The sequence below is a fragment of the Mustela lutreola genome, chromosome 6, assembly GCF_030435805.1.
Source record: "Mustela lutreola isolate mMusLut2 chromosome 6, mMusLut2.pri, whole genome shotgun sequence".
NCBI classification, from domain to species: domain Eukaryota; kingdom Metazoa; phylum Chordata; class Mammalia; order Carnivora; family Mustelidae; genus Mustela; species Mustela lutreola.
In genome coordinates, this window is record NC_081295.1 from 146057432 (window position 1) to 146129520 (window position 72089).

At 47.1% G+C, this 72089-nt stretch overlaps 2 long non-coding RNA genes across 2 annotated transcripts; one reads left to right on the plus strand and one right to left on the minus strand.

Annotated features, from left to right (window-relative positions):
- Window positions 1-23153: 23153 nt before the first annotated feature.
- LOC131834763 (uncharacterized) lies at window positions 23154-33252 on the plus strand. The gene is made up of 2 exons (XR_009354932.1): window positions 23154-23448; window positions 32796-33252. It is a non-coding gene; the product is annotated as an uncharacterized LOC131834763 (long non-coding RNA).
- Window positions 33253-33476: 224 nt separating this feature from the next.
- LOC131834764 (uncharacterized) lies at window positions 33477-37951 on the minus strand. The gene is made up of 3 exons (XR_009354933.1): window positions 37865-37951; window positions 37522-37699; window positions 33477-34706 (listed from the first exon to the last, which is right to left on the minus strand). It is a non-coding gene; the product is annotated as an uncharacterized LOC131834764 (long non-coding RNA).
- Between the last annotated feature and the right edge of the window lie 34138 nt (window positions 37952-72089).

The window sequence follows — 72089 nt, forward strand, 5'->3', positions numbered from 1 at the left end:
CTCCAGGGATTTCAAAATTGTATGCAAGTTTTGCATGAATATACATATGTACACCTGTTAGTTATCCATAGCTGGGTGACAAATTACCCCATAAAGTAACAGCTTGAAACAACAAAAATTATTTAACAGTTTCTGTAGATCAGAAATCCAGAAATGGATTAGGTGGGTGCTTCTGCCTCTCGGTGTGCAATAATCAAGGTGTTGATCAGGGCCCTGTGTCACACCCAAAGACCCCAGTAAAGGAAAATACACTCCAAGCCTACTCACAAGGTAGTTTCCAGGATTCAGTTTCTCATGGTTGTTGCCTAGGGACCTTTTACCACTTGAGTTTTTCAAGGGCAACTCACAACATGGCAGCTGGCTTTCCTTGGAATGGACCAGGGACAAAGAGAGACCATGCAAGACAGATTTCACAGCCTCTCTGTCATCCAGTCTCAGTAAGGACATCCCATCCTTTCTGCTGTATTCTGCTGGTTAAGAAGCAAGTCGCTGGGGTTAGCCCACACTCAAGCCCACACTCGTTGGGGGTTGGTCCATCATCTCACAGCCTGCCTGCTGCAACATATGGTGAAAAAGGCTGATGATCCATCCCTTTCATCATATCTTTCACCTCAGAATTAATGTTTGTATTTTCTCTTTGTTTCTGTCTCAAGTGTCAGTTTTACCCAAAGTCTTCTCCCTTTTCACAAGTTACCAGAAATCGTCTCCCCATGACAGCTGCAGTTTGTCCCCTCTTACAACAGTCTCTCTACAATTGTCTTTATGCCTCCTTCCCTTAACATGTTTATGATTCAAGATCCTATGTTGTCAGGGTGCCTGGTTGGCTCAGTGGGTTAAACCTCTGCCTTTGGCTCGGGTCATGATCTCAGGGTCCTGGGATAGAGCCCCACATCAGGCTCTCTGCTCAGCGGGGAGCCGGCTCCCCCCTCCCCCACCTGCCTCTCTGCCTATTTGTGATCTCTGTGTGTCAGATAAATAAATAAAATCTTTAAAAAAAAAAAATCCTATGTTGTCACTCACTCTCATTACACACATACACACACACACACACACACACACACCCCTTACTTCATTGTCAGTTGTGAGAAGTGAAGTGTTCTGATCATACAGGATAAGAATCTTGTCTTGTAGAACACTGGTTCTCATACTTTTTAGTCTCAGAGCCCTTTCCACTCCTGAAAATTACTGAGAACTCTAAAGAGCTTTTGTTCATGTAGGTTACATTCACTGACAGGTGCTGTGTTAGAAATGAAAACTGAGGTATTTTAAAAATATGTATTTACTCTTTTAAAAATAATAGACGTGAACAAAGTTCTTTAGCAAAAGTAAAAATACTTTGCTTTTTTCTAAAACAAAAAAATGTTAATAACTGACAATGTTTTACAAGTGGAGAAATCTCTTTAATGTTTGGCTGAATAGAAGACAGTTGGATTCTCATCTGGTTCTAACTTCACGAGTATGCAGTTTGGGTGCGAGTATTTGTCACTGTTAGAATGAGAAATATTTTATCAGCCTTTTTATGTAATTGTAGATAGTCTATTTTGATACTACACCAAAGTTTGACAATGGTAGTTTCTTAAAGACTTCAGAATGTAATCTGAAATCATAAAATGACTTATCTTCACATTCTGTTACATTAAAATCCACTGGTTTATCTCAAACTTAAAATGGATCTTTCACCAAATGCATGATTTGTAATAACATGCATTGGTCCTTTGGGGGGGGGGGAAGTATTGATTCACTGAGATACACAGATCTCCAAATGTTGACAGATTTTGTTATAAAATATCAAGAACCCACATTCATAAATATCACAGCCTCTAAGTATTTGTTGGGAAACACTCATGCCACCTCACAGTGTTTGACACAAAGCTTCCAAAATTCTAATTTTCACTTGAAAGCTCAAATTTTATCATGGGCTATAAATACTACTAGTTATTCTCCTTGACATAACAAGCCCACTTCATCCATTTTTGAGGAAAATCTGCCAAATACCCAGTCCAAGGACCCATTGTTTGTCTGTCAGTTGTTTTTTCATATGAAAATAGTGTTGCACGGGGAAAAGGACCTAATTCAACTCCTTGCTGTTCCTCAAGATACCCCCTGAACTTCAGTACACAGCATGAGTGTTGGAACCATCCGTCCCATTTCATCACACAGAACACTAAAAAGATGTAAGGTGTTGAGATTTAATGAAATTATTCATTTCTACTGCTTTATCAAGATCACTTTTTAATAAAGTTTTTATTTATTTGAGAGAGAGCATGAGCAGGGGGAGGAACAGAGGGAGAGGGAGGAGCAGACTCCCCACTGAGCAGGGAGCCCCATGCGGGGTTCGATCCTAGGTCTCTAGAATCATGACCTGAACTGAAGGCAGACGCTCAACCGGCTAAGCCATCCAGGCGTCCCTCAAGGTCACTGGGATAAAGTATACAACCACCACTCATGCAGACTGCTGCCAATACCTGGAACCACCCTAAGATGCCAGCATTCTACCTGCTTCTGCATCAACAGTGGGAATGTCAATAATTGTAAAAAGCAAATAGCACCTTAGTATTATTTTGAAAATAGTTTTGACTTCATGGACACATTAAACGTGTCCTGGGGTTCCCCAAGGGTCCCTGACTTACCTTGAAAACCATTGTAATAAACTGTTTTATATTGTTTTTTTAAAATTCTAATACTTAGTATTACACCGGAGGAGCAGAATTTGATGTATGATGTGCTCACTTCTGCTTATCTACATCTGATGGGAGAAGAGACCTCTAATAAAATTACCTTTGATTTATGGAGCGTGAACCATCCAATATTTCCCAAACGCCACTAATTCACAAGTTTTGCCAGAGAAATAGAGTCATTTCTTAAACTTAAATATTTCAAAAGACCTTTTATCAAGTTGGAAATGAGTAGCACAAATGGAAGAAATGTATTAATGCCCCTAAAATAAATATATAACAACTCAAATCTTTAAAGAATTGTTCATCGAGTGTGCTACCTAAAATCATTCCATGTACCACCATCAATGGCTCGTGGATGCTTTTAGCAAGACTGCAACCCTTCCTCCCTACCTTTGAGCTCATTTGCTTTGCCAAATTCTGTTGTAGGCAAATTTATTTCCATGTTTCTTTTAGATTCTTCTATCTACAGATTGCAAGTCACTCCTGTTGGGAATAATAAAAAAGAGGAAACTGGGGCATTGGGAAACACAAAAGGGAGGTGAAGCAGATGGCAGGGAAGAAATAGAAGGTTGGGCATGGAGCTCTGGGAGGGGTAATGGGAGAGGGGGAGAGGGAGGCTGGAGTCCCTGCATCGCCCTCCAGGGTCTGAGGAGCCAGGGAAATCACATGTGCCTAAAAGAGATTAGTAGATGTTCTTTGGTGTGACCGGTGTGGGGCTCTGGCATTGGAAACAGAAATGCCTACCCAGCTGTGCTAACTAAGACTTGCCGCAGAATTAACCCATCTGAAATATCCAAGCCCTTTTGTGTCTATGAGACCGACACAGGCGTCACCAAGTCTAAGTCATACAAACAGAAGCATCGGGGCCGCTGGCTGGCTGAGTTGGAGGAGCATGTGACTCTTGATCTCGTGGTTGTGAGTTTGAGCCCCTCGCTAGGTGTAGAGATTATTTAAATAAATGAAACTTTAAAAAAAAAGAAAAACATTGAGCATTTGGAGGAAAGGAGTGTATCAGTGCCCACGACAAACACATTGTTTCTTGCTGTGTTTTCTACAGTGAATCCAAACAAATTTGAAAGCATCTTGTAATGGGGGAGAAGAGATCATGACAAGTCTTCATTTAGCAAAAGAATATAATGGATATAATAGTATATCTATTATAACCCTCTGACGTTGTGAAAATGCCTTCCATATTCTTATTTCTTCTGTTTTCTTTCTTGCTTTGTGCTAGCACACATATTATCAAGTATTTATGAAGTCTTTTACTGAGTAGCTTGTTACCTTGGTTCTTAAAAACTATCTTTGCCATAAGGCAGTGTTTTCAAGGTTGAACAGAACACATTAGGGGTCATGGGTGGGAAAAGACCTGAGCCCCTCATCCTTCCTCCTGCGACAACATCTCTGCTGTGACCTACTTTGCATGTCAGTCTTCTCCCAAAGATTTTATCTGAAGATGGGGCTCTGGTGCTATAATAGAAAAAGAAATGTTTAAGCAAGAAAGCCAAGGTCACGAAATCTAAAGTCCCTCAACAGGAATTATCCTTCCAACTTTCAATAAAATGACTAAATGTTACAATGCCAAAATGATATGCAAAATAACAGGAACAAGCACGTCGTAAAAAAAGGATGCCCACACAGCCAGTAGGTATATGAAAACGTGTTTAACTTCTTTAGATGTCAGGAAGATGCAGATCAAAACCATAAAAGATGCTGTTGCATACCCACCAGAATAGCTAAATTCACAAGATGATGATATGAAGGTATTGGGGGAAAAAAGGAGGGGGGACTGGAACTTTCACTGAATGCTGATTGGTGTAACCAATCAGAAAGCCAGCAATAGGGGCGCCTGGGTGGCTCAGTCATTAAGCGTCTGCCTTCCGTTTCAGGTCATGATCCCAGGGTCCTGGGATCGAGCCCCGCATCGGGCTCCCTGCTCAGCAGGGGAGCCTGCTTCTTCCTCTCCCACTCCCCCGGCTTGTGTTCCCTTTCTCGCTGTGTCTCTCTCTGTAAAATAAATAAATAAAATCTTTAAAAAAAAAAAAGAAAGAAAGAAAGAAAACCAGCAATATCTACTAAAACTGAAAATGTGCATACTATGCAATCCTGTATTCAGACTCTGAGATATATATCCAATTCGGGGGCATCAAAGACATTCAAGAATGTTTTTTTTTTTTTTAAAGATTTTATTTATTTATTTGAGAGAGAATGAGTGAGAGAGAACATGAGAGAGGAGAAGGTCAGAGGGAGAAGCAGACTCCCCAAGGAGCTGGGAGCCCGATACGGGTCTCGATCCCGGAACTCTGGGATCATGACCTGAGCCAAAGGCAGTTTCTCAACCAACTGAGCCACCCAGGCGCCCCCATTCAAGAATGTTCTTAACAGCACCACTGTTAATAGGTAAAAACTAGAGGCAAAACAAATGCCACCAACAACAAGATAGACAATTAAACAGCAGCATATTCTCAGAGCACTGGGGTGGCTCAATTAGTTAAGCATCCTACTCTTGATTTTGGCTTAGGTCCTGATCTCAGGGTCATGGGATAGAGCCCTGCATTGGGCTCTGTGCTCATCAGGGAGACGGCTGGAGACTCTCTCTCTCTCTCTCCTTCTCCCTCTTCTCCCCTCTGTATCTCTCAAAAATAAATAAAGAAATCTTTTAAAAAATAAAATAAATAGCATATTTCTATAATGGAAAACCATACAGCAAAGAAAAGGAATGAGCTACTGCTAGAAATAACAGCATGGATGGATGGAAAGACGCCAAGGACAAAAGAGAGTCTAACTCTACAATTTCATTTCTACAATGATCACAAACAGGCAAAGCTAATGTATAACAATGGGAGTCAAGGCAAGAATTACCTTTGTAGGGGAAGTGAATGGGGCAGTTCCAAGGAGGTGGAGGGTTTTGGTGTACCACCAGTGTTCTGTTTCCTGATCTGGGGGCTGCGGCTCAGGTTCCCTTTGTGAAAATCAATCAAGGTGTATACACATGATTTGTGCACCCAATTTTATTTCCATAAGAAATTTACTTGAAGAAAGGAATAATAGTAGTTTAGTTTTTAATTATGTAGAATTTTAGGATCTCCTGGTGTCTCTGTATTTCTGTGAATCCCTCCCCCTTCCAGTTTTTTTTCTAGATTCTAAATCTATTAAAAATTAAAAATCTTGCTTTCTTTCAAAAAGTTCCATTATAATGGGTTTTTTACTCCAAGAGCAGAAGAGCTCACTTTCCTCATTCTTGTACGCCTGCCCTGAAAAGATGAATGGATAAACTAATTCAATACATGGGTTTTGAGCACCTCCATGGGCCAGGCACTGTGCTTGGCTCTGGAAATGGGCAGATGAAAGAAGCAGACACAGTTTGGGCCAAGGGGTAGTTCACAGTCTAACAAGGGAAATCCACAGGTAAATCGAAGGTGTTAAGTGCCATCAGGATGCAGGACAGGTCTGGGTGGGGGGCAGTATGTGTGGTCACACTGCAGGGTGAATGTCTCTTCTCATGCCTGTGGGACCACATTTTTCTTTCCTATTTTGGAAGGTTGGTTGCACTTACAGTTAGTACCACAGAGCATGACGACTCACAATTGTCCTCTAATTGTTTCCGCCTGATAACCTATCACGCCAAACTGAGTCTAGGGAATTGGTCTGATTCTGTATGTCCTGTTGGGATGAATTCTGGGCAAGAGTTAGACTCTTTCAAAGACCTGTGAGAGGAGAAAGGAGGAACTGGGGAGGGATGTCTATCAAGCAGAGAATTTTCAGGAGAAAAGGCGGGGGTGGGAGGTTTGGCTGAGACTCAGGCCACCCAGGCACCCCTTGGGTATGCATTTCCTTGGCTGAAGGGACGTCAGAAGGCAGGAGCCTGAGGATGGTGGCCGGTGGTGGTGGTCTCCCAGACTCTCAGAACCTATAGAAGGAAGGTTCTAGAACCTGGTTGAATTCCAACAGGGAAAAAAAAAAGTCCTCCGATTTAAAATTTCTATGAAGGAAACCAGGATAAATTTGAGGACAGAAGAGGATGCTCCAAAAAACATTCTCTACAGCATTAGGCACTTTCTTGACAACTCATCTGCTGTGGCGAACAACTTGACCTCCTCCTACCACAGGGATTTAAGAGATGACACTGGGCTCGCTGATACAGTTCATGTAAGGAACTTGCACAATGCCAAGAGTCCCAGGAGCAAAACACCAACAGCTTAGGATCCAGGAGAGAGAAAAATGGTGGTGTGGGAGGAAGGCGAGAGCAGGAGGGCGGGAGGGATGGCTCACCACGGCCTAAAGGCACAGGGATGCTGAGAGACAAAGGGACGGGTGTGGTGGTCAGAGGCCAAAAGCGACACTGCCTTCATTTCTCAAACTACCAGAGAATGAGCCTGATTCCAACTCTCCATCTGGTAACCGAACTAGAATATTCTATAACCAGCGGGGGCCCCATCAGGCAGGGATTGTTGTGGCTCTTATTATTATGTATTATGTTTTGATAGTCAAATATCTCCATTCTGCAACCAATCCCCTTAAATGCCACATGCTACATAAATGCTTTCTCGTTTTTTTTTTTTTTCAGAGTTTATCAACTAATGATTTAGTACCCCAGGTCCACCTACCTCTTTACTAGGACACTCAAAACTCTAGGCATCCTTTTTAAATTCTTATTTAATAGGAGTCAAGGAAATGTAAGTGCCTCCAGAGAGTCACAGGGTTGTGGTTCCGGCTTTTGCATTGATTCTCCGAGGCCGAGCCGCAGGAACCCTGGTCTCCTGACAAACATTAACATGCTGCGGTGTACGGGTTCCTGGGTAGCAGACCAAATCCATTTTCCAGTTCCGGAGCCTGCGGCCTCGAGACCCCTTCTCGTTCCAGACGCTCAAGCTCCCATCAGTTTCCTACAGCAGGATCTGTATTTATAATTCATGCTTCTCCTTTGGTTTCCTTTCTAGGTCTCTCCGGTCTGACGCTTAAACAAAATCTCTACCCACATCAAGCCTATGCTGGTCCGTCCTCAATTAATAATTGATAGTAATGATGATAATCACAAGCCAGTTTTTGAAAGAGTTTATCTTTCTGGCATGTATCTAAGGGTCAGGTCTTTTGTAGCTTTGGGGTGGAGGGTACAACTGAGGCGCAGACACAAATTCGTCCCCGAATATCTGTTGCTAAGTTTTACGTAGAGGTTTAAAAAAAAAAGCCCGGGGAGCCCACAGTGGCAATGTTGGGGGAGAGGGTTGTTTTCATGTTTGTTTTTGTTTTGCCACCGGAAGACACTCCCCTCCCTTCATGCAGCTACAACATTACATTTTGCCACAAGGGAAGGCTCTACCCATGTCTACCCCAACAGTCCACATTTGTCCTCATTGGGATCTGAGTCTACGATCAGGCTACAAGGATAGAAAATATCGCCCCAATGAAGCCAACGAGTCTAGTCTGTATCCTTGCTACTCAAATGTGGTCCTTGAATCAGCAGTAGCCCCTGCATGGTTATTAGAAATGCAGAATCATAGGTCCTACCGGAGACCTTCTGAGCACGCGTCTTTGAACAAAAGTCCCAGGGGATTCACATGCGCTTTAAACTTCGAGGGGTAGGGATCAAAGCCCCCTTCAGAGCTGTGACAAAAATAGGTCAATTAGGACCCAGGGGATCTAATTCCCAGACTTCTATGTTAGTGGACAGGAAAGCAGATCCTCACAGTGGCTGAATTTGAACCTGGAAGCTGCCCCTTGCCATCGCAAGCAGAAAACGGAAAGCCTGCATGAAAATCGAGTCCACGCAGAGGTAGAGAGAAGCCGACTAGACCCTCAATTACATCCCGGAGCCTCTGTACTCACCTGTGCCTAATGCCACATCTGTAATGAGACCGTTCCCTAAGTGATGATACCTGAGATGCTTATTGGCCCTTTTCTAATGAAGGAAATGCAAACTTGGCTTTCTGTCGCTTACAACCAAAAGAATCTTAAATGATTCCAGACCTCACTAACTCTCCAAAAGAATGTATCCCCTAAACCAGGAGAGCAGACACTTTCTGTCATCCTAAAGACGGGTCTCAGCTAGATGTTTTGACGCTCTTCTAACATCTCCCAGGTTAGGCTTTTAAAATACACACCACCTCCGCGAGGAGGGGGGACACACAGGCCAAAGGGCACCAAATTGCTTAAAGGTTTCCTTTCTGCTTTTAATATATTAGACATGACCCTTGCTTCCCCTTCTTTTCCTAAAGATGAAAGACTTCTTGGAAATGCCATGCACGCAGCTGTCATTTGGAAGTGACAGCCAGCCTGGAGAAGGTTAATGCTCTCATCAAAAATGCCCATCCTCTGAATTGGCTAAATGGACCTTTCTGGTTCACCTGACTGCTTGTCCCTTCTCTAGGTAGACCCCGCATGTCAATGAAGTGTTGTTACAATTTCACTGTCTTCGCTCAAGTGCAGTGAGCACCCACATTCTCCTGAGGACTCCAGGTTCCAATAAACCCGACCACAGATCTGCCAAGCACGTGCCAACAGAGGAAGATCAGGGCACCTGTCCTGGGTTGTCTTCTACTTCCACAGGAATGGAGAAAAAGGGACATGGGGGTGGCTGTCGTGGAGACTTTGGTCCCAAACATAAAAGGCGCACTGCTTACTCCATTCTATTGTGTTACCCATCTCGCAAAAATTTCTCAAAGAGGAGCATACCTTGCATCTCAGAATTGCCTGGGTATGCATTTCTTTTCTTTCTTTCTCTCTTTTTTTTTTTTTTATAAGATTTTATTCATTTATTTGACTGAGAGATAAGAGAACACAAGTAAGCAGAGTGGCAGGCAGAGGGAGAGAGGGAAGCAGGCTCTCTGCTGAGCAGGGGGCCCGATACAGGGCTCAATCCCAGGACCCTGGAATCATGACCTGAGCCAAAGGCAACAGCTTAACCCACTGAGCCACCCAGGCACCCCTTGGGTATGCATTTCAACTGTGGGTCCTGGGTCCCAGGACTCCTCTTCCAGACTGTCTGAACCCCGGGTTCATTATTTCTATGGTATTGGAATTAATGGACTTAATAAAGGTCCCTTGTAACTCTGAGATTCAGTGACTCTGTCAAGGGAGACGGATCATGGCATCTCTGAGAGGCAGGTGGGAACGGCGCACGGTTCACACGGTAGGAAGGCACTCGCCAAGATGGGAAGACAGACAGTAGTTTTGACTCAACCGTACAGACTAGTGATTCAGGGTCTAATCACGCCGGCCTCTCAGTGAATGAAATACAGAGCTGGTGGCTTTATGGGATGTTGGGGAATGACTGTGACTGTGGACCCAGGAAGAAAAGGCAAAAGTGACTGTGAAAAGGAAGGAGAGACACCATAACAACGCTGTGGTCAGCTCCTTACTTCACCAAAGTACAGACATTCCCGGGGGGCGGGGAAGGGGGAGGAGCCCAGCATCCTCCTGGACAGAGTGAGCAGGACCTAGGAGCATCTTCAAACGTCATTGACCCGAAACCAGCTGATAGACTGCCCAAAATGTTTTGGGGCATCGCATTTTTGTATTTGGGGAGAATTCCCTGCCGTGATGAGTTTCACAGCTAGATTTGTTGCTAAGATATGCTGGAACGACTTGACCGCCTACCTGGGCCTGCGTAAATAGATCGGAGCCCCAAACGGATCTGTTCTGTCCAAGGAGCGGTCGTCCGCTCGTTTCGGCCTCCTCCTGGCAGAGCTCGGCTTGGGGACATGGCCCGAGTGTGCGGGTTGGGAAAACGTGCCTCTGTCTCCCCACGCGGAACACGCGGCTGGTCTGCTCCACGTGCTGCAGGCAGCTCCGTACCATGCCCCCCGTGGCTGGGTGAGAACCACACAGACCCGTTCTCTGGCTCCTGGCAAGTCCCAATGGAACAGTGTCCTGGTATCCTCTTCCTGCTGAACTCAATCACCGCAGACTTTGTCTTGGGAACAGCAGGAAGGCATTCTCGGGTTGCTTGTTCCTACTGTTAAATCTATGAGTCTCTTGTTTATTACTAATTTGCAGGGCCAAAAGTCTGAAAGGAATCTCGTGGGGCTAACATGCCTCCATGAAGGTATTGTCAGGGCTCGATCCATCTGGAGGGTGCAGGGGGCTCCTTCCCGGCCTCTGCCAGCTTCTGGTGGCTTCCTCAGCCTGTGGTTGCCCACTTCAGTCTCTGCCGCAGTGATCCCGTGGTCAAGGGTCTCTCTCTACGTCCCTCTTCTAGGGACCCTTGTGATTATGTTTAGCCACACCCCCCACCCAGAGGATCCAGAATAATCCCCCTGGCCCCCAGCTCAAGGTTTTTCATGTAATAATCACAGCTCAATAATTCTGCCAGGTAAGATACCGTTCACAGGTCTGCGGGTGAGAACAGGCCGGGGCTCATTATCCAGCCTACCCCAGCCAGCTTTGAGATGAGTGCCTCCTGCAGAAGGGGCAGGGTAAGCATCGCGCCGGCCATTCCTGGGAAGCAGCCAGCAACCCAAGAGCTTGCCCCGATCCATTCTCAGAGAGCACCTTTGAGGGGCTATGCTGCCTCCATCCCAGCTCACAGAGGGGGAGCCTCTAAGACCCTCAGAGTCGCATCCATGAAGGGGATCGTGGTTGCAGCTTGACACCAAGAACCGGAGACAGGAAGGAGCCCACCTCCTCCGACCTCATCCCTCGCTCACGCCGGCCAGGTTACACTTCCTCTCTGTTCCGGACGCATCCGACACGGGCGACAGACAGCAGTCCCCTCTCCGAATCAGTAGAGGACCCTCCCAAGGCAGAGAGAGTTGACTCCGAATTCCTCCCGCCGCTGTTGCATCTCAGAAGACAGCAGTACCAGGAAGGGATAAAGGGGGAAAAATCGACTTTACAAGTTTTCAGTGGCTGCTGAGAGATGTGTCCTTCTGTGTGCATGAAAGAGATGGTTTGAGACAGCCCGACTTTGTGGTCGGAGCAGGCATTTGATTATGGGGCTTTAGGTCTTTTTATGTTTGCCTGGGAGAAGAATTCTTTGTAAATCAATGACATTAGCCATATGAAAAAAATGACTGATTCTTTGAACTGAATTCCCCACAAAGTCAAACAGAGTCTAGTCTAAACACATTTTCTGAAGTTCTGACATCATTCCATGACTCCACGCCACACTGAAAACTTCCGCTGGTGTTCAGACGGACCCTTCCTTGCTGCCTTGTGGTCTCAAAACCACAGGTCAACATGTGGGACGAGACTGTTTACAGAGTCTCCCAGGATGTACTTCCTAAGTCCCCAACATGTCCCGGTTCACACGTCACTGATCCCATGTCCTCTGGGTCTAGAATGCCTTGCTTCCAAATACTTGAGTGCCGAAAGCTTCCAACCAAGGCTTACAGATTACACTGTGTTCGTTATGTGCCCCTCCGTCCCTCTCGGTCTGACTTAGCCTCCCCTGCCCGCGCTCATCTCCCCTCTCCATTCCCCCTCTCCCAGGAAGCTAACCCTTTCTGTAACCTTTCTATCTACTATTCTAGATCCTTCTCCCCCCCCCCCCCAAAAAAAAACTTCTGGTCCTGGGATCGTCACTTGCACAATCAAAAAGACCTTACTTGGCACCAGAATCCCAGAGTTGAAATCATTTCTATCAGCAGCTTTTGGACATTCAAATATTTGGGCAGAGTTAGACGAGGACAAGCCCAGAAGTAACACAGTCCCTTTGAGGTGGTGACAATGAGAAAAAAACAGATCTATTTGGTTGGAAAGGAGCCAAGGATTTCCAGCAAGACCAGCTTCAGCTAAAGGCATGCAAGCAACCCTATCATTTATACCGCATAGGAGGCCAATACGAGGAGAGCGACTTGGAGAAATGAAATCCACCCTTCAAACCTTCTTGACCTTAAGCATGAAATCCCTTCAGAATGGCCCAGAAGTCCAAAAGGCAGACAGTGTGGTCTATTTTTTTTTTTTTAAGCCCATAAATGTGCTTTACCTGCCAGCAGAGCTGTTAGAATTTAATAGGCTCCCTACCCATGCCCAAGTGTTTTTGAAACACCTATTACAAGGGGTGTTTTCAAAACTGACTTCTCCTCGACCAAAAGCAGCGGTAATCAACCCCTCGGAGAAATGGGAAATTAACTGCACAGATCTGGCTTCAGTGACGTGAACTTGGAGTTTCAGAGCGGTGGTTGTCATCCTCTCGTGGAACTCGATCTGCACAGGCCTATGGGTTCTGCACAAAGAGAAATCTTGTTCGGGACTCTACACAGCACCATTAAATCCTGACCTGAGTCATGCGGTGCCCCAGTGCTGTCCCATGACCCAGCCACCCCACCCCCATTTATAATCAGCGGTATATGAAGGCAGCTGGTCCTCACCCACACTCATGTCATGGCCAACATTGAGAGTTCGCAGCAAACCTTGTGGGTATTTATTATTGTTGTTATCGTTCCAACTTACAAACAAGGAAGGGGAGACTCAGAGAACTTCCATCCGTTGCCTAATCACAGAAAGTGGCCCAGTTGGGGCCAGCGCCCAAGGCCATCTGCCTTGGGAGACATAACAACCAAGCAATGTTCCCTTGTAACCGTCTGAGGATGCTTGGGCTGACGGATCCGGGGTCCTGGCCCGCGGCTGGTCCTCTGATTCTTGTCGTGGTTTAACAAGTACTGACTAACTGTGGTTGCTCTGTTGTAATTCCTCTCTCCAGAATTTGTGTTTTCTGTACCATTTTTGCACTGCAAACTGCTCTCTTGCTTGCTTGTTTGCTCTTTCTCTTTTTCCTTCCTTCCTTCCTTTCTCTCTCTTCTTTCTTTCTCTCTCCCCTTCTCTCCCCCCCCCCCACCCATATCTCTTGCTCTCACTCTTACTTCTCCTCCCTGGAGATGACTCTGAGGACATTTAGTGAAGCATTTAGGCAGAAATAATCCAGTGTTTAGAGGATGAAACAAAACAAAGACCCCAGTGACTTTTGCTTCTTCTTCTTCTTCTTTTTTTTTTTTTTTTTTTTTGCCTTCTTGCCTGTTTGTTGTTGTCATTGTTGTTGTTTTGTATCCAGTATCGTTCTTCAGCCTCCCCCAGACCTCATGAGGTGGGTCCATTATTACCTCATCTTACAGATGAGGAAGCTGGAGATCCAAGACCTTAAGTCATCAGTCCAAGTTTACCCGACGCACGCGCAGCAGAGACAGGATCTGCATCCCGCTCTGTGGCACTTGACCACTCCCTTCCTTCCCCTCCAGGGTTCTGCCCTTCTGTTCCCAGAAGAGGACAGCTAGGTGAGCCTCCCTCCCTGACCCAGTGGCCCTCACATGACCTCGATGCCGCGTGATTGAGCCCCGGCTCCCTCCACCTCCCCCCACCCCCAGTGAGCTGCTGGGTGTCATGGGGTCTTAGCCCACTTGGCCATCTCTGTGGGAAGGTTCTGGAGCACAGGGGTAGCCCCTGCCCAACGAGCTGGGAAGTTCAGAAATAACAGCTCTCGCTGACTGCAGCGACTTAGCCCCCCAGCTGATCTCCAGCAGACATCGTGAGGCTCGGGGCGCACGTGCTGGCCAGAGAGTCAGCACGCACCTCCTTCACGGGCCTGGCAAACTTGGCCGCATCTCCTGTGCTCTGTGGCTCAGCTGCCCCAGGGCTGAGGAAGGACCCCCCCCCCCCCATGGATGAATGAGCTTCCCGAGGCAGGCCAGGAGAATTCAACGCAAAGGAAGTCCCGAGCGTGGTTACCCCAGACCAGGGGTCATGAGAGCTGCGTGGCCAAACCTCAGGCTTCCAGAGACCTCTGTGACTCGTCAGGGACTCACATCCAAGTGAATATAATGAGATTAGCTGACATGATTGGAATAAATAGCAGTGGTGTAAATAAAACAACTTGAAATTAATATCTCATTCCAAGGCCACGCTACACTTAGTATACAATAAATGCACATTTTTCATATACCCCAAGCTTATCTCATTTATAATGCAACGTCACAACATGGTCTTTTTGTGATAAGAGCATTCCTCTATCAGAGGTCAGCAAACTTTTTCTGCAAGGGCTAATTAGCAAACATTTCAGGCTTTGTGGACACATAGAGTCTCTGTGGCGTATTTTTCTTTGTTTTGGGGGTTGCTTTTTATGACCCTTTTAAAATGTAAAAACCATTCTTAGCTCACAGGCTGTTCAAAAACAGGCTGCCGGCCAGATTTGGCCAGCAAACCATAGTTTGCCATCCCCTAATTTCAGACATATAAAATATATTACAACCATTTTATTACCGCTTCAGTTTTTTTTTTGTTATTGTTGGGTTTTTTTTGTTTTGTTTTTGCCTCAAAAAATTGTGTAAGGGGCTGGAGTGGAGGCCAACCAGACCCAACCAGACTGCATGGAGAACGGCGCATATTCTGTTCTCACTGTCCTGCTCAGTGCTTTCCTCGGACTCCATGGAGACATGAGGTCAGCAGCAGGAGGAAGACTTGGGAAGGAGCAGAGCAAACATGGAACTGTGGTTTGATTGTTGCCTTTGGATGGGTCTTTGGAAAGCATAAGCTCTCCACTTGAAGTGGCCCCATCTGTGCAATGGGTACATTAAGAACACTGGCACAGATCCCAGGCAGGATAGCCAATGGGCTACTTGTGTTCCTGTGGTCTGGCACCTTCTGCTCAAAACAACAAGCTTTTTGGTCAATTTCTCCTCTGTGGCTTTCCAATGGAGGCCTTCACTATTTGCTTTGGCAGCAGCGGGAACAGTGGATGGGAAGGTGAGTGATCCTGAGTTAGCAAAATACTTCAGAGTCAGGAATGGCCTCTCTGTGACTCCCATCCAGCCGTGTTCTGCTCCTCGTGTGCGGATCTGAGGTGACCTTTGACCATACCCAGCTCCCCTCTGCACTGATCCCCCTCCTCGAAACTCACCCAACCCCAACACCTGGTGGACCAGGAATCCTAAGAGCCTTGCTCAGTCTGTCATAGCCCCTCCATCCTCAGGGCTGCGGCAAGCTTCCTGCAGAGCCCTGGTCTCCACCCGGCAGCCAGCAGACCTGGGTTCGAGTTCCCGTCCCCCAGCTCATCAATATATAACCTTCGGAAATTCCTCAATCCCTTGAATCTCATGAGATAAAATGACGGCTCTGAGCTAAATGATCTCTAAGGAACTTCTGCCTCTAAATTTCTAATTTCTGCTGAGCCAACCCACCTCAACCCACCCCCAGGAGATGTCCTCATGTTACATTAGTCATTTCTCCTTGTCTGGGTCTTCAACCTCCCTCTCTATCTGTTCCTTCTCCTTAGTGCGGAAATTCATCCCAGTGGCTCTGTTCTTAAACCAGCAGCCCACACCCCATACTGGATCTGCCTCTCCCTCCAACTGATGGTCAAGGGCCATCTCTAGCTATCCTGGCAAGTAGTATGTTCCTGAACCCCAGGGTACCCTTCCTCCACTATGGCCCAGAGCCCTCCAAGGAGCAGTCCCTGGAAAGTCTGCTTCTCAATCTAACTCATCCCAACCCATGCTGAGAAATATAACTGGAGGAGCCCAGGGTTCCTCATTTCTGCATCTCAGAACCTGCCGCGGTGCCTGGCACACAGCAGAATCCTTGTCACATGTTCCGAGTTATACAAAAAAGCATGAGGAAAGAAAAAGCAATAATCACTTCTGGAAAACCACACTCTCCCTCTGCTCGGAAAAACTGGATCTTGCAAAAACGTCATGCTTGTTTCCCCCCAGTGCACGGGGCTCTGAAGCTTTCATCTGCTGGACTCTTGATTGCCAGCCTAGAATGCAGGACAGGATGGAAAGGAAGGCTGAAATCGTTCTCATATTTTCTAGTCATGGTTTCCTCTTTCTCTTTCCTCTTAAAAAAAAAAAATAATAATAATAAGGGGGGGGGGTTAAGAAGCTGAGGTTTTAAGCCTCCCCAGAGGTCAAACAAATTGCATTTTTGCTACAAAGAGGGGGAGGAGGAGGGGAGGGGCAGATGGTAAATCGTTGCAAAGACCCTTCCGGTGATGTCTTTCTCGGGGGTTGGGGGGGTCCCAGCTGGCAACACTGCTGTCGCACGGGGCCAGCCCCTCCGGTGGGCAGATCCAATCGCAAATAGAGAAACAAGATGTGCCAGCAGGAGCCTCACCAGCTGGGAAATTATTTCCTAATAAAACTACAAAGGGAAGGACGATAACTGGGCACTGCTGACAAGTATTGTTGTCTTGTATCAAAATCTCTTTATAAACCTGTTTGAAGAACAGAGCTGGCTTCTCTTTGAAGTCCCAGTTCAAAGCCGTTGACTTGCAGGGTTCGCTGTGTGGCGGCGGGGGACAGCAAGGGAAAGAGGTCGGGAGGAACAGAGCCAAGCTCGGGGCAAATTCAGAGCTCGGCCCTCTAGGGCGGAGTTTTGGGGTGAGATGTTCAGCAGAGGTCCTCATTATTAATGATGACCCCCCCCACGCACACACCCCCTCTGTCCCAGGTGTTATCTGCAGACTCTCTCATTCCTAACACCACAGCCCCAAGAGGTCAGTGTCGTCACCCTCATCTCATAGATGAGGGACGAGGGGCTGGATTCTCAGCCCTTAGTCAGACCCAAAACTCACTCATTCTCTGGTTCCTGAAAGTCTGGCCTTCCATTGCAGGTAGGCACAGGGAGCCCAGTGACCAGTTCTGGGGTCTGCAGCACCAAGCTACAGGAGCTGGGACTGATGGAAAAGAAAAAATAAGAGCATGGGTTCGGCCTCCCACCAACGTCTCCGTTCAGCCTACAACCAGACTTCAACAGGGGCCCTGTGGATACAGAAGGGGGGCTCCTACTCTCACAGGAGGGACTGTTCCACCTCCATTTCCCCACACCTGGGTGAAAACCAAGCCCCCAAGGGCAGGAACATAGACCCATCCCAGAGGAGAAGAAAATCTACTATAAATAGGATAAATTGTATCTCCCCTGCCCCCACCCCCAAGAAAGAGAGTGAAGTCCTAATCCCCAGAACCTCCGATTACTGCCTTATTTGGAAATGGGGTCTTTGCAGAGGATCAAGGTAAGATGAGGTCCATGGGGTGGGCCCTAACACAATGACTGGTGTTCTTATACAAGCGGGAAATGTGAACACAGAGACAGACACATACACAGAGGGAAGACGAAGTGAAGACACAGGGAGAAGCCTATTAGGATGCCAGGAAGGTCCAGGGCCACCAGAAGCAGGAGGGAGAGCTAGAACAGACTCTCCCTCCCAGCCTCGGAAGGAACCAGTCCTGCCGACACCTTGAATTTGGACGTCCAGCCTCCATAACCATGACACGATACATTGCTTTTAAGCCACTCCAATGGAGTACAGTTGACTGTTGAACAACTCCGGGGGTTAAGGACACCCACCACCCAAACAGGCAAAAATCTGAATGTGACTCTTGACCGCCCGCAAATGGAACTACCCATAGCGAACTGTTGACCTTCCCGATAACAGAAACAGTAGAGTAACATGTTTTTTGTATGCTCGATGTATCACATTCTTCCTTCTCACAGTCAGGTAAGCTAGAAGGGGGGGAATGTTATTAAGGGAGTCATAAGGAAGAGAAAATACATTTACAGCATTGTACTGCATTTATGGAAGAAAGTCCGCCTAGAAGTGGATCCCTGCTGTTCAACCCCATGTTGTTCAAGGGTCAAGTATATGTTGTTATGGCAGCTTCCCAGGAAATGAGCCCATCTACAACCTTAAAGACACCTGCAAGGTGCAGGAGAAGGACAAACTTCTGACCTTTCTGGAGGCTGCAGAGCGGAGAGGGTTTCCTGGTAGGTGCTGCAGCTCAGGGGTAGGACGGTGGAAGGTGGAGGAGCTGGCTCATACCCAAAATGGGGATGAGAGTTTTGTCCCCACTACGGGTCACCCCCATTTACCAGCTCACAGTCATGCCTGTGCCCAATCATGCCCGAGTTCTCTTTACTCGGATGCCCTTCCCTTCCCCTGCTGCCCGCTCTCCCTCTCCTGCTACCTCCCTCCAAAGGCAGGCTCCTTAGTTCTCAAATCAGTGACTTTCTTTTTCTTTCTTTCTTTCTTGCTTTAAAGATGTATTTATTTATTTATTTGACTGAGAGAGAGAGAGAGAGCGAGCACAAGGAGGGGGAGCAGCAGCAGAGGGAGGCGGAGAAACAGGCTCACTGTTGGGCTCAATGTGGGGCTCGATCCCAGGACCCTGGGATCACGACCTGAGTTGAAGGTAGAGGCTTAACCAACTGAGCCACCCAGGCTCCCCTCAAAACAGTGACTTTCTAAGGGGGTGCTCTGGACTAACAGCAGCAGCACCATCTGGGAAGCTGTTAGAAATGCAAATTCCTGGGCCCCACCTGAGACCTTCTCCATCTGCAGCTCGGCAGAGGGATCACAGCATTCTGATGTTGGAGGATCACTGTTGAGCCGAAGGTGTCCTGAGCTGTTGTTTTCCCAAAGATCTCACTGACAGTACAGCGGGGCCAGAAACCAGCTGTCTGTCCAGACATGCCTGTCTCATCCAACTCCTTATTCCAACGGTTCAGGAACTTAATAAATCACAATGGAGGTGTAAGGAAACGACTTATGGACCTCTTTAAGGTGTCTCCTTGAGAACATACTAGGCCCCATAAAAAGCCCCCAAATCAAAAGTTTTTGATTTGACAACGCAAGGTTGTGGATCTTATGACCCTTGGACTGTCAATAGCCCCAGAATGAGCTTGGGGACCTCTCACAAGCTACACACAAGACCAACCAAGTGAGTCCTTTTGTCTCAAGGAGATAAAAGAAGTGTTCATACTTTGTTCTTCTATCATTCTGCTATAAATTGGTGTGAAACTCCCCAGACTTGATAGCGTCTTTTGTGATCCCCCGTGTTCACATAGCTTGGATAAGCCTCGCCCCTGCAGTGCCATTCTGTTCCCTCCTTCCCCCTAGTAGGAAGGGGAATTAGTTGGCAGAATTGTTATGTCTCCCTAACACACAGCCAATGGCTGGTAAGTACTCTGCAGCTCTTCTGCCTCGTCATCCAAGCCTGCGGGTGGGGTCGGGGCCGGGGAGGGAACCGGTGCAAGGGACTGTCCTCAGTCATCTTTTCTCCAGAACTAATCCTTCTAAGAACTCCCAACAGTCATGCCTCCTTTCCCAGCCTTTGTCTCCGATGGGACCCCTTTGTGCGGCTCTTCCTTCTACTGCTGCCTCACGCTATCATGATCAACTTCTCTGCCTTGATGGCTCCCAACACATTCCATCTAGAAATGGGGGGGGGGGGGTGTCATCTGGTTTCATCGTGCCCGCTCCCACTGAGAATGGCGGCTCCATGAGCCTGCAATGTGGTCTGTGCCATTTTCCCCAAACCTGGACAAGCACGTTGGAGGCACGCCACCATCCCCCGCTGTCCCTCCCCACCCTCCCCGAACCATCCATGTCCATCCCCCTCCAGAAGAGCAGCCCCAAGAGGTCATGGTTCTAACCACCTCCCCTGCAACACGGCAGCCTGCGAAACGGAAGCCGTTCGCTGTAAAGAACATTAGAATGCTGCCCGCCTCGAAGACATCTCGCCGTCGGCTTCTTCCATCGGCAGCTTTCCGACTCATAAAAATATCACCTCACACAGTTTCTCATGAACCTGCTGCCAAGGGAGCAGAGGCCACAGCGTTGGGGCTGACAGAACGACGCGATGAGGAGAAGGCAGGGCGTTGAGACGGGCATCTGTCGTCCCCAGCAGGTCTCCCCCCTTGGCAGAGAATCCTTGAATCTGCTCTACTTCGTACCATGCAAATGAGGTGCTGATGAGGTCACCGCATTCTGCCGGATTATTATCTCTGACATTTTATTCATAATAATTATAGAGCCTTTCCACCTTCAAAGTGCTTTGCAAACAATAATTAATTAATTAACACCCGTAACACCCTGGCGAGGTAGCTTAGTATTATTAATTTATCTCTACAGTATATTATTAGCCACCGTTTCCTCCCTCCCCACAAAAAAAAAAAAAAAAAAAAAAAATGACCGTTGAGCTCCTGTGCTGTGTTTCTCGTCCTTTCTGGGCCAATCCTCCGTTTTCCTACTCAGTCTTCCGCTCAGCTCAGCAATGAGATGCGTGCGCCTCTTTGGATCTCACACCAAGTTCGCCACAAGCCATCACCCCGCCGGTCCTGGTCATGGATTCTGTTTCTCTCCCATCCCAGCATCTTCTGTTAATGCAATTCTTCCCTCCCTGCCCCCGAGCCCCAGTGCCTTTCCTTCGGTTCTACCCTGTTCCCACCTTCTCTCCCACCTTTGACTTCGTGCTTGTACGATCCTAGCACAAACGTATCTCTAACCCCCGTGCTTGATCTTGTCTTGGGCTCTACATTCTACCTACCAGTTGGCTCCCCATCCATCGATCCTCCTACTTATTTGGATTTTAATTATGTGAATTAGACTTCTCTGAGGGCTGCTTCAAGGAAGGCTGTCATTTCACTCCCGCTCCTTGCTCCAGCCCCTCATTCTTTATCTCATTTTCTTCCCGGGGCAGAGCATCGTCTCCCCGTCTACTCCTGCTGCCCTCAGCCCGCCCTTTCATTCACTCCCTGGTTCCTGCTGCGGGTGGGGCTCTGGGCTCCCTCGGGGGTGAGCAGAGGACAACCCGGACAGATGAGGACCCAGGCTCCATCTCCCCAAGAAGGTGAAAGAAGCAGGGCGACAGGAGGCGATCTGAGAGGCTCTGTGGGAATTCAAGGTGGCGATTCATTGCAATTCTGCCAGGGCGTCGGAAGAGGGGACATGGCACAGAAATTGCCACGGAAGGGAGGACGCTTGGAAGAGGAGTGGGTTGGGTTTTGTCTGATGGAGGAAGAGGGGAAGGTGGTCCCAGGCGTCGGGAGCTGCATGAACAAGGGGCTGTGGCGTGGGCTGGGATGACTCAGACTCTCATTTCACCTTGAGCCCTCTGCAGGCGGGTCGTCCCCTGCCTCCGGGGACAGGCAAAGCGGAGAGGGGTGGAGAAGGGCACGAGCCCCACAAGCGTCGAAGAGGGCAATGATCGAACCCGAGATTTTCTAGGGAGAATGAGCAGGGACAACTCACCTCACACAGCAGACAGCGTTTCTCTCTGATCATCTCCCCCCGGCATTTTCACCCTCCCCCCTCTCCGAAGTCCCTTGAAAACCAACCTGGATTGTTCTTTCCCTGGACCGCACAGCCTCCGGGGCCCAAATCCCCAGCCCTGCACATTTTCCCAGCTCTACTCCACACCCCCTTTCACAACCCAGAGCTGTTTCATTTACTGCTCTCCCTCTGCTCTCCATTTCTCCCTCTGTCACCTCCACCGTCTTCGGGGGATACAGATGCCCACAAACAAAAACGGGCTCCAAGTACTAGGACCGCCACAGATTGGGAGGAATCATTATAAATATCAAATAATGTTTTCCTAGGACAAATAATTTTTTTGGTCATGTCTGTGGAATTACAAATGGTCGTGTCTCGCTAAAGCAATGTATGTGTGTGTGTGTGTGTGTGTGCGCACGTGCGCACGTGCATGTGCACGTGCACATGTACGTGTGTGCATACACACATGTGTGTATAAAGGATAGTGAATTCCAATACCAGGCTAACAAGTTTGGCTGTTTCTCTGGGTGGTGAGGATTGTATCTGCTTCCGGAGGCTGCCAATACAAAGTATCACAACCTTGCCATGGTGGTGGGGCTTAAAATAATAGGAATGTATGGTGTCACTATTCTGAAAGCTGGAAGACCAGCATGAAGGTTCCAGCAGGATTGGTTACTGTGGGGAGCCCTCTCTCCTAGCTTCTGGTGATGGCGGGCTATTCTCGATGTTTCTTGGCTAGTCGAGGCCTCACTGCTGCCTGTGCCTTCACCTTTACCTGGCGTTCGCCCTGTGTCCCTGGGTCTCCATATGCCTGGCTTTTTCTCACAACACCAGCCATATTGCCTACTCCAATACTACCTCATCTGAACTCACTACAACTGCAAGGAAGGGCCCACTCGAGAGCAGAGGGAGCGGCGTGGGGGGGCGGTCAGGCTCCCTGCTTGGGTTGACCCCCAAGGCAGATCCCCGCCTCATCACCTCCACCCCACCCCACAGAGGTCAAGCCCCAAACATCGTAACAGTAAGAGTGACCATTAGCATCTATGGGGCATTAACTATTTACCAGGTACTGCGCTAAGCACCTAGGAGGAGCACCCCATTGAATCCCTACCATTCCATTTCCAAGTAGGTGCTTACTTGACAAACAATTATTTGACACCAACAGTGCCAGGCACTGCTCCAAGGGCTTTTCAAATATTAACTCATTGCATCCTCCATTGAAAAAGATTTCTGGGCCCAAGATGGAGGCCCTCCTGTCCAAGGTGCCCTGTCAGCAAACTGAAACTTGGCTTAGAGAACACCATGTCCCCATGCTTGGCCAGGAAGGCAGTCTCCCCATCCAGCTTGCCCATCTCCAAATGCCAAAATTTCCCATCCTGAGCAAGGTTGCCCAGTGGCCTCAGCCAATCAGGTATTTTCCATTATTCCCTTCCTCCTTCCTTATTGTTCATCTTCTAAAAGTGCCTTGCCTTCCACCGCATTTGGCAGTACTCCAAAAGGTCATCGTCCAGCTCATGAAGTGTTCGAGAAAGTTTGTTTGTAGAACCTAAATTGTCTTCTTTAATCATTTTGTACTACTTCCTCGCAGCTCCACTGAGGTAAGAGTATGCACCTGTTACAGACGGGGCAACAAGATGGCAAAACTCACCGACGTCTTCAACCCAGCCAGTGACAACATCGGGTCTGCCCCCACCCCCGCCAGCGACCCCTGGAAGCGCTCTTTTGCCTCCATAAGGAGGCAAAACAGCCCCAGCAAACCCAGACTGTTCACCGCTGGAAACATGGGCTGATGTGGTAAGTATAATAGAACATTTTGTGGGCTTGGGGCATGGGAATGAGTCTGCCCATGGAAGAAGTGGAGAAAGTGGGGGCAGGGAGGCATGTGAAGCTTGGGGAAAGGTCTGTCCGTGAGGCTAGCTCTTTCCATCCGTGAAGACCATGAGAAGAGCAGAGACTCTCAAAACCACAAAGATGTCCAAGCACACAGGAGATGATATGCACAGACGGCCAAGTTTCCAGGGAGGTTGGGGAGAGGGAAAAGGGTGCTCACCACGGCCCTCCCGGGTCACTGGGAGAGTCGGGGCTGCTGAGATAGGCAGGAGATGCCCCTGGGAAAAGGGTGAAACAGGGGTGCAAGTGGGGTCTTGCCTCTGTGCTCAGAACCATCCTCCACACAGTATCCTGGGTCATTTTTCTAGAACACCAATCTGATGACATCATCCCCACCTCTCCCACGAAGAACTCTCAATGGCTCCCATCACCTACCAGAAAAACTCTAAACTGGATCAATTTCTCCCTGCTGCCCCCCCCCCATGCCATCCTACATTCTAACCTCCAGCAGCTCTATCCTGCTACCCCACTGTTCCATTCTCCCCTCCAGGGCTGTGTGTGTGTATGTATGTCTGTCTGTCTGTCTGTGACTTTTTTCCCTGTCTCTCTCCATGCTCCCATTCCCACCTTCTGCATTTCCCTCATCCCCTCCACCTCGTTTCTGCCCACGTGTGCTTCAAGTCTCAGACACTTGACACCTGTCTGTGAAGGGCTTCCCTGACTCCCCGCAAACAGACTTAGATCTACCCCCATCTCTCCTGCTGGCACTCTCAGGGCCAAGCCCCATATTTCTTAAATTGTAGTAAAAAATACATATAACATAAAATTAATCATCTCAACCATTTTTATTTCATTTTTATTTTTTTTCAAGATTTTATTTATTTGAGAGAGATCACAAGTAGGCAGAGAGACAGGCAGAAAGAGAGGGAGAAGCAGTTCTCCGCTGAGCAGAGAGCCCGATGCGGGGCTTGATCCCTGAACCCTGAGATCATGACCTGAGCTGAAGGCAAAGGCTCAACCCACTGAGCCACCCAGGTGCCCCTATTTCATTTTTAATAAGAATTGTCTATATTTGCGGCGTACAATGTGGTGATTGGATATACAGAGTGAAATGATGACTACAGTCAAGCTAATTACATAACCAGTCCCTTACTTCGTTACCTTTTCTGTGTGTGTGTGATAAATGCACCCGAAATCTTCTCTCTTAGCAAATATCCAGTATTCAAAACAGTAATAATCATCATCACTCTGTACATTAGAGTTCTAGAGTTATTCATCCTACAACCCAAATTTGTACATTTTGGTCACATCTCCCCATTTCCCACGCCCCCCCCACCATTCCGAGTAAACACAATTCTATTCCCTGCTTCCATGAGTCTGACATTTCCAGATGCCACGTGTAAGTGAGATCATATAGCTTTTTTCTTTATGCGTCTGGCTTCTTTCACAGAGCATAATGTTCTCCAAGTTCACCCGTGTTGTTGCAATTTCCTTTTTTAAGGCTGAAAAATATTCTACTATATATATGCCTATACTCATACCGTGTCTACGTCATCTATTCATCCATCAACGGACACTTGGGTTGCTTCCGTGTCTTGGCTACTGTGAATAACGTTGCAGTGAACGTGGGTTCAAGGTGTTGGTTTCATATCTTTTGGGTATAGACGCAGAAGAGACACTGCTCGGTCATAGGGTAGTTCTATTTTTAGTTTTTTGGAGGAACTTCCAAATTGTTTTCCTTAATGGTCCCACCAACAGTGTGTAAGGATTCCCTTTTTCCCCATGCTCTTGCCAACACTTGTTACCTCATCGTTTTTTGATAACAGCTGTCCTAACAGGTGCGAGATGATACCTCCATATTAATTAATTTTAGTATACAGTTTTACAGTGTCAAACACATCACATTGTTGTGCAAGCCATCTCCAGAACTTTTCACCTTACAAAATAGAAAGTCTGCACCCATTAAACAGCAACTCTCCTGTCCCCTTTGCCCCAGTGCCTGGCAACCACCATTCTACTTTCTGTCTCTGTGAATTTGACTTCTCTAAGTTATCTCCATCCCTCACTTTTTATTGTGTCATGGGTATAGTGTCAGAGTCTATGACTCCATTGTGTGCAGAATATTTTTATTTTAAGCCATCTCAGTCCCTCGGTGAGCCCCTGTCCCTCTGGGGTGACAGAAATTCCAGCACGGTTCTTATCAGGGTCACCTGCTCCAGGGGGTGGGTTGGACAGTGATCAGACCTCCTCCATCACCGGAGCACTGGGGACCCCCTCCACTCACTGCTCAGCTTTGCCTCATGCCCAGAGTCCTCCATTGCCCTAGTCCACATGGACATCCAGGGCCAGTGGCTCCTCTGCCTCGGGGTCTCATTTGGGGAATTCGGGGTGAGCTGGGCCCCCCCCCCAGGCCTCACCTCCCTCCAGGTCTGCAACGCCCACATCTTTGTGATCTTTCCACATTTCCTGGCCTCTCTGTCTCCTGCCCTTTCATCATGCTCAAAACCCTCTCTCATCCCGCCTCTGGCCCTTATAGTCATCTCTCTCTCTCCTCCTGAGGCCCTCAAAGGCCTCCTCTCTCCCGTCCACCCCTGGGACCCAGGCATCCTTTCTTCAAAGAGCTCGGGAGTTTTACAAAAGCCTTTGACTTCGAGCAGCTTCTGTTTTCTGCCCTCGAAATATCCCGAGGCAAGGACAGGCAAAGAGCCAATCTACCTGTTGACCTGAGGGAACATGAAAATAGAGCAAAATACAAAACAATCTCTGAAAGTATCATTTGCCATATTTATATATTTTCCCACTTTTCTCCCTCCTAGACTCATCCTGCCTTCGGAACTAAGTATTACCTTCTTTTTGTATCTCTACCATGTCTACAACCACGGTAGCCTCTCAGTACACGTGGTGAATGTAGATGAACGGATGCATGCCTTACATGAACTCGGGATTTTTTAGCCCCAAACTTCTCTGCCCGTGGTAGGCACACAGGTGCACCAAAGACCTAATCTTGGGCTCAGGCAGGGGGTATATAAGTGTAATCCACTACCTACAATATTTATTTCATCCTTGGGTTTCCCCCACCTAAAAATGGACATGCAATTTGAGGTTTTAAAATATAAGAAAAATATACCTTATTTCAAAACCATGATGTGTTGGGGGGAGGGCGAGGGCAGAGAACCAATAGGATGTCTCCCTGGGTGAGGCAGCCTGAATTCACCACCCCCGCAGGACAGCTCAGAACTGGTTCTCCCCCACCTGGTACTAACCCCTTTCTGGGAACCTACCAGGTTCTTCCGAGGGTGCCATGCTCAGGGAAGAGAGTATCAAGAGGGAGAGGGAGAATGAATGAATAGGTAAGGGATTTCTCGTTGAAACCGGAGCAAACGTGGACACACAAGGACACCAGGCTCCTCCTCAGCAGCTGCAACCCTGGTGTCGGCCATGCCCACCAACAGTTGGGAGCCTGGGAACTCACGGTCTTCTGGAACCTTGGCCGGCTCTGACGTAAAGGAAGCTACACGGTGCTGCCAGTCTCGAGAAAAATCTCAGTTCCGGCAGGGATGCAGCGTCCAGACGGGCTCTCTGGTCCGGCCATCTGGAATGGCCAGCTCTATGAACTGACCCCTGTTCATCCTCTCTTATTCACTTCAAAGGATGCCCCATGAGGGAAAGAGACAAAAGGCCGTCAAGGGGACTTGGGGGAAGGGAGGAAACTGGCTAAATAATTAGCCCTCCAACCTTCAAAGTACTCTATAATCATTAATTAATCCACCCAACTGGGATCTGTGGGCAGATGGACGCTCCCACCCACCCTGACACACCCGTTGCTAAATGGGGCCTCGGGGCTGAGCCAGCGCGGGCAGGAGGGGTTGGTGCACCAGATCGGGGAGAGATGGAGACCACGGCACTTTGGGTTCAAGATCCGCTGCTACGAAAAATCTTTGGGTAACCTGAGACAAGGTGGCAAAAATCGACCAAGAGGCTTTTGAGGAAGAATTCACCTCAGGGCTTGGGCAAATAGGACCTGAGGGCCAGAGGCCAAGAGTCAAGAAGGTAATGGCCCTGATTCTGCAAGGAGGCTGCCCCCTGAGGATTGCATCTGAGTCCCTGCCTCACATATCCCCCAGGAAGCAGGCTCCTCAAACCATAAGGACCCCTGCCAGGACACACACCCCCCCCCAGCAGCCTTAACAGCCATTGGCACCACCTTCAGCAGAGCCCCTGAAGACAGCCAGGAAATATGTCCTGGACCGACCTGTGCCCTCCAACAACAGGGCTCCACCAGACCCGCCCCACCCCTCCGCTGTGGATCCCACCGCAGGTGAACTTGGCTGTCTGGGGGCAACGTTCATTGTTCTGTCCACTTTTTCAGCAGGTCGCCCATCTGTCCCTGGGCAGTCCTTGCGGTATGACCAACTAAAATAAGATTGTGGGTTCATATTTCTCCCACACAGATGAGCTCCCACCCTCGAAATCTTTATTTCCTACTGATGCTTACAAGGGAAATGAATGGTGTGCTCGAGATGACACGAGGGAGAGAAACTGCTGATTTCCCAAGAGTCACAAGATGTTGTTCATCCCAGCAATTCTCAGGAATGCCTGGGCCTGGGGCTCGCATTCCCCAAACTCATTTTGAAGTCGTTCGGATTCCGAGATAACGAGTCTTGCTAACGAAACTTACAAGAGACTGATAGGCAACATCAGAACGAATTATTCTTACGATTACTGTTACTGCTGAGTACTTCCTGCGGGTCAGGCATTGGGCAGAGCGCTTTTCTGTGTGGCGTAGTATTTCCCTTATTCCTCACACTAACCCTAAGAGACAGAGATTCTTCTCATCTCCGGTTTTCACAAGTGGATACAGAACCATCTGAGTACAGGAACTTGTTCCAGGTCTTTACATCTTGTCAATGGAAGAGCTGGTTTTCCAATTCACAAAGGACTCCTGTGTTCCTGTTCTGACCACTCCTCTCTGTTGCCAAGACAAGCATCAAGTGCCAAGCAAGGAGAAATCGGTGCCACCTTGTTTGCTCTCCTGCAGGCAGGCTTTGGTGGAGAGGTTGATTTCCAGAAAGTTCCTCCTGGTCAGTGAAATCAGAACACGGGAAGCACAGTGATTTAAGAAAGTCAAGGCCTCTCTCTGTTGCTACGGTCTTCTCTCCAGGCCACTCCAACAGAGCACGACCTTCTCCAGGCTCAGGGGGTCCGAGGCAGGCTCCCTTTTCTATCTGTCCCCTGCAGGTTGCCACCTGTTTCTGAGGAACCCATCTCCAACGCGGCCATGTGCAGGCTTTCACCCTGTGATTTGCTGCTCCTCTTTGAGGAGTCCTCACACAACTGTGGTTCCCAAAACAATCTTTGCCAAAAATGAGGGAAATACTGTAGGATTCTATTACAATTCCATTGCACAGGGGTACCTAGAACAGGCAAATTCATAGAGACGGTAAATAGAATAGTGGTCGCCAGGGGCTGGGAGTTGGGGGAAGAGAAGTCATTGTTTAATGAGTACAGGGTTTCAGCTTTGCCAGATAAAAAAGTTCTGGAAATAGGTAGTGCTTCTGGTTGTACAACGTTGTCAGTGTACTTAATGCCACTGAACTATATACTTTGAAAAATGGCTAGGATAGTAAATTTTACCTTACGGATCTTTTTTCTCAATGAAAACATCTTTTTCTTAAATGGGAAGGAGGCTGCTTTGTCCAGCACACCCTCTGAAAAGAGTCTCCCCCAAACTGAGTGATTGGTTCCCCTCCACTCCCGAGGAGGTGCTTCCTGATTTCCAAGGGATAGAAAGATGGGACCAGGCAGGACAAGGAACAGAGAGAAGTGGGGGCTCTCGTGGGGCTCCCAGAGCTCCACCCCCACCCCCAACTCTACAAGACTGGCTTGTACCTCGTCCCTGTTCCCAGGGCCACAAGACTCCATTCCAGGGCTCAGCCATCTAGCCGAGGAGCCACTTTCTTGGAAGCTGTCAGGGTATGGCTCTTGGCCACTTTATGGTTCCAGAAATATCTGCAACCTTGTTTCGGGTACAAGAAAACTCAATGTTCCTGGCCCTAAATCTGCAAAGAGGCTGCTTTTTCAGGGTTCTTGGGGGGGATTCAGGGGTGCATGAAATAAGCCTTACATCTATTTAAGAAACAACAACACTCCATTTTTCAAGAGCCTACGCCTTTCCTCAAGGCACATACACTGACCATGGGCCAGGGCGCCAGGACAAAGGTCACGCCACCTATCCCAGCCCAGGAAAGATAGCAGCCACCTTCCCAATCCCTCCCAAAGCCAGGTAGCCGCGTGCAATGACCCGACCTGCAATCTGCTGACTCTCACCCTCCTCCGAGACTTGGAGGACCTCAGCTTCCCCTCCTGCAGCAGCTCTCACACAGCCCCTTCCTCCCTCCCCGCACCGGCACCCCACCCCATGCACCTTCCACCCCGGTGGGCTCACAGGTGCACAAGGACTGTGGCAGGTGGCCCTGTGACTTGGAGACACAAGCAACCCGCAGGGCCTCAAGAGGCCTGCTTGGAAAGTTCGGTGTTAGTGCCAGGCATGCTGGAGATGTCCCCACACTGGCAGGAAGGAGGCCTTGACCTCAGAAGCCTGCCCAGGACAGCATGTTCAAAGCCCGCCTAATCGTTGCCTCCGACAGGCGCTCCCCTGCCCAGCGGCGGCGGCGGGCCCCTCCGTCTCAGGTCTCCCGCCGCCCGCTGTCTAGGGCTTCAGAGAGTGTTGGTTTTATGACTGGAGCTGTCGGCTGGAGAGACACATTTTAAAATTCATGACCTTTCCCATCAGGGTTCAGAAACGGATCAGACTCCAAGATGAAAGCTCAGTTGATTCTTTCACCGGTCCTGCCCCCCTGCACCCCCCCTTTCCGCCACTTCCTCCCCGAGCTTTCCTTCCCCCATTGTCCTCTAGGATCTTTTGCATTCGTCCCAGTTTTAATCCCCCCACCTCATAAACCAAAGCAAAATGAAAATTCTCCTGTTTCCAAATGGAGCGTGTATTCCGTACCAGACTATCAAAGGTATCTCCCTTTGTCAGGTAGGGAAAGGCCACCGAAGGGGCTGCTGGGCAGCAGAGATAGAGCTCAGGTTGGAACGGAGAGGGGGTCAGGAGGCAGGGGCTGTGGCCGGTGCATGTTTCCAGGCAAGGCCCTGGCTGGGGTGGGGGGCATCCACCTGAGGCTGGGGGAGGTGGAAACACCACTGGGGCCCAGCAGACAGGCTGGCAGCCACCCTTCACCGCAGACCCTGCCAAGGAAAATTAAAGAGCAATGTGTTTGCTTCCTGACACGAGTATAAACAACAACAGAGATCCTCTGGGCGGAATTCTTGCCTTGCGATTTCAGGCGGCTGGCTGTCCTCAGCTGCCCCTTCCCCGCCGTGTCTCCCTTCTCTGTCCCTTCCCGAGGCCGTCTGGGGAAGGCATTGCCCAGTATCCTAATTTATCCCGGGAAACAGGAAACATAAATCTCCTCCCAGACGCGGTGGCCGCACAGGAGGCGCGCAGACTTTACTGCAGCTGCAAGAGGCGAACAGGAGAGAAGCAGAACCTGCCGTCGGCAGGAGGGTCGGCCCCGTGATGGAACTGACATATCTGAGCCGAAGCAAGAGACAGTGTGTCCGCTGCTGGGGAGGAACAATAGGGAACACGTAGCCAGAACTTAGCTGCACCGGGCACGTTCTGAGCTCTTGACATCAAGTAGCTCATTTATGCCTCATATCAACCTCAGGAGGCAGACCTTATCAGCGCCATGTGATAGCTAATGCCATACACCAACTCAGCTAGGTCACAGTACCCTTGGTCAAATACCACTCTAGCTGGTATTGGGGTCAAACACCACTCTACGAAGGTACGTTTTAGATGAGATTAGCACTTAAATCAGTAGACGATAGGTAGAGCAAATGACGCTTTAAATGTGGGTGGGCCTCATCTAATCAGTTGAAGGTCTGAAGAGATAAAAGACTGAGGTCCCCTAAGGTAAAGGGCTTTCTGCCTCCAGACTGTCTTCAAATTCCATCTGCAACATTAGCTTTTCCCTGCATCTCCAACTTGTTGGCCAGCCCTGTCGACTTCAGAGTTGTCAGCCTCTACAATTGCTTGAGCCAATTCCTTAAAATAAATCTCTCTATTCACATACATACAGATAGGATTAAGTGTGTTTATTTACGTATGTACAGATAGGATTATGTGTGTTTGTGTGTGTGTATGTATGTATGTACACATACATGCACATGCTATCTGTTCTGTTTCTCTGAAGAACCCTAATACACTCTACTTTGCAGATAAGGAAACGGAGGCACAGAGAATTTTATTCCCTTGCCCAAGTCCTCAAAGCCAGTAAGTGCAACAGGCAGGATAGGAATGTATGCAACCTGAATTCAGAATCTGCTCACTTACCCAGACGCTCACACGCAGGAAGTCATAACCCGTCATCAGTGAGCAGCTCTATCTCTGCTGCCCAGCAGCCCCTTCGGTGGCCTTTCCCTACCTGACAAAGTGTCATGGAAAATGTATTCAGGTAAACTTTAGCTGGAACAGCAGACATGGAAGGAACAGACTTTGAAATCAATGAGATTTGGTTTCAACCTCGGCTTCCATTTGATGCCCGTGACTTTTGAGTGTGTGATTTAAATCTCTCCGGGCCTCCCTTCTCCTAATCTGTAAAGTACCATAAAAACTTCACAAGGTTATTGGGGGATTAAATGGGATAATTTTGTGTGCAAATAGTTATTTCCCAGTGTGCGAGGAAAATCATGTTCTAAGCCCTCATCAACTTGACTTACCAGAGTCTTCTGTAATTTCCTCCCAAAGTTTTTTCAGTTCGTCAAAGCCACTGACCTGTGTCAAGGGCAGGGTTCCCACCGGTGGAGATCACTCCCACCTTGAGTTACTACCTCCTGCAGGGACAGGCTGGGTTTCAGAGCAGGGCCCGCTGTCCCAGACCCTCATTGGCATTCCTTCTTTGGGCTTCCCCTGGGCCAGCTAAACCTGCCAGGCTTCTCTTCCTCGTGGGGATGGGACTGCTCACCTGGGGTCCTCCCCTCACCGTCCCCATCCCTAGGCACCCATCTACTACCTCTGTCTCCAGAGGCTCAAAGCCTGATAGGGGGTGAACAGGGCTCCTGGGTTTCTCTCTCCAAGGAAATAAGCAGGTACCTTCTCCCCCAGGAAGAGGAGCACAAGCAAAAGGACATTCGGGAACAAGATCCTTTGCCAGTAACAACTCTGTGGCGGGCCAAAAAAACAGGGAACCCAATCTGGGTTGTTTATGTCTTCTTTGTTGTTTTCTTTGTTGCTTCTGTTCTAGGCTGGATATGCTCCATGTGCTGGGAACCCCAGCAAAGTGTCTGACCTGCATCTTCTCATGTGAATCTCCCACCTCCTCTCTTGTGCTGTCATCATCGTCTCCACAATATGAAGGAGAAAGCTCAGATCCAAAGAATCCAAGCAGCATACCACTGCCTGATGAAGAGGGAAGAGCCAGGATTCACCCTTATGCCCGTCTGACTCCAGAACCCTCACCCTTAACCGCCTTTATCACGGGAGTGTTTACCTATTTCCAACAAACTTTAGTTTTTGTTTCTGGAAGGTGAGAGACATTCCATCCCAGCTCTGTCTCTAAGAAGGCAAATGGCTTTGAGCCAGTCACTGAATCAAAGGAGAGACATGGAGCAGAGTAATGGTGTCCCGACTCCCCAAACACTCACAGCTCTTAGAATGAGTAGCCAAAGAGCCTGAACTAATACATTTATACCACCTCCTTCTCAACGAGTACTTGGTGTTAGAGAAAGTTCTTAGAAATCGAAATAAACAAGGATATTAGGGATAAACTCTCTATCAGAGTCACAAACTGTATTGCAAAACTTAATGTGCTCATCTTTCTCCTTTGAATGGGAACATCTCGATCTAGGATATATGATCATTATATTGCTGGGAGGGGAGCTAATACAGATAGGCCGAACACATTTCCAGTCCCAAGACTTTTCTCTGAAGCCACAGGCTTGATAATGAGCATATTAAGTCCGCCCATCTCCGCCCCGCACCTTCACCCAATGAGCAACACAGAAAAACACTGGTCTTTTCTATTCCAAAATAAAACTGGGGGTCTCTCTTTTTAAAATGCTAAAAACAAAAATGAAATAAAATAAAATGCTGAAAATAATCATAGAGATAAATATAACCAGAAACAGTTGTAGAGAAGGGGGAAAGAGAATGAGGGAGAAATCTGATAGACGCTCTATCTCTTTGTACTGGTCCTCTCTTCTTTGGCTTAATCCACCTCTTTTGTGACTATAGAACCGGAGCCCATGGCGGATGAAGTCTTAGCCCCATGCATGGTGAAGTCACTTCCCAAAATAAACAGGGAATTCAGGACACGCTGGCGAGGCCATTGAAATCAATTCAGCTCAACATGTGCACTGCTCCCTCTTATTTCCTACACCTTGGCCTTGGACATCCTTACCATAAGAAGTCTATCATTTTGATGAGGCACGCCAGGCCAGCAGTCAGAAGAGGGTCCTTGTCTCACTCCAATGCACACACTCCAGAAATCTCTTGTCGATTTCCTGTTTCATTTTTCACCATTTTAATTCCTGTGTGTATTTGTTTATGTATGGCAAACGCATAACCCAAGTGTTCTCCCCGAGGCAATCAAGTCGCAAAAGAGTGAACCTTCACTTGTTCTTCCTGCAAATCTTTACCAAGCGCCCACTATGTCAGCAGGTGTCTACACAGACACAAAAAGACGGGGCCACCACCCTAAGAAACCACCTGTAAGAATCAACTCGGGGACCACCTCCTCCAGGATGCCTTCCCCAAGACCCGGGTCAGGATGAGAAGCACCGCCTCTGGGTCCCATGACCTTAGATCCTTCTGCACCCACGACCTGCCCCTCCCGGGTGTAACCGCCGGCTTCGTGAGGCTCCAGCTAGAGTCAGGCAGGTTTAAAAAAGCCTGCATCTCACAGCACTCTTGGACAAAGAATTGTAATAATGATGACGAGAATGAAGATGTGAATGATGATACAGCAGGGGAAAAAAAGGAATGCCTTTCTCAGGAAGGATTGCTTTCCTCGCTCCGTCTGCCCCACGTCTCTGCATGCGTCGCCCTGCGCACTTCTCGGGGCACGGCGCGTGTCTGAGAGGATGACAGCATGATGTCAATTTCTTGCGGGGTGCTCCCCGCTCTGATTTGCGCCGTCCTACCTAATAGACTTCAGCTGTATGGAAATGAAAAATGGATAGGAAGTAGATCTTGCTGCTAAAACATATGTGTCAGAAAATCATTATGGGTATTAAATTACGGCAATAAAATGAACCAGAACTAATTTTGCAAATTAAGATCCAATAAATTTTTTTCATAGCCACACCTTTTCTTTAAAAAAAAAAAAAGTAAGAAAATAAGATTCAGCCTAACGGTATTAAAATGGAACGTAAAGGCTTTTGGGGGTGGAGTGGGGTGCGGGTATGGACAGAAGCAGAAATTTCCATATGACAAACACATTAGCGTTTCGGAGGGCGGCCCGGGAAGGCTGTTCCTCCCCCGTTGGAAGAACACTGCCCCTGTGCCAAACACTATAATGATCAGTTTTTTAAGCTGACATACCTATGTATTTTACATGTAAAATTTATGTATACACATCCCCCTTCCTCTCTTCTGCTCCCCACCCCACCTCCCTTCTCCCTAGACAAGGTTCTGCTGACGCCAGAAACTAGTAAATTTCTAAATTTCTGACAACTGCTTATTTTTAGAAGAGACTATTGCTGTCGGTCAAATTAACACGGAAGCTATAAACAAACCTTTAGAGCTTCGCCTGTTCTGGAGAATAACAGGATGTCTCCCTACACCCTCCAGTGCTTGGAGGAGCCCGTAATTAGCTCATTGTCCGTGAATAGGTACAAAGGAGACGGTGCCCGACATGGGAGATCCTGGGGCAGATGTTAATTAATTAAGTGAGTAAGTTCTACCATCTCCTGGGAACCCAGGTGCGCAGCCACTCCTCGTTCCAAAAGGGACAGCGAGGAAGAGGAGGCCCGGCCAGTGCTCACAGAGTGGGTCCTCCAAGAAGAGGGAAAAACAGGGTTCCCTTCCCTGCTGTTGCTTTCCTCCTGGCTCCGGCTCTGGCAGAACTTCGCCCAGCCGTTCTGCTACACCCAGCGAACCAAACTATTTATAGCCACACAATCATTATAAATAAAGCTGTTTATAACACCGAACCTTGGCCCCGGCATGACTTAAAACTGTAGACTGGCAGTTGTGAATTACTCTGTTACAGGCACAAGTGTGACTACTGACGGATACTTCCTCAAATTGTGACAAATAATGACAAGTTTGTTTGACAAACATCCCACTGACATTCATCTGATTTTGAATAAGTGGTGCTGCTTTTTAATTTGGTCCCTGAGGTCTGGGATCTCAGGGACTTTCTTTATTCTTTTTCTCTCTCCCCTCCTGCCCCTCCCCCACCACAAGACTCCGTCCTGTGTATAGCTGCTTCTCCCCACCCCCTGATCACTGGGAGGGATTTGGGGCTGCTTAGGGGGAAGCTTATTAAGTCCGCAGTTTCTCTCATGGGACAGTTCTGCTGTTGGGGCTTTGCGAGGGCTTGGGGAGTTTTGTTAATAACACAACAGTGATGGGGGGGGGGGCGTGTGGAAATGTGGGCCAGTCCTCTGGTGCTGGATAAAGGCAGAAGGAGGGACCCCAAGGGAGTCTTGGTACTGGGGGGAGCTGTCACCTAGAAATGCTGGGGGTTGGCTGCACATGAACCAGTGAAAGACAAGAGTCGGGACAGAGGGACTTACCTCACCAGGCACCTGATCTGAGAGATCTTGACTGGTCCTATTTTGGGTCCCCAAGCTGGGGTTCTCTCTTTGGGTGAGCTGTTATAAATGTATGTCGGGGGATTTCAGAATGCCAGCGGACCTTTGGCATGTAATTCACCCTTTTACTGGGAGAAGAGTTGAGTCAAAGTCTCCCACTACGGTTAGAGCAAAGCTAGACTAGAACTCAGCTCCCTGGGCTCCGGCGGGGGTTTCTCCTACCATCCTTGAATTGATTCATGCACGCAAAGCATGTGGAACTGTTCCTGCCCCCCGGCAACCATTCCCTGACTGCTAATTATTACGGGAGTGGTGATTTTCATACAGTACTTTCCACGGCTAGTCTGAATTCCCTCTTTGAAAGGCTGCCTTCCAGGGCTCCCCACTTCCATGGTCTGTCTTCTCTGTCTGATTTACTTTTTTTTTTTTTTTTTTTTTTTTAGATGTACTTGTTTATTTGAGAGAGAGCAGGGGGGAGGGGCAGCGGGAGAGGGAGAGACTCTCCAGCAGATACCCCGTTGATCACGGAGTAGATGCGGACCTCGATCCCACGACCTTGAGATCATGATCTAAGCTGAAACCAAGAGACGGACACTCAACCAGCTGTGTCACCCAGGCTCCTGTGATTTAATGCTTATTTATAGGAAGTGCCCAATCTCGCCTCCCAGGCCCACTTTTTCCAATTTATCTTAAAAAGGGCTTTCAGAGCTATGTCTTTAATGTCATGACACAGTTACCCGTCCCCTCCCTCATCTCCCTGGCCAGGCCAGAAGCACAGTGACAAGGGTCACTCTCAGACCTTATAAGGACAGGGCCCACCCCTGAGAGTGAGCCCCTTCTTGCCTGTGCATCCTACCTGCTTCTCAGCTGCTTTGCCTTAGTCCCGACCCTACTCCCTCCTCCCCCAGAATAAAAACCCACCAGTAGTTCCGTATTTCCCCGAGTCACCACAGGCTTCTCCCCTGGAGGACAAGGTCTCCACCTCCTTCTCCAGTTCCAATCTATTCTTCTTCACAAAGCAGACTCTCTACTCTTCCCTGAATATGCCCCCTGAGAGAGTCTCCTGTTTGCTTTGACATGGATGCCCTCCCTCTGCATTATAAAACCCACACACACATCTTGCAAGAGTCCTGGCAAATGCCCAAGGAAGCCTGTACTGCCTGATGGGGCAGCTGCAACCCTCTTTCCCAGTTTCCCAGGAATCCCAGTGACCTTTCCATGTGTGTCCCCGTCTGCTCCTGTCCCGTCTTCATCCCGCGTTAAGGTTACTGTGAAAGTGTTTATGTTTCATCTTCTTCTCCAGTAGTTAGGAGCACCTCTTTCTTAAAGCCTCTTGGTATCTGGCATAATGTAGATCCCGAAAAGGCAAAACGTCTCAAAACTCGGCTTACTGAAAGGGCACGCAGAAATAAAAACAAAAACAAAAAAAAACCAGTATCAACTGGTGTACATCCACTAAGATGTATAAATCAGTAGCAAACCCTATCCTGGGGTCATGTGGCTGACACTAGCCCAGGCTTCTGCCACTCTGGAAGGTTCCATGAGGGATGCCCACCTTCGCCCTGACCCGCAGCGGCGCATACTTGAAAGAACTGAAAATGAGAGGGAGTAGATAACTGGCCAGACTGAGGCAGTGAAAGATGCTGAAGGACAAAGAGGCAAGTATCTCATTAACCCATCAGTCAGTGGGGCCCTCAAACGTTTATTTCGAGCCTGCAATGCTCCTGATACAGAACCACCCTTCAAGGATACACGTGTTCCCTGCCTAGGGGCACTCACCATTGCCACACTTGCTATCTGTCTCCACACCCTTCCAGCTTTCATGATACTAAGCCCCTTGGAGCTCCTGGTCTCTTGTTGACCCCTCAGTTCTGATGTTTCTGATGAGAGAATTTGAAGCTCTGTCGGGCCTCTCCCACGGAGCTCTGCTCTCCTAGCCTGCCAGGCCCCGGGGCTGCTCCAGACCCCCGTGCTACCCCGTGGACACCGGACAGGAGTCACCCATCAGAACCAACCCGTTCCCCGGAGGAGGAGCGGGGGACAAAGCATCAGCTGACCAGCTGACAGCTAAAAAGGAAAATCACAAACTGAGCACTCCTACAAGAGCCCTTTCTTCCTCCAAAGCCACACGGGAAGGAAGGCGCCAGGCTGGAGAGGCGCTGGGGGTCCCTTTGTGTGCTTCCGTATTAACACAGTCACACTTTGCCATGCAGATGTCACTTCCAATAAACACCAGGGCTTTCCCGGGCCTGGACTCTAATTGAAAGAATTGTTACTGTTGGTGAATGGCTGGGGAATTAATTAATGCAAAGCCAACCACTCCATAAATGGCTGCTTTGTGAGCGGTCTCCGAGTCCCGGGGACCTCGATTCCTGTGGTCAGCGCGGCCCCAGGTCTCCGTGTCGGCCAGGGATATTTGCTATCACCGTCTGCCCCTTTCTAAAACCACCAGGGGACAGGGGAACAGAGCCTCATCTGGAGCCTGGTGGGCACAGCCAAACATCCTCTGACTTCTCTGCAGCTGAGCATGTAGTGTGGAAAAACTGTCCCCTCCCCAGGTTCTGGATTTTTCATGCACCACCTTCCTTTTTGAAGAAAGGCTTTGCTTGCAAGTTAAAGATGGCAACAGGAGTGCGAACAGATAAAAAGTCTCTTCTCAACCCTCTGCACTCCTAAACTGGTTCCTTCAGCTTTACCCAGGTGCAAGAACACACACACACACTCTCTCTCTCTCTCTCTCTCTCATGCCCACCAATGCCGCACACGCACAGTTTTTCTGACAGGAATGACTGTCTCCACCTCATTTAAAAGTCAGCTCCAATGAACCTTTTGGGTAACCTGCTTCCCAGGAATAGAGGATCCAGGAGGAAAAGAGCTGATCAGTAAACGTGCCAAGCCCTCTCTGCCTGATACACACACACCTCACTGAACCCACAGGCTGGGTGCTTTCATTCTTTCCCCAACTTCTGTATACGGGGCATGTCCAGACCCCACTTTTGTTTTTGCTTTGGTGGTAGCTTTGCAGTCTCCTCAAGCTAAACGGCCAGTCCTGAAATCCCCCTTCAAGCTTTAAAAGAAGAAGAAGAAGAAGAAGAAGAAGAAGAAGAAGAAGAAGAAGAAGAAGAAGAAAGAAAGGTACCATGATGCTAACAATGGTGGAATTAAGGACAGATTTTGTTTTCCTTTATGCATTGTGGGGATATCCAGATATTCTACAGTGAAGGTTTTATATTCAAGAAAAAAAACTGCCTGATATTAAAAAAAAAAAAAAGAAAGAAAGAAAATTATTTTAGGTTTATAACATCCCTCAAGATCCTGAGGTTTGCTTTGGCAGCTTTATCTGATTTTTGCAGAAGGGGTGTTCTGGTCTTGAAAATTAGCCTGGGTCATAAAACAAGGAGGCTATGACATTCCCTGAAATTGGATCTTAAACCACTGGTTTCTGTCTGAACTTCGTGAAAAAGTAGTCAGTAAAGGAGAATTTATCTTTGAAAGCTCCATCCTCTCCTTTCTGTATTCTTATCCCTCATCCCATGCCCTTACCACTCTTACAGTTCCCATCACTTTCCCTGTTTTGTTTTGTGTTTTTTTTTCTCCATACTATTCTTTTTTTTTCTCCATACTATTCTTTTTTTTTTCTCCTTACTATTCTTTTCTTTTTTTTTTTTTTTTTCCCTCCTTACTATTCTTAAAACACTTCAAGGTTGGGGCTTGGTGTCAGTCATTTACACTATAGTATGAATTAGAATAATCAGGATTTATTTAGCTACATTGTAAGTGTATGTTTGCGTTTTAATTCTCAACTCAACTGTATAATGAAAGGTATGGGCTGATGAAAGCAGTCCTCACCTCTGCATTTCTGAAACCAGACACCTAGCTTCCTGGCTCTTTTGTTTGTGGGAAAGGCAGGCCCCTGACTGCAATAAATGTTTCCATATTAGCTACAGAATATCAGCATTTAATGTCTCTGCCCCTTTAGAAACAGCACACACTGGAAAGCCTACTAAATGTGGGAATGGTTGAAATAATGTTCAGTCTGTGAAAATATTCACAGATCCAGGTCTTTTCAAAGACAGTATTCTGTATTCTTACTTATAAAATCATATTTGCTTCCCAAAGATATTGAGTACATATACCGAGTGCCTAATAAATAAAAATGAGTAATGATTTCGAGTGCTGGATTTTGGACACAGAAGGGGAAACTGTATCCTAGAGCATTTAAATAACCACTCAAGGTCGTTCACTGGTCAAGGTAGGGCTTGGCCAAGAGAAGGGGGTTTCTGGTTCCTGGGTTCGTGTTTCAACACATCATCTCTCAAAGCACCTAATTCAAGTCCCAGACAAATCTGACAGCCTCACGTTGATGCTGACGGGAAGGTTCAGAGTTACCCTCCTCATTCTCTCTCCTTTTCTTTGGGGCAATCCTTGGCAAGTAGGCTATGAAATGAGGTTGAGTGAGCAAACACCATGTGGCTGACCCTGCTAAGCTTTGCCAACTTATTAGACCATACTCTGCCGCTAAATGGGCAAAAATGCAGAAGGAAGAAAAACTTAGAATGAAACAATCGCTTGTCTTTGCTCCTATTTCCCTCATTCTGACCCACGTCACAGCGTGGTCAGTCCCTGGTTATCCACACATTTCATGGGACCGAGAGAAGGGGGGGGCAGGGGGGATGGCACTGCCAAGAAGCTTCTCCAGGGCTCAGCCCTTAGGAAGAGTTTCCCAGTGGAAATCCACCTCCAGCCAAAAGGCTGAATTCATGATAGCCTTGTATTTCTTATAGAGGGATGTTTGATACTCTGTCCCCAAGGTTAGATCTGGGGTCACCTTCCACCAAACCCCATGGGGACCAAATCTAGGTGCCCTAGTCATCGTGTATCCTGTATATTTGCCACATTACCCTGTCTGCTGTCACCTAAAGCCCACATCAGATCTTGACCTTGACTTGCCAATGTGTGTTACCTAAAGAACCTTAGTACCTGCCATTTATAGATTTGTTCACTTATTCAGCTAAAATATGGTAAGTGGTTACTGTATACCAGGCACTGGGCCAGGCTCCTGCTATATAAAGAAACCAGACACACAGCTCTTGCTCTTGACAAGCGGATGTGAGAATCAGAAAGGGACAAATGACAGAGAGCCAAGTTAATTTATACCCAGATCGACAAACGCCTCTTTACTCTTGAAGACTCTGATCAGACATCACCCTCTTCAAAAGGCTTCCTGCCCATCTGCAAGCAGGGCGTGCTTCCTCTCCTATGCCCTGCTAATAGGCGGGTTGTTACTCGACTGCAGAATTTTTCATATTGTTAAAGTTATTTCTATGCACCTCTGCTCGATTTTTGAGACTGTGTGTGAAAAGGTAGGAGGATGGAGAGAGGAAAGGCAGAAACTGCTATTTCACATCTCCAGACACCCACAGTATCTGGGACTTTTCAAATAGTTGGATGGATGGATGGACGGATGGACGGATGGACGGATGGGCGATGTCCAAACTCTCTTGTCCCCTTCATAGATTTCCTTGACCCAAATACGTGTCCACATGAGAAATAAACTTTCCTCACAGCTCCTTAATATATAGAGCATGATTATTTCAGGTTCATCATGCAAACTTCCAGAATCTGGAGACGTGAAATGCTCATCTCACTCCGTCAAAAGCTCATTTGGTTGTCTTTGTTTATGTTTCTCCAGGAGCGTAATTAGAGTACGTGTCAGCATATGTGAGTGTGGGTGTGTGTCAGTCCTCACGGAATTGGGCAACGTCCCCCATAACGGGGGTCCCTCCAGTGGGTCTCAGCAGCGATGGAGGGCCTGGAGGGGTGTGCCAGGAAGATGGGGAGATTCAGCCTGTCAAAGCCAGTCATATTAAATCTTAGTGCTCATTCAGTGCCTATCACAGAAGGAGAAATCTGATGACACCCGAACATCAGAACGGTTATAGCGTCTGTTAAATGGCTTGTTAATGTGATTGTTGAAAATTCTACACAGAAATGACACTGGTTACAACCAGAGCAAGGCAGGCCTGGCTCCCAGCCAGCTTCTCCCGAGCTCGGCCACCACGGCAGGCCAGGTGGACGGGTGGGGGATTCCACTGCTACCTGGCCTGGCCTCCTGCCATCATTTTAAAGCTTTCCCTCTGTCTTGTAATCTGTTTCTTGAAAGAGAAGCCTGGCAGTCTCCCCCTGCCGCCCCCTCCTGTCATGAATGTTACCTATCTTTACAAGTGGAATAAAAAATTTTTACACCACAAATAAACAGAGCTTGGAAACAATTTGTCTATTCTATTTTTGGTGGGAAGGGTACCTATCAGAAACATTCCATGTTGGTTTAGGGGGGCCTGAGTAAGAAAACTCTTCCGTAGGCTAAATCCATTTCATTTGATACCCAAGCAACAATCATAGAATCTTAGGGTCATAGATCTTGAAGGTGGCCGAGCCAACCTTAAGTTTCTCCTGAAAAGTAAGTGAGCTATGGCATGGTGGACTGGAGCAACAATCCAGGGGTCCTGATGGTCAGCCCAGCTTATCTCCCACTCACCCCACCCCTCACTACCTAAAAATCCAGATGCCCCACTGTTGTCTTTAGTAGCAAGAAACCCAGGTTGCACTCTTGGACCTGGCCCTGGTCCCAAGGACATCTCTGACATTGCCCTGCCGCCCCCTGCTTCTATCTCTGAGGAAGGATGCTTGGCTCTCTGAAGTGCCATGCGGGCTCTGCCCACGCCCCCCGCCCCCCGGCCCAGGTGTGTGAGGACTGAGCCCCTGGGAGGCAGGGTGACCACAAGCTGGGTAGCTCTCTTCTCCCCCAACCCCGCCCAGGAAACAGACGTCCCCAAGCGGCTTGTTACCATTGCTTACTTGGAAGGCCAGAACCTTCCCTGACGGGGTCCTTTTCTTGCAACCCTTGGTAGTGGCAACAGATGACTTCTCAAAGGCCTGGATCACCCCGCCTCCCGTTGTGTTTTTCCCGGACACACTCTCCCCTCGTGGGCAAAGCCCTGAAGTGATCTTCTGGTCAGTTTCAGCGCCTCCTGCCGTGCAGGCCCTGGGAATGAATTACGCGCAGCAAATGACAAGCCCCTGCTAGTCTAACTCTTCAGCTTACATTGGAGCTCCCTTGCCTTCCTCAAGACCCATGGAAATGAAGATCGGCCCAGTTCAGTTCCTGGCCTCCACCCACACCCACAGGAATCCTTCACCCCGCCCTCCCCCCATCTCTTCCCTGCTGCGCTCTGAGCCACGCTCTGTGCGTTGGTTTTAATGGCTTTTCTTGAAGGCAGGTTACCCTCTGTATTAATTTCCTAGAGCTGCCGTGACAAATTACCATGATCTTGGGCACTTGAAAGAACAGAAATGTACTCGCCCACCCTTCCAGAGGCCAGAACTACAAAATCAAGGTACAGGCGGGGCCATGCTCCCTCTGAAGCCTCTAGAGGAGAATTCTTCCTTTTGCCCCTTCCAGTTTCTGGTGGCGCCAGGCTTTCCTTGGCTTGTGGATAAACGGTTTTAGTCTCTCCTTCTCTCTTCACACAGCCTCCTCCTTTTCTTCCCCTGTGTTCTCTTCTGTCTCTTTAAGGACACTCATCACGGGGTTTAGAGCCTACCTGGATAACACAGGGTGATGTCATCTTGAAACCTTTAACTGAATTACATCTGGAAAGGTCCTTTTCCCAGATCAGGTCACATTCACAGGGTCTCAGGGTTCGGATATGGATCTGTCTTTCCAGAGAGCACCATGCAACCCACGGCGCCCTCTTCTAGGAGCGCCACTCAAATCCTGCTCCCCGGCAGCAGAATGGAAACCTTCACTTTGGAGTGACTCAACGATTCAGCCGTGAAGCGTTGAGTGCTGCCTGGGCACTGGAGGTTGGATATTAGTTCGGTATTAGACACACCCGGTGAATAAGGCATGGTTCCTGCCCTCGAGAAGTTCTTCTGTCTGACCCATCAGGCAGAAAAGCAAATAAGTCATTACAATACAACTTGAGAGAGAGAAAAAAAAAAAAAAAGAATTGGAAAAGTCCCCTCACTCAAGAATCTGATGGCCCATTTCCCTGGCAATTCCATATTCCAAACAGTGTCGCTCTCTTTTTGTTCCTGTGCCACAGAAATCAGGAAAAAGAGAACGGATGGAGGAAGGGAAGGGTCATGGGAGACAAGGGAGGTTTCTTCCCTGAGGAACTTTCTTTAGACTGCGGATACGTCTGTCTAGATATTAAAAGTAAGGGCAGACGTTTGGCAAAAACAGTGCACTAGGGGCATGACGTTTCTGATGTCTGAGCAGAGAGCAGCTCGGAGACAGAAATGACTCACACACGGGCAGGAGTGATGGCTCCCTGAAAAGCTTTCCACATATTTGTGCACAAATCGACACGTTGGCCGGGTGCCAAGGAGCAAGCGTGCTCTTTCACTGTTGAATTGTTTAAGCATTTCAATACTTGAGTTATGCGAGGCCATATCTGAGCTCCCATGTGAAACCTTGCATGTTTAGCGCTCCAGATAGGAGATGGCCTGGCTCACAGACAGAGAAATCAGGCAAACGCTGTCCTCCGCTTCAAAACAAAGAATCTAAAAACCCTCTCCTAAATTCCTAAGGGGCAGGGGAAGGGAGGTGGAGGGGAGGGAGGGTGTGAGACATTATTCAGGATGATAAGGACGCCAGGTGGAGAGAAATAAAAAAATATACCTTGTCAAGTAGTTCTAGAAGGTTCTTTCTATAGCAAAGCCTTCCACCATTTAGGAAGCCAATTGTGGATAATACTTATCCTTGAGAGCCGATAAATACAGACATAAAAACGACAGGCAAATAGACAATGTACAAATTGGCTGGAATATTGTGATTCAGAAATAATCACTAGCTAGAGTGGTTCCTTTGCTCTGGACTTCTAAAAACACACTTAAGTAGTATTTTACAATAAAATGACTTTTCTTCTGACTTTTTCTTAGTGGAGACTCAATGAGTAAAACATAGATAATCATCCTAAACCAGCCCTTATCTTCAGGGCTCTGCCATTTTCTTTGAAAAATAAATTATGTCCCAGAACAGTTCTAAGAAAATTGGCAGAGATCCACCAGCTGTCTGAAGAAAGTTAAAACTGTAAAATTCTCTAGGCATTCTCATGCTTTGCTGACTCTGCCCAGCATAGAACTTCTCAATTCCAGATAAGTGGCCCTTAGACAACACCATGTTGCAATTCCAATCTTTGCACTTAAATGACTCATGTTAAATCCTGAGTGGAACATCTTGACCAATAAAAACAATAATATGCATAATTGTAATTATATCCTCAGAACTACAAAGGAGAACACCACACACCTGCTCACACAGCTGAGAAATATTACGAAGTTGGAGTTGATCTGGCTAAGTCCCAGATTCTCTGAGCTTACACTGTAGCCAAAAGAGGACAATGTAAACCGACCTTATCTAGCTCTTAAAGATCAGGGTCACCCCCCAGCTGGACACTGGTTTCCCTTTTACAAGTAAGTTCCCCACAAAAGTTGGTTCTAACCCATTTCTCATTTCTAATTCAGTCTGCCAGAAGAAGCAAGAAACCCCATCCTCCAAAGAACAAAGAAATGCAGGTGATGAATTCTGTTTACAGATCTCATTTGAGAAAATGTCAGTGTAATGTGCTGTTTGTTCATCAACCTACCATGGCCATCCTAGGGGCTCCTGCTGCTGCAGACTGTGCCCACTGTGTCCCTCCACCTCCCACCTCACCCCAGGACGGGGCTTGAAATCTCAGGTTCACCAATGTGGCTGCCACCTCTTGCCCTAAGCAAGATGAAGTCAATAAGACCAAAATGTAAAAAGGCCAATGGGTCCATCCATTTTCACATTATGTAACAGATTAAAGGAAGGTCTTCATAAAGGTATGCCCATGTCCTGGACCTGTGACTATGACTGTATTTGGAGAAAGAGTCTTTGCAGACATAAGTAAGTTAAGAATCTGGAGATGAGACCATGCTAGATTATCTAAGTGGGCCCTAAATCCAAAGACAAGTGTGCTTATATGAGATACAAAGAGGAGAGACGCATAAAGAAGAAGAGAAAGCCGTGGGGAGATTAAGGTAGAAGTTGTCATGTCACAGGTATAGCCAAAGAATGCCTGGGGCCACAGGAGTTAGAGCGTACAAGGAAAGATTCTCCCCTGGAACCTTTCCCAGAAGCACCAGGCTCCACCAACTCCTTGATCTTGGAATTTTGACCTCTGGAGAGGATAAATTTCACCCAAGTTTGGGTGAAAACTCATACCTCTTGTTTCATTTTCAAGGACAAATTACACTCTCGCGATCCAAAAGGCCACATCATGCTATGATCAAAGCTCATGGGTTTGGTTTGAAACCTCATACTCTTTCATTACATAATTGGTCATATCCCTCAAATTGATCAGGCAATAAATACAATTAACATCTATTAATTTGTGGCAGCAAGCACAAAGATGAGCTAGAAAATATTGCTCAACATATGCTGAAAGTTTTCACTACGATTCAGGATGAATCTACACATGATAGACACATCTGAGGTTGTTGGCCTTCAGCAAATGAATATCCTTTTCTGGCAAATCACACCCCACACTCACAGAATTGAGCCCAAAGACCTACTGGTGTTGCATGACTCTTCTCCACCTCCTATTAGATCAGTTATAATTGATGGGAGCAGAGACAGACCTTGACCAAAGCTGGACCAACCACGCTGCCTCTCCTGGGAATCTGAGGTTGGGCTGAAGGTAGCTCGGCCAACTGAGCTGGCTGGGTGTAGAGGAGAAGGAAACTGGGTCGCCATCAGGAGGCCATCTTCCTGCGTTTTTACAGATATGGGTCACTCTGGACAGAGAAGGAGGGGACAGATGCCAGCGAAAAACAAAGATCGGAGACACAGAGAGGGTCCTCTCTGGCTTCCTCCTGCAGCCTCGGATTTGGTGTAATATTCCTATATTCTCCTTATACCTTCTTTCTGGCCTGAGCCAGTTCAAGCTGATTTCGGTGGTCAGCAACCGGGAGAAACTTGGTTGAGACCTGAATGAGCTCCAACAATTAAAATTAACGAATAAAAATTTACATTTCACAACAGATATATGTAGGGATAGGCTGATCTATCTGTCTACCTCTCCAGCCACCTACAGACAGACATCTGCATTTCTTTATCGATATACAATACATACAACGCTCCTTGGACGAACTCAAAGTCCTTCCGGACGTAAAAATTTAAGAAATCCTTCCTCTCAGTTAACATCCTTATATTAAAGGACCTGGTCATTGTACTCCACCCCTTAGCCTTGAATTAGAATTTAATAAGTGTTTATTGCATGCATACTAAAGAGGATCCTGAAGACTTTTTTTTGAAAGTCCTCTCTTCCCCCTTGAAGTACTCACGACCTAATTAAGATGATAAAATACACGCTGTGACCTAGTGTGGGTATCTCACCTTGTCACAATTACTGGCAGTTTTCACCTTTCATTAATCGAAAACTTCTCCATACCCCTAACCACTCACACATTTGACACTGACACCTCTCAACCCGCTTTTGTCTGCCAAATTCGGATCTTTATAAATCAGCTGAGAAAAGAGCATTTTGAGCGATTGCGTGGTACTGCTGTCAGCCAAGAGCCGAGTTCTGGAACCGTTACCATTTTTTTTCCCCCTGCACAGCAATGCTTCTGCAATTACTTGAAATCTTTTATTACGCCGTGCCCCTACGGTTTTACAAAAATAAGTGGGGAAATGGAAAAATGAAAGCACTTCAATGTAATTCTCATGAACTTAACACAATCAAGACAAAGGTGGAACTCGGGGAGCCTGATGCGCTTAAATAGTCACCAGGTTTAAACCGATGAAGGAAAATAACAAAACGAAGGAACTTTTATGAAACGGCACAAAGCCCGTCTTGCAAGAGTGGATCTAAGAGCAGAGGGGTGATAGAGGTTGGGGACGGGCATCCCTCCCCCTTCTCTTGTTCTGCTCTCACATGTCACTGTGAGCCAGAAACTTCCTGGAAGGCTTTGCTGATGGGAGTGGTACCCGGCTGGTGGACGGACAGAAGGGACCTCGGGGGCTGGAATCGGACTTCCCCTCTTACCTGTTTTCTCAGCTCTGAGGTGAGGTAAAGAAGACCCTAAACTGATTGCCCCATTCCTTTACGGTGCCTTCAGATGAGCGCCTGTTTCCAGCACTCACCGTTGGGGTCTTGGTCTAGCCCAGCGGGTCCTGAACCAGGGACATTCTTGCCCACCAGGAGGCATGTGGCAACGTCTGAAGATACTTGCGTTGTCACAATCAAGAGTAAGAAGGTGCGCTACTGGCCGATGGTGGGTAGAAGTCAGGTTGTTAGATGCCTCTAACAACCCACACAGGACAGCTCCCAACCACAGAACGTCAAACAGTGCTGCCCAAGCCAAGGAAACCACTAGCTCCCAAACTCCGTTCTTTTTTTTTTTTTTTTTAAAGATTTTGTTTATTTATTTATTTGACAGAGAGAGATCACAGTAGGCAGAGAGGCAGGCAGAGAGAGGGAGAGAGGGAAGCAGGCTCCCTGCTGAGCAGAGAGCCCGACATGGGACTCGATCCCAGGACCCCGAGATCACGACCTGAGCCGAAGGCAGCGGCTTAACCCACTGAGCCACCCAGGTGCCCCCCAAACTCCGTTCTTAATTTAGGAACTCTCTTTCCATTCTAAAACTCTCTGAATCCAATGAACCTCTCTCTGGACGATGAGTTATCCTCTCTAATTTGTGAGGGGTAAGTGACTGTCACATAGAGGGGGCAGTGGGGTCAGGGATGATCTAAATGACCACCGTTTCCTGCCTGCTCACTACGAGTTGGCTGAACTCGGCTCCATGTGCTTTGCAAACGTGACCACATTTAATCCTATGAGAGTCAAATACAGTAGGTCCACTATGGTCCTCACCTTACAGATGAGAGATCCGTGGCTCTCACATCGAGGCTCTCTCCCCCGCCCTTGGCTCAGGCTCATCCCACCCTGTTAACCCAGAACTTGCTTTGTGCAAAAGCTGCAGAACTGTGAAAAGGAGCAGAAAGCATGTGATACGTTTAAATATGCCAGAGCGACATGCTGACCAGCGAGGTTTGTTTATTAAAATCTTCATGTGGGGTGAAGCTCAATTGAGCTGATGTCAGCTGGTGTAGGAGAGGCCCTGTTTCCAAGATCGGGCTGCTGCTCGTCTTCCGTACTGAGCTGACAGAGGACATTCTGGAGAATACATTATGCCAAAAACATCTGTATGATAGAAAATCAACAATGAAAAGCAAGAGCTCCAAATGGAGTTAGTACTTTGAGAGGCTTTTATCTGTCAATAGATTAAACTGCTATTTTTATCTAAGGAGGAAACTAGAGAAGTGTAAACCAGTTTAAGAACAGCAGAGCCAGGCCTACTCTCTTCTGCCAAGTTATTTTTACACGCTCGGGAGGGAAGGGGGTGGGTTTCTGTTTTGTTTTAATCGGCGCTTTAAAAGAAAGTGCTTAGAGAACGACCTTATCCCAAATCAGTCTACGTGGGGCTGATTTTTTGTTTTTTCCCTTCTGTTTCTCCCCCACTGAAATGTGTGCCCCGGAGTGAGACACTAATGGGTTTGCATCTCATGAAGAATTGGCCCCTTAAAGGCTCCTAAACTCTGGAGCTGTCACAGGCATAGCTGGGTGTGACCAGAACTAAATTTGTCACCAACACCCTGGTGAGGACAGGAATAATACCAATAATAAATTGCTAACATGTATCGAGCACTTACCCTGGCTAGGTATTTCCCATTCATTATTCCATTCAATCCTCATAGCTCTGTGAGCTTTGTCATGTTTTGATCTGGAAGTTTTTACATTAACATTTTATTCAAGTGTAACACGCATGCAGGTAATGGCACAAATTCTAAGTATGGAACTCGGCGCATTTCACAAACTGAACGCACCACCTTGCAGGACAAGAAACCCAACATCTCCCGCCCTCTTCTGTGCCCACCTGCTCTTACCCCTCAAAGCTAACCACTGTCCCAACCTCCCACAACACAGAATGAGCTCATTGAGCTTTAATCTGTATGTAAGTGGCCCTTACACAATTGGAAACTTTTTGCATCTGGCTCCTCTCTCTCAGGCCTTGTGAGATGCATCCACATCCTTGTGTGTGGCTGTAGCGGGTAATTGCGTTGTGCGTCGTGTGTGGTTGTAGTGTGTAACCATGCTGTATGTATGCCCAGCTGTGGTGGGTAATTGTCTTGTATACTATGTGGTTGTGGACTCCTTATTCTCCTAGCTGCAAAATACTCCATTGTGTGAATAGGCCACAATTAACGTTTCCATTTCATTGTGGATGGGTTTTACTCCTGTTTTAAGCTTGAGGTTAAAGTTCGAGGTTCGGGTAGAAAGTTGAGAATACTGAGACTCAAGAATTTAAAAAAACAAAACAAAACAAAACAAAACAAAAAAACTTGTCCAAGTTCACAAAGCTAGTAAATGGTAGATCCGGGATTGTAGCTCGAGTTGGCCTGACTCCAAAGCCCATGCTGTTAAGCACCATGCGGTCTTAACTTTCAGAAAAGCTACTTTTGCAGGCTCATCTCCCCAGTGGGTGGAAAGGTCTTTGGTATACAGATTTGGGAGGGCCACAGGAAGAGATATTTGAATAATGTGCCATGAATCCAAGTCTGCCCACCACTGTTGAGCTCATTACCTTCTCTGGATGCGTCTCTATGCCTTTGGGTCCTGTCTAACACTTTCTCCCACGTGCGTTATTCTGTTAGACCATCCAATAGCCCTACCAGGATCTCAAGCACCGTGGGACTTGACTGAGTAGCAGACACTGAAAACACACCATTGCACCTGAGACCAGGAGATATGTAAGCCAAAGAGGGTGTGGGGCATGTCAAGTTCAGCTGGCACTCATGTGTCGGCTGCCTCTCCCTGCTCTCCAATATTTCTCCTACAGTTTATCATGCCGTTGCCAGGTCATTCCCATGGTAAGCGTCAAGGGCACATCCAGTGAACTGGTCCACTATTAGGATAATTGTATCCTAAACAGCATTCCTGTATTTTTTACATGTTCTCAAGAGGAAAGGAGAAAAAAAAAGAAAGAAAAAGGAGACTCCCAAAGAATTACAGCACAAGAAAGGAAATACGAAATCTTGCTCTCTTCCTAATTGTTTGTCCTCTTCGAATGAAAAGTAACCCAATAAAAAGATTTATTTTTATTGGATTTTATTATTATATTTTATTATATAATAGATATTTATTATAGATATTTATATTATTTTATTTGATTTTATTATTTTATTATTTTTATTGGATTGTAAAGAGGGAACATCTATTTTAGGCAAATTTGGGGGGGCCCAAGATTTGGATCCTTCTCGACCCTCATCATCATAAGTGACTGTGGTTAGAGACACACAGAGACCAGCCACCAAAGAACTAATGAGAGCCTTCAGCACAGCTTTCTTTCACTACCTTTCAGCCTAGCTCCCCGGTGAATTTCTGCAGACAGGCACAGAATTGGTCATGAGGTGTGTCTACTAGGTCGTTTGGCCAGTTCACAGCTGAACATGCAGCAAATGCTCGATTATTATGGGCCAATGAACCCTGCTTGTTAAGATGAAAGAATCCTTGGATCAGCTGAGCTATAGGCCGTTGTTTCCTTTCCATAAACACCACTGGCATTTCCAGGTATTATGCCAGAAGAAGCCCACCTTGCTTTGCAGCATCTCAAGAACGCTTGGCCTCTCTCTATGACCGCCCCCCGGCCCCCGAAGGAAAGAAGAGGCTGATGGTACTGGCCAACTATACTCTCTTATCAGGCTTGCTACCACAAAATACTACAGACTGGGTGATTTGACCAATGGAAATGATTGTCCCATGGTTATGGAGACTATGAAATCCAAACCCAAGGTGTTGGCTGGGTTGCTTCCTTCTGAGGGCTGTGAGGGAAGGATCTGTTCTATTCCCTTTTCGCTGGCTAGCCGATGGCCGTCTTCATGTTCACATTGTATTCTGCCTGTGTGCATGTCTTGTACCAAATTCCCCCTTCTTATGTGGATGCAGTCATATTGGAAAAAGGCTTACCCTATTGACCTCACTTGATCACGTCTGTGAAGACCCTATCTGGGAAGGCCATATTCTGAGGTACTGGGGATTAGGACCTTAAATAGGAATTGTAGGGCGGACACAACTCAAGCCATAACACCAGCTCCCACAGAAATTTCTTCTCTCCCCAATGCATAATTAGTTCCACTCTCCCATGAATCTAGGGTCTACATTCTGTATGCCCTGATCTCAACCAAATAAGCTTACTGAGGAAGTGGGAGTAAATGTGACATGGCCCCAACTCCGATTTCTTTGTGGTCTTCTGGTAATATCACATTGAGGAATGACATTTGGGTTGTCAGGGTCTCCTGTGGTCCAAGAGTTAGAGGCACCCACAAAACTTCTGCTTTGGTCTTCCCAATCCCCTTTCTCACACCCAATGGTCTCACCAACTGGACCTCTGCCTTCATGTCACACAGGCTCATTCTTCCCTCCCTTCATCGATGTGACTCAAGCTCTTTCCTCCTCTTTCTTTGCCCCTTCAGTGATCTTTTAAGATCTCATTCAATTCATGTCTTCCATGACAGGCGCTTCTCACTCACATCATCTGAACAGACAGCATCTTGTTCCAGTTTGTGTTATGCGATTTGATGAAGGAAAATGGCGGGCATTTTCTCTTTCCATCTGAGATTTCTCAGCAGCTCCCCATGGCTGTCACTGACATCCCAGTTCCATGTCTCGGTTTCCTGGAGCCACGGATTTCTTTTCCAGGTATCCGGCCTTTGAAGCTGCTGCCAGGCAAGCACAGACAGAACAGCTTGATCACATGGATCTCTGACTGCCCCTCTTTTCTGATGAGCACAGGAACTTGGGAGATTTTACCCATGGTTAAATGAGAGGAGAGAGGGAGTCAGTATTTCATTTTGACTTGCCTGAATGAAAATAGGATTTTTTTAAAATCTTGTTTTGTCTCCAGTCCTTATTTTTGTGATGTCTTTCCCTTCCAACCGACTTTAATTTTAAGAAACTACTTCAACCCTTCAGAATGTCATAAAAAAGTCCCCCTGTTCAATTTGCAAGCAGAATCAAATTGCTGGAAATCATTCACATGGAGAGAAAGGAAGAAATGTGCTATAGGGAATGACTTGTGAGGTGTTTTAAAAATATAACATTTGACCTCATTTCTTTAAAAAATGTAAAGCTTGGGGATTTCTTCTGTGAACTTAGAAGTGGTGAATGGATGGGTGGGTAGATATGTATCGATTAGGGGACTTCAAAACCAATTGCAGCACCTGGCTTAGTCTTCCCAGGGAATGAGTACCTTTCTGGCAGAAACTCAGGTGCTTAGAGAAACACATACACTCTTTCAAGATGGGAATCCACTCCTGACAGTACTCTTTGCTAATGGATCTGATTACTATCCCCAATTAACTGATGGAAAACCGTAAAAAGGAGAAAGAAAGGATATTCATGTGCCCAGCTCCATACCTGATATATAACTCTCATTACATACATTAGACAAATCTTAATCAGTATTGAAAGGTATAAGGGCAACAATGGCCATAAAAGCTCTATTTCCTCACTCAATTAAATTCAATTCACTCAATAGCCTGATTTTTCATACCAAAAAATAAATGTGTCTTGCTCCAGTTAGTAGATATGATATGAAAAGGCTATGTGTTCAACATACTGTGATACGTACCTTGGTCATTCCTTTGTGCAATGAAAATTTATTGAGTATTTATTATGTGCAGGCAATGGAAATAACTTCCAGTCGGATACGGGATTCAGAAATGTTAAAGCAGTTGCAGTATAATTTATAGGAACATGTAGGCAAGTCTCCTGATCCAGTCTTGGAGGGCAGAAAATGAAAAAAAAAAAAAAAAAGGTGTTATCGAAGCTGAGTACTATCTGAGATGAGGCCCGACGTTAGCCAGAGGGATTGCATTAACCTACAAGTGAGAGGAAAGTGGTCGAGTAGAACCTTGGCAGAGAAGATGGAGAAAAGTAGCCAAATTGGAAAAACTTTAGGAGGAAGGGTCTGCAGGACTTGGTGATGGCTTATGTCTTGTCTCATAGGTTATGGTACTGAACAGGGGAGCAGATGCAAAGGTGATTTATTTTGCAAAGTGAATAGTAAGACACTAATCCTCCTGCCTGGTAAATCTCTGTTTTCACACGTAGCTGCCTTGTTTCCAACTGTGCGCTGTTGCACAGCAGCTTTGATTTAAGTGAGTCTTTTTATACCAATGAATTTCTTCCGCTGTCTCATTCCGAGAGCCTAGCTGCTAAGACAGATACCTGAATTTAGAGTGAACGTCTTCTACCTTCAGTCCTTTATAAGCAGGAATCAGAGACTCTTTTAAGCTTCATGCAATGAGATGATGAAGGGGCGCGTGGAAGGCGAGCAAACACTAATTTGTTTTGTGTGGCTAAGGCATCATCAAAGTAGCGACTTGGTAGTAGTGTGTTAGATATTGGAGATTTTCCACCTGAGCAATGCCCCTGCTTTTGAGCTCACAATGTAGTAGAAAAGATAAACTGGGTGTGATAAGCGACATCATGGAGGCATGAGCAAACGTCTGTGAGCACCAACGGGAGAGCACGCGCATTGGACCTGCACTCGGGGAATAGCAAGGAGGGAGGTCACTGGCAGGAGCAGGCAGCAAACCTGGATAGAGGGATTGGCCAGAGTCACTCAGCTGGAAGGGTGCTGAAGGGAGCTCCAGGGGAGAAAAAAACATCGTGAACAAAAAGTCCAAATGTGAAAGTAAAGGGAAGAGTGGAGGATGGTAAATAGACCACGTGCTGAAGCCAGAGTGGGCAGGGCCATTGAGGAGAGCAATGAGAAAGAACCAGAAGGATGGCCAGGATGAGGGGCTGTGAGTGCCAGAGAGAGGATCTGGAACCACATGCCCGCCGTGGGAGCCATGGGCGAATGTCAAGCAAGGAGCGACGGGACCAGATCTGCCTCTCAGCTGCCCCATGTCTGTGATAGATTGGAGGTAAGAGAGAGAAATGTCAGGAAGGTCAACTTGGAAAGAAGCCAACGAAGATTTGAGGAGGATCTGAGCCATGGCTTTGAGAGTGGCAATAAGCAAAGGAACAAAGTCAGCTGATATTTCTGCAACAGGATCTGGAGAAGTTGGTGACCAACAGCGTAGCAGCCATAAGAGAATCTAGGGCTTCTGTCTTAGTCCACTTGGGCCACTATAATGGAATGCTGTAGACTGGGTGGCTCATTAACAACAGGAATTCATTTCTCACGGTTCTACAGGCTGGGATGGCCAAGGTCAAGGCTCCAGATGAGAGTCAGCTTCCTGGTTCATATTCCTATCTGGTCACTGTAACCTCACATGGCAGATGTGGAAAGAGGCTCTCCGGGGTCTCTGTTACAAGGCTCCACCCTCGTGACACAATCACCGCCCAAAGACCCCACCTCCCAACACCATCACACCGAGGGTATGTTTCAACACATAAATTTGGGGGACACAAACATTCAGTCTCTAGCAGTCTCTACCTTGGGCATCTCGTCATTAGGAGAGAGAGGATTCAGGGATAGCGGGGAAAGGACACTGTGAATCTAGGATGTGAGTTATCTTCACATCCCTTTGGAGGCCAGACAGCTTCCCAACATTCAACATTCCCTTCCAGACTGGACCACGCGAGTCTCTCTGGCTTCTCTGGGTGGCACTAGGTCAGAGTTGCTCTTAGAATGAGCAATGGACATGTTTTCTAGTTGGAGGTGTGGAGGTGCCTGAGGGGCACCTGTACATATGACATAGGGGATGATTTTAGAGGAAGAGGGTAAGAGTAAGAGGACAGAAGGTAGAACACCGCATTGCTCCAGCATCAAGAGAACACAGGAAAAGAGAAGTGAGCAAAGGAGATGCCAATAGAGAAGTCACCAAGGGGAGTGAGGACTGGGTCCCTGAGGTCAAGACTGCAGGCACTTGGGGAAACATCAGAACATCAATACGGAGATCCCTGGAGTTTGCACCTTGGAGATAAATGCCAGTGTCTTCCTAACCATTACTGCAGAGCCACGGAGACCAACGTTGGCAATAATGAGAAGTAGAAATAGAGAACACAGAAAACAACAGAGATAAACACGTTTTCATAAAATATTTCATGATCTGGCATAAAAACCAGAATGATGTGCAAAAGTAATTATGTACAAGGGCTATTTATAATAAAAACACAGTATGCATTTAATAAAATTTGCAACAACGTAAAAGACCAATACAAGGTATTGACTAAGGAGGATGTATATTGTAGCATATTTCATAACAGGAGAGAATATTCACAGTGTGAGTGGAAAAGCAAGATACAAAAAACGTATACAGCCTGATCTCAATTTTGGTATATATATTATATATACTATAATGGAAAGAATATTATATATATATTTTCCATTATATATTCCATATATATATATATATATATATATATATATATATATAAAATGCAAGCATGAAAAGACTGAGATGATATACAGTGATTTGCTAGCAGTGTTATGTTTCACTGATAAACTTAAAGGTGAACTTTATTTTCTTTTTCATGTTATTCAGTATTTTTAAAATTTTCTGCATTCCTTTTTACTTGGGGAAAAAAAAAAAAAAACAGAAAGTTCTATCCATTGTTTTAGTGATCGCGTTTTGTGGGGTGGAGAGAGGGGGCTGGGTTAGTGGCTTGATGGACAGGCAGGACAGAGGGGCTAGATCCGAGGATAGGGAACACTTGTGCAGGACCCAGCAGCCCTGGGGCAGAGGAATTAACCATGGAAAGGAGAGGGCACATGCCTTTCCTCTGGAGAAAGAGGAGAAGACACCAAAGAGCAGATGACTGTACAAGTACCTTTGGAGTCGTGGTTGGGAAATGCAGACAGTGAGTGTCCATTTTTATGAGAAGACTAATCACCCATAAAGCGAGGGTCCAGGGGAGGCAGAATAAGGGTCCAGGGGAGAGTGGCAAAGATGTGAAGCAAATGCTCAAGAAAGGTTAATGAGTAGCTGGGCTTGGAGACCTCCAAACCCCCAAATCATCCTTTTCTATGGAGCCCATTAAATGTAGGGTAGATGCCTACAGATTTGCCCGTCTCCCAGGGGCTTCCCTGTCTACTGGTTCTCCTACTAGTCCATGCCCAGATGAACAAAGGGCAGGGAGACCATCCTGGTGTGGCCTGTGTCACACAGGCCCATGGACTGTCCCCAGTGTCTGCAGAGGCCAACAGCCTGGTCTCCCTCTATGGCCAGACCCTGGCCATAGGAGGCACACACAGCACCTCTTTCCAGGTGATCATCAACTTACCCATTGTCTTTACTCCTTACTTAACCCCAGGGAAAACCTTACCCAAATTTAGGGGTCATGATGGATATAGGGAGCCAGTCTTGCCTCCTGACATTTCTCCCCAAGGGCGTAGTCCTTTGAAACAGTAGAAGACAGCAAAAAGTGCCCAAACCATTTGCTCTCCATCTGGCCACATCCTTCCCCTGAGGCAATGAGGATGGGGGGCAGGAGACTGGCAAAAGGAGGACAAGGGGCTGGAGGAGGGAGGAGGGAGGGCCCAGGTTCACTTTTCAAGACCATTATCCTGCCAACAGACACAGCAATGCTGGCCACGCCTGCATGCACCCAGGAAGTGCGTGTGCAATGGTAATTCACCAGGACATCTTTTTTCTTTCCAGCCTCTATCCTGAGCTCTCCCCAGCTCTCTGCCTTCTGGATATGCAGGACACCTGGTCTCCTCCAGCCCCAAATATGAGCAGCTGTCATTCCCTCCGTAGCCCAGATTAGCAGGTTGCCGAAAAAGACAGGCCAGTCCCACAAGGGAGTGATATATACCAAAAGGGACTACATTAGGCTCTTCATTAACTGGAGGGCCAATAAATTTATGAAAATCATGAATCACTGAATCTACTACTCAGAACGATTAATAGCTAATTAACATGAGGACGAGGGCTGACCCTACTATTCATCTCCACTCACTCCCAAGCACCCAATTACAGACTCCAGGGCTATCTCCTATGTGCTCCAGTCAGATCCCAAGGGGACAAAGCTGAGGGATGAATTAAATGTAACTTTCTCTTAATGCTGGGACTTCCTCTGAGGGCCTATGCATTTCTTTAGCTTCGTATTATGGAAATAGTCACACATGAAAAATAAGTAAGAGCACCATGAACTTGATGTACCCATCATCTACCTTCAACACTTATCAACACATGACCAATCTGATTTCATCTCTGGGCCTCCTTTCTGGGTTCTTTTAAAGTAAACCCCAGACATTCTGTTATTTCATCTATGATGACTCAGTTTATATCTCTAAAAGAGAAGGACTTCTAAAAACACAGCCATAATGCCGTTATCACACCTAAAAAAAAATCCAGTAATTCCTTAACACCATTGCATTTCCTTGTGAATCTTACAAATTTTTTAATTTGTAAATTAAATTAATTTGTTTATTTAAATTGGTATCCAGTTAAGGTCCACACACAGTGCAACTGGTTGATAAACTCTTTGAATTTATATGTTCTTCCTCTACAGATGCTTATTTCTTGCAACTTTTTTGTTTTGTTCCATTAATCATGTCATTTGCTCTTAGCATTTGACAGTCTGGATGTTAATGACTGCAACCCTGAAGTGGTGGTTAGTGTGTGTGCACGTGCACGCCCTTTCTTTGTGAAAGTTAGAGAGGCTTCCTTCAGATGAGTTTGTTTTTGTTTTTGCGTGCTTTAGCAAGAATGTCAAAGGTGGTAGTGTGTACTCCAATCAGGAGACCTATCAGTTCTCCTTGTCCCTCCTTTTATGATATTACCAGCCATCCACGATTACTGCCTGAAGCAGAAGTTCTCATCCAAGGTGACTTTGCCCTCCCAAGGAACGTTTAACAATGTTCATGGACATTTTTAGTTGTCGTAGCTGGGAGAGGGGATGCTACTAGAACCCAGTGGGTACACACTCAGGATATTGCTACCATCCACCACATAGCCCCTTAGCACAAAGAATTATCTAGCTCGAAAGGTCGATAATGCAAATTCGAGAAACCCTGACCCAGGGCCATGTTTTCATTTGGGTTTGTAAAATGTGATATTCTAATTCCATCGTTCATTTCTTATTTGTTAGCTTGACTATTTGTATAAAGAAGTATATATAAAAATAAAGAAATACAAAAAACATAAAGAAAATATAATCAGCTTTTTGGTTTCCTTGAGGTAGAATGTATAGAGTAGATGTCAGTAAATACTTGATTCTTTCATTTACCGGTTTCCAAAATGATGAGGGAGTTTGCTAGACTCCTCCAGAGATGACCAGTAAGATCTCTTCTTATAAGAATCACTTACGAACTTGAGAGCCTGAAAGGTATTGGATATGGTCCAAAAATACAGCGATTTTCTTCACTGATGCCTAAATTGTCTCCTCTTTAGACAGCAAGAGCTTACTCAAGTTGCTTCCTGAGTCCTTCTGATGTCTCCGCTTGTCTTTAAAAGTTTGCTTGACTTTCTGGAAGATAACACATTCTCAGGTCATCTATGTTTACCTTCCTAGACTAGAATCAGCCTCTTCTCTAAGGTTCTTTAGTTCCTTTCAGTGATCCTTAAAGATCACCATCTGGGTCCTAGGGGCTCGTGCATTTTAAGAGACAGATAGCCTTTGTAGCATCATATTTCTCTCTAGGGATGGAATTTTCTGAGCCATATTTTATACACAGAAAAACTTGGACCCAAGAGAGTGTTTTTACCCAAACTCAAAGCACATGGAAATTTTTGAAATTCTGAAAGATACACACACTCCCATCTCCAGATTCTTTCAGTCAGTAGGTCTGGGAATGGAATGGGCCATCTCAAAAGCCCAATAATGAGGTTAAAATGACAAAAGAGGCTGGATCTTGGGGACCAAGAGGGCCTGAACATGCCAGAGGCTTGGGCCTCTGGCCTCTCCAAGTCTGGGACTTCCCTAGGCAGAGGCTCCCAGAGGGCCCCAGAGTTGGCCATAAGGAGTGTCAACTCTGCCCAAGGTTTAAAGAGATGAGAGGATCTTCCTCCATGTTACAAATCAGATGCAATATTTTATATTTAAAAAAAAAAGTCAATTATGGAGTGATGTGCACAATTTCCCATGGTGATATAGACTACGACTTTGAAGAAATGGTACATTGCCTGCAGCCTGCTCAGCCCTTAGCTTTAGAGCACCAGGGTTCAGGTCCCTGGTCCACTGGCATCAGGGTGTTTGGGGGACAGAGTGTGAGAAGGACTGTGAGCTGACTCTGAACCCAGTCCGCTCCAATAAAGGAGTCTCTTCCTTCACTATAAAGTGAGGTAGCTTAGATTTTAGTGAAAAGTCCGCAAATGGGTCCTTTGTCTAAAGTCAACAATTCTTTTATGTAGAGAATCCCTCTCCCCCTAATTTCTCCTTTCTTGAATAGTGTAACATTGGAGTGGAGCCACCTGTCTTGGGTTTAAGCTGAGACATGTCAGATTGAGAACAGCCTTAAATCCTTTCCGAAACAAGGTAGGATATGATAGAGGGATAGATAGACGATAGATAGATAGATAGATAGATAGATAGATAGAAAGATGATAGATAGATAGATGTGGAAACATACCTGCCATTTACCCAGGGGGGTTAACTGAATTTCTTTTCTTTTTCAGCCCTGCAGCCGGCTATCTCTAAGTGAGTAGAAAACTCTACTGCCCAAGTGATGAAATCAGATTAGCATGCCCAACTCTGATGTTCTGTGCTGAGGGAATTGGAAGGAGCTGAGAGTGCTGGAGCCGGGCTATTTTGCATTTCTCAGTGACATCCTCTAATGAGCTGACAACGCAGAACACCAGGCTGCTGTCTCGGAGAAATGAAAACAATACAGTGGTCATTTCACATCCTATCATCCTAATGACAACCCATGAGCTGCCTTCTCCTTGCCTTTGATGAAAATACATGGGACCTGCAAGAGGAATTGAAAGCAAGAGGCCCCGATGGGGAGAGAGACCAAAGAGGGCTGCATGGAGGGAGAGGGGAGGCCTCCGAAGGAAAAACACCTTTAAGAAAGTCGGAGAGGTCAAGGGTAAATAAACTAGCCCTGGTGTCCCTTGAAACTTGGGCTCTTGGGAATTGTCCGCTGCAACGCCTGATTAACTTCGGCCAATAGAGCCAAAATGGTTCCACCAAAGAGACCCAGTTCTATTTCATGGCTCAGTCGCCACAGCAGTGCAAATTATAGGGTGACATTCCTGGGGCAGGCGTTCAGCTGGTGTACACCAGGACAGCTGGGCTCGTGATTAAAATTTTGAAAGACCACATACGGGTTGATGAAAACCCGCTCCTCGAGTCCTTCTGCCAACCACCACCCGTCTTAGGGGCTCCTACACCTGTCCTAAAACCTGGGGGCACCCCCACAGCTCGGCAACCTTACTAAATGGGCAAGGCCTGGTGCGGGGCGGGGGGCCGGCCTGCACCCTGATTCAGCCTGGTAGGCACCTTCCCTTCTGACTGTCAACGTCCAGGCCATTATTACATAGTATTCGTATTCAATTAGGCATGTCCATTAGGCCGCCCAGCACTGCTGAGCCTTCTCGAATGCTGCCAACAACCCACAGGGGCAGGCCCACTCAGCCCTGCCCACCCCCCTCAGGCCAGTTGCCTCCACAATACACTCCCACGGGCCCCAATGAAAGAACAAAAGGAATTGAAAGCCCTACCATCGCTCTGCCGCTCAGAGGATTGGACAACCTTCCCATGCTTGGCAAGCTGAGCATTAGGATTTTCTTCCTGCCCTTTTGTGGTTGCCAACCCTCCTTAAGCCTCCTAAATTAATAATGATGAAGCTCTTTAAACCTTATCTTGAGTCTTTGTTTTTGATAAGTTCCATTCTCTGGGGCCTTTTTCTCCCCCCTCTGGGAGGGTTTTGCCAGTTCCTCCTTCATTCGTAGCCATTCTCAGATATCCACAAGGATCGTCACTGATTAGGTCATCGGTAGTGGGGGAGAAAAAGGTCACGGGGAGGGTGGCGGAAGGAAACGTAATTATGGAAAAGAGAGGAATGGCCATTCAGGAATCGCTGGGTCGAGTGTTTGGGTCAGGAGCGGTATAACATTTCATAGGCTGTGTTCCCCAGTGAAAGAGCCCGGGAGAACGAAGAGTTGGGATATCCCTAAAGGATCATATATAATGTCTAACATGTGGTAAGGGGTGAGGCAAGAAAGTAAGGGGTAGAACACCCTCCAGGACCAACACTTGAACCTGGCCTTGAGCTTGCCTAGTGTGAACAGCAGGTGAAGTGTCCCTCTGATGCCATTGTTTCCTCAGAGGTAGATAATCCTCAGCTTGGGGACAGTCACCTACTTTCTCCTCAGGGAGAAAGCTGGAGCCACCTGCTTCCACACAGCCGTTCCTTTTTCCTTTCTCCACGACAACTGCCTTGTATTCCTGGGTCACCAGACTCCTCTTCTCCCCCTGCAGAAGGTATGGAGAGGGAACATTCCAAGGGACCTCAGGGCTGCCCGCCTGGCAAGAATCCTCACAGGGCGGCACCAGCCCCAGGCAGAGGAGCAGGGACTCCACCTGTCCCCTTCCAGCCACCGCGGAAGGGCTGTCAGCGTAAGTGGAAAACCAGATCGTCTCAGACAAGTGAGGACACACGCAGGACTCACTTGCCACGCCGCCATGAGCTGGAACTTCTCCAGTTCAATCCCACACAAGAGATATGTTGAGTATTTTCTGTGTCAGAATCTGGGCAAAGTACTGGGGACTTTAGAACAGCAAAAGACCAACTTTCTCTCAGGGAAAAGCTCCTCATTTGGCTCGAAGAAGGCTGAGATGAGCCGATTTGTGAAATAGTGACAAGAGGAACTATCTCTTTGCGACAGACACAGCGTTGTGTGAACACTGACTCGAGTTCATTCTCTGGGCACACAGCTCCCCGTGTCCCAGCGCCATCTGCAGAGCCCACGTGAATGAGCTCTAGCTCGTGGAATGTGGACAGAAGGGTTGGACGCTCCTTCCAGGTCTGGCCTCTGAAAGCTTTCCCACAATCCTCCAGGCAGGAGACAATCTCTTCCTTCTTAGTCAGCCGGAGGCAAAAGTCCCCACAGAGGGCTCAGAGGACCTACAGGAAGTGGAGCCACTAGCCAGAAGGATTCTGGGTCCCTAAGAGACTACAAAGAACAGAAACCCCCTCCCGATACACACACACACACACACACACACACACACACACACACACACACGTTACGTTGGACTGTGATATGAACAAAACAGTAATATTGCATTGACCCACTGAGACTTTAGGGTTGTTCATCCCAGCGGCTAATTTTTCTTACCCTATTTAACAGACTCGTGGATTTCCTCAACAGATGAAATGAGAGAACACATGGAAAGTGCCTAATTGTATGCCTGACGTATAGGGGCCTGGCACTGTGCTGGGAACACCGCAGGTACTCAATGATTGACGATTATGTGATGAGAAACCAGTTGTCTTTCTTCGAGGCTCCAGACGTGGAATCTCTGTCAGCACAAGCCTTTGTAGCCAAAGAGAGGGGGAGGCAGCTTCCAAAACAGGAGACCCACAAAAACATGGGCTGCTGGACAGGAAGCGCTGCTGCAGTTAAAGGCACATGGAGAAAATTTTAAGCGACAACAGTCACGATGCACCTATCTGAATTCTTCCTGCCTTTGTTGAACATGGGCTCTGCCAGCTGCCCTGAGTTCCCGGCCTCCCTACAGGTCCTGAGCCTCCCTCTCTCCGGCATAGTCTGTCGAGCACTGCTTTGTTCTGGCCATTTCCTAGAGCAACCCTTCCATCCCAGTCCCGGGCATCCAGACTCCACCACCCTGACTCATTCCCGAAGTATTTGGTATATGCAGGGCACTGCGTTAAAGACACACCAAACCAGGGTGGCTAGGAGTGGGCAGCAGTACAAAGCCACAAGGGGAAATGGCAGAAAATGGAAAAACAATGATAAAACGCATGCAGGTCTGCATTTTATTATCATGGGGTCAGAGCGATCCTCAACAAAACCAGCAATAAAACCTCCTCCCTGCCCCGATAATACCTGGCTTACTTACTCCCCACATGCCCTGGAATCCTACTGGTTGGAGACCCAAGGTCAAATACAAGATGCTCCTTGCCTTCCGGGTACCTGCAGTCTAGCAAGCGAGCCTACGGCTAAATGCACCCACAGTGTGGGGAACAGTCAACAGTAGGGAAGGCTCTCCCAAAAGCAGTGTAGTTGGAGCTCCGCTTTGCAGGACCAGAGCTAGGATTCCTCTAGATAAACAGGAAGAAACAGGCATCACGATCCCAAGGCATGAAACCACATGACACAGCCCGGGGACGACAAATAGTTCCCCGTGAGTGGAGGTAAAGTGGCACCTGGGCGGGGGCGCTGGGTGACGCTGGTGAAGCGTCAGACTCTTGATTTTAGCTCGGTCATAATTTCAAGGTGGAGAGATCAAGCCCCGCCTGGGGCTCCGTGCTGGCTGTGGGGCCTGCTTAGGGTTCTCTCTTTTCCCTCTCCCTCTGCCCCTCCCTGTCCCTCTCCACTCCTCTCTCTCTCTCTCTAAAAAAAAAAAAAAAAAAAATGCACCCGGGCAAACCGATACTGGTCAGTCAGACTAGAGCAGCCCATGGTATTCAATTCCAGAAGAACCCTTGCCGAGCTGGTGATAAGAAACTCACAAAGCACTGTTTTTCTTGTCTGTCGCTTTACTGAGATAGGATTCAAATACCGTAGGATTCACCACATAAAGTGTACCCATTCCGTGGTTTGTTGTGTACTCCCAGGTTCCTGCACTCCTCACCACCACCAATTTTGGAATTGTGCCCCCAAAAGAAACCTGGCACCCCTTAGCTGTCACTCCCCACTGGTCTTGGGCATATGCATAGGAGCAAGCCAAGGGTTTTTGAAACAGGAGAGTGAACATTTTTTACCTCAGTTTTCTATTTTTTAAAAGGTCTCTTACTGACTTTCCACTGCCCAGAGCCCAATATGGCACGTGTGCATGTGCGCGCGCACGTGAGCACACACAGACACACACACACACACACACTTCCTTCATCATCCTCATGATGCAAGCATGAGGAGGACCTACCCACAGCCCCAGGTCCTTCCCCCTCACCAGCTGCAACCCCTCAAAAGCTTGCCCCAGCATGCTGATCTCCTCCCCCCCGCCCCCGACCCCATAGGCGCTGGTTTCCTGCCTCTCAAGAAATGCCTTTGGGAGCGTAGCTTCGGGTCCTGCTTCCTGGTGGCTGGACTTGGAGGATCCGTCCCCCAGGATTTTCCAGCTCTTGGCCTGTTCTCTAACAGTTGACTCTCTCCCCCTCCAAACCCCCCTCCCTCCCACAGCTACCCCATCGAACCACACCCCTCCCCAGGGGGCAGAGCCTCCTGGCTCTCAAGGCCAACAGAGACCCACAGAGGCTTCAGCGCTCACAGAATTCCCTGGGACTCGCTCAGGACCTGCCTGCAGGGAATATATCATTGTGCTTATTTCAGAAATGGGGAAACTGAGGCTTGCAGAGTATACGTGGGGTTCTAGAGTCCGTGGCAAGGGACAGGCAAAGCCAAGCCTCCACCTGAGGCAAGGAGAGGCAGTCAGTGTTAGAACGGCTTTCAGCCGCCTCAAGCTACCCTCTCACACAAGCGGCCCGGTCCAATGGGAACAGAGAGCTGCTTCTCCCCGAGTAGCGCGTCCAGGTTAAGCACGGTACCACACACCACGGTATCAGCCGAGTCCTGGGATCCCGTGTCTTGGTGTTTCGCCATCCCTAGCATGGGACTTCCAGTTCCATCCTCAAAACTCCTACTCCAGACCCTGAGATTTTTTTTCAACTGGGCAAGCAATAGCTTTTCCAGAAGGCTCATCTGGTGGGCTTCTCTTCCATCTCACTGGCTCATCAGGAAGCGTAACATTCCTGCTACACTCAAAATGAGCATTTTTCACCAAGGAAGAGGGAGGAGGGAGAATGGATCCTGGGTAGGGAAACTGATGCAGGCTCTAAGTGGAGTCCAGCCCCCTGGTCTCCCACACTCCCCCCTCACTGCCCCAGGCCTGTGGCCCAGCACCCCCCATGCCCCAAGATGCAGTGGGCTAGGCCCCAGGCAGGCTTGGCGCTCCCAGAGGGACAAAAGCCTCTGCCTATTTTCCGTCTACACTCTCAGCTGAGCACGTGTTCCCATGGGCAAGGGGAGAGCTCGGTCATTTCCTCTGGTGGAGGAGCCACTGAGAAGTCCCCGCGCTTCGTTAGAAAGCCCTGGGAATATGCCTGCCCTCCCAGCTGCTGCGGGCCTTAATGGAAATCATTTCCAGGCCTGCCACAAAAGCCCTCTCTAGAAACTTCAGGCTCTCAAAAGGGCTCAAGGATAAATTATGTATTAATCACCATCTCCAGATCATACATGCAAATTACGCCTTCGTGCTACAGTTTCCGAGCAGCATTAACCTGGATGGTGGGGGTAGAGGGTAAGGGGAGATGTTGGTGAGCTGCGAAGGAAAGAAGTCTCTTAGAGGACAAAATGCAGAGTCTCGGAGAAGTCTACGCTGCAGGGGTATTAACTAGAGCGGGTCCATCTGTCTTGTCTGCCTTTCCCTCTGGCTGAGCGGGCCCGTGAGACTGGGGAACCTTAATCACAACAGAAGTGGGCCTTGCAGAGGTGGGTCCCCTGCATCCAGCAAGCCAGGCCCTTGTCCCTCAGGCCTGGGGTCCAGGAGGCACTAAGACACTGCTCCCCACACCCTGTCCTCCAAACAAGGCACCATGGAAACCTCACTCAAGGCGTCTTATTTCCAGGCTCCATTGCCCACCCCATTCTCTGAAGATTAAACCTGTTAAGAACCTTGAGAAATGGGGCACCTGGGTGGCTCAGTTGGTGAAGCGACTGCCTTCAGCTCAGGTCATGATCCTGGAGTCCTGGGATCGAGTCCCGCATCGGGCTCCCTGCTCGGCAGGGAGTTTGCTTCTCCCTCTGACCCTCTCCCCTCTCAGGCTCCCTCACTCTTTCTCTCCTCTCTCAAGTAAATAAATAAAATATTTAAAAAAAAAAAAAAAGAAGAACCTTGAGAAATGTTAATCACCTTGGGCTTTTAACAAACATCCTTCAAAATCGAGACCCCAGGGCACCTGGGTGGCTCAGTGGGTTAAGCCGCTGCCTTCAGCTCAGGTCACGATCTCAGGGTCCTGGGATCGAGTCCCGAGTGTGGCTCTCTGCTCAGCAGGGAGCCTGCTTCTCTCTCTCTCTCTCTCTCTCTCTCTCTCTGCCTGCTTCTCTGCCTACTTGTGACCTCTCTCTGTCAAATAAATAAATAAAATCTTTAAAAAAAGAAAGAAAGAAAGAAAATTGAGACCCCAGGGGAAAACTGTAATGTTCCATGGGCAGCATGACGGCATGGAAAGATGCAGGAACCGCAGCCCTGGGTTCTGAACCAGACCCCTCATGAGGCTCCCTGGCCATCTGACCATCTTCTCGCCCATAAAACTAGGCTTTGAGCTAGTAGAGATTAAAGATCACTTTGGGCTCTGATTCTAAGACTGTAGGAATGAACTCTACTGCCCTGAAGTTTGTTTTTTTTTCCTTTTTTGTATGAAGTTTTTTCAGAAAATGCAAGTAAGTTACAGATATTCATAACAATAACCTTGGAGTGGTTACCATGACCTCTGGCAACGTACTTGAACCTGGTAACTCAGTTCCCACAGCAATCCTATTGTAGGCTTGGGTAGATACTACAGACCCAATATACAGGTACAGTAACTGGGCACAGATAAATAAGTCATCAACCGCTACATCTCTCCTTGGGTGTCTTAGAGGCATCTCTGGGTTTTTTTGTTTTTTGTTTTTTGAATATTTTTTATTTATTTGACAGACAGAGATCTCAAGTACTCAGAGAGGCAGGCAGAAAGAGAGAGAGGAAGAAGCAGGCTCCCCATGGAGCAGAGAGCCCAAGGTGCCGCTCAATCCCAGGATCCTGGAATCATGACCCAAGCTGAAGGCAGAGGCTTTAACCCACTGAGCCACCCAGGCGCCCCGAGGCATCTCTGGTTTAACGAGTAGTTTACCCACCCCCTACCCCAGCTGCTTCTCTTCCAGTCTTCCCCTCCCCAGTGGGAGGTCAGTCTTCCGGTCTGACCACTCCCTTCCTCCTCGATCCAGGCCAAAACCTTCACACGTCTCCCGCCTCCCAACTCCTCCCAAATCGCGTCAACTTTGCTCTCAAATGTATTCCCAGCCTAAGGCTCCATCATGTGGTATCTGGGCCACTGCAAGAGTCTTCTTACTGATCTCCCCGTGTCCGCCACACAGGAGGGGTCTCTCAAGGCCACAGCCAGAATGATCCTTTGCAAACATTATGCAAAACTTTCAGTGGCTCCCTACTTCACTGAGGATGAATTCCAAAGTTCTTACTGTGGCTTCAAGGTCATCCAAGATCTCTTCTGCCCCAATCTCTCATCTCCTCTTCTACTTTCTTCCCATGGCTCGCTCCTTCCCAGCCACAATGGGACCCTTTGGTCTTCCTCAGATGCCCACCAGGCATCCTCCTGTCTCAGCCCTTGCCCGGCCAGCCCTCCCCCCCAGACACCCAACTGGCTTGCTTCCACGCTTCACTCCAGTCTCTACACCACGCCCAGGAGACACTCTCCGACTATATAAAATCGCACCTCCCTTATCTGTCTGCGTCCCTTGGTTCAGCTTATTTTTCTCTTTAGCACACATCTCTGCCTGACATTGTTTATATTATTTATTTTAGCGTCCTTCTCCCTCTACCAAAGGTAAGCTCTATCACGACAAAGTCTTTGTCTCGTCTATTCGCTGTGAAATCCCCGGGGCCTAAGAGAGTGCCAGGCATTTTCAAAAGTCCCTCCGTGTGATGGAGGTGTCAGCTAACATAGTGACATTAAAGAGAAAAGTAATAATGTGTTTCCTATGTCACCTATATTCCTTAGTCACCTATAAAACAGCCCACTGTGGATTTCTGCATGATATAAGGTATTTAAAACGCCAATTACCTAATTATTTGACTCTTAATGAACTCATTAGTGAGCATGTTTGTATGCAGAAGGCTAATGTACTGAAAGAATGACATTTTCCCTCTACCTGGACAGGAATTATATACTGTGATGTAAATAAACAATAAAATGATTTGTTAAAGACATTAACTCAATGCAAATATAATTATCCAAATAAAATAAACCTTTTTTTTTTTTTTTAATGCTTGCTTACTGAATGAAGAGTTACCTGACTAAGAGAGGGAAGCATGTGCCACTGTGTGGCTGTGGGGAAAGAGAAGTCAAGGGAGCTGGGGAAGGAGGGAAACCAGTGAATACCCAAGCCACATCCATTTCCTAACCCGGGAATTTGCAGGCAGACTCCCCTTCTTGGCATCCAAAACCTGGAAGTGAATGAGTGACTGTGGATCATCATTCAAAGTCATAAATGAGGCCATAGGATTAAAACACACACAGGTGCACCTGGATGGCTCAGTCAGTTAAGTGTTTGACTCTTGGTTTTGGTTCAGGTCATGATCTCAGGGTCGTGAGATCGAGTCCCACCTTGGGTTCCGCGTAGCCGCGTAGGACGTAGAGCCTGCCTGGGATTTTCCTCTCTCCCTTTTCCTCTGCCCACCCCCCACTTGCTCACAGGCTCTCTCTCTCTCTCTTTCTGAAAGAAGAAAGCACACACATTCAAAATAGACATCTGTTTTAACTATGTAACTATATAATTTATTACCCACACTGAGACAGTTTTGAAAGTGAGAGACAAATAAAAGTATAATTTTTAAAGAATGCATTTATAGATTGACAATTTTTTTTATTTTATTACAAAGGTAGGTCTATAAAATAGTCTTATTTAAAAATTATTTTCATGAATAAAATCATTTCTAAAAACAAAAAACAATGCACATGAAAGCAAAAAATGTTTAATTATTTAGACTGATTTGTCTGAACAGTTACAAAATGCAAAAGCAGAATATTATTCTTGGTTCATAAACACTATAATTCACTGTGGAGTCACGTCTCTATCTAATCTAATACCACATCACAGACATGTTTCTCATATTTTTAGAATTATTTTAAATTTTTTTATAAAATTGCCTTCAATATTTTTCAAAGTTGCATTTTATGGTTTATAAATTTGAACTTACTGACACCTTGGATTGACTCTTCTCAGCTGACCACAGTATCTTTAGTTAAGAAAATATCTTTTTCTATAGGTAAGTGAAGAGCTAATTCTGATAAATAGAAAATATTCTCAATTCTAATTATTTCCTTATTGAAATCTGTTAATATCTCATTCTAGATCTTTTCTTGGGTACCTTTTTTTTTTTGTCATTCAGAGAAACATTCTTCAACTGATATTTTATGGGATAAAATTCATCAAATACATTCTCTATTATTCTTTTAGATGTTTTGCCAAATTTAGATGCTGCAAGGTCATCAGACATTTTGAAGAGTAATTATTTACCCTCAAATTCAAATTATTTGATTTGTTCAATTTTTTTATTGGTTTTGTAGGTAAGAATATTGTTCTTAATGATTACATTTCCCAAAAAGCTTCCAGAGCTGAAGTCTTCTGGCACACAGTTCCTCAAATACTTGGTTCAAGATTACCAACTGCTTTGGAACAAAATGCAAACAAAATTTAGAGGACTTACTTGTTCACCAGTTGGGGGGTGGGGAGAGCAAAGATTGGTAGACATCATAGCACGTTTGAGTTGATTTACAAAGTAGCCCATTAAAGGCTCAAACATTTGCAAAATTTAAGAACACTGCAGAAGAGAAAAAGAGCTCCTTTAGCTGAAGCACTTTTCCGATTTGACATCAGCTCCATTACAAATATTTTGTAGTTTCGCTTCTCTGTGTGTAAATAAAAATATTTATGTCTGTCAACTATGGCTTCTATTTTGTTGGTAGACTGGAACAGCTTGTTTGGATGCAATTATGAACTATGAACGCACTACATCTAATTCCAAATACGTTTCTGCTCCACAGATTTCTTAATTTAGTAATGATATTCTTTCCCTCATGATGCTGAGCTCCACCAAAAACTGTATTCAAGTGTACTACCCCATCTCCCATTGTTGGACAGTTATTAAGTGAAGTGAGAAGCTACAATAATGTCAGAGGCTACATTTTGGATAGAATGAACTTCCAGAAGCTTTGTTTTGGTTCCATGAATGGATGGGGTGGGGGGGCGGATCAAACCATTATTTAAGTTAACTGGTTTTCTGTTGAAGAAACAGATATAAAGCCGCATCGTTTTAACTATTTGCAATGTTCTTCTGCTAATGGAGCCATCCTGTTAATAACCATCACTTCGTGCACAAGAAAAAGTGAAATCAAAATTAAGCCAAATAAACAATGAATAATCACTGTCCCTAAACTGAAAGTCATACTTCCCAAAGTGATCTACATATGCAACAGCACGAGTGAAATCATCCTGGCCAGGTGTAACTGCCTTAGAACAGCTACTCATTTTTTTAATTGGACAGTGATGATTTTTTTGTAAGATTTTGTATTTGGGGTTTAACTGTGCCAGTGGTGTTACCACAGTCCCCAGGTTTTGTGGCAAATGTCAGCAAGCCCTATGCAGGTTTCATATTCATCACCAACATTCTTGAGCAAAGGATAGTCAGTACTTAATTTTTCATTACACATGTACCTTTTTTTTAGCTCAATGATATTAGGGAAAAAACAGTATTATCACACAATAAGGTAAAAACCATAGCTTATGGGTTTATCCTATAACACTGAGGTAGGGGCTACAA